The sequence below is a fragment of the Dendropsophus ebraccatus genome, chromosome 9 (genome assembly GCF_027789765.1).
Source record: "Dendropsophus ebraccatus isolate aDenEbr1 chromosome 9, aDenEbr1.pat, whole genome shotgun sequence".
Classification (NCBI taxonomy): Eukaryota; Metazoa; Chordata; class Amphibia; order Anura; family Hylidae; genus Dendropsophus; species Dendropsophus ebraccatus.
In genome coordinates, this window is record NC_091462.1 from 92,113,265 (window position 1) to 92,185,353 (window position 72,089).

General features: G+C 44.2%; 1 protein-coding gene across 1 annotated transcript; it reads left to right on the forward strand.

Moving 5' to 3' along the window:
* Nucleotides 1-253: 253 nt before the first annotated feature.
* On the forward strand, nt 254-35,206 carry TMEM130 (transmembrane protein 130). Its single transcript, XM_069982013.1, has 8 exons — nt 254-332; nt 4,219-4,524; nt 5,575-5,746; nt 7,992-8,152; nt 9,350-9,434; nt 18,266-18,468; nt 20,837-20,958; nt 33,312-35,206. Exons 1-8 carry the CDS (start codon nt 257-259, stop codon nt 33,501-33,503), a joined length of 1,317 nt encoding a protein of 438 aa, XP_069838114.1. The 5' UTR covers nt 254-256; the 3' UTR covers nt 33,504-35,206.
* Nucleotides 35,207-72,089: the final 36,883 nt, after the last annotated feature.

The following is a 72,089-nucleotide window of genomic DNA, read 5'->3' on the forward strand; positions in this document are numbered from 1 at the left end:
AGTTTGTTTCAGACATCTTGGAAAGGTAAAGGATCTTCACCTTTGCAGATATTTAGTTTCAGAAAATAGTCAGAAAAAGGTGACCTTATTACCAGGAACCCTGTCAATTGCAGCTGACTCAATGTCACTGCACTTCCTCCTAGGACCAGTAGAGGGCAGCAGAGCCCTGGTACACAGGAGGAAGATGATGCTGTCATATTGTGTGACTGCACAAAGCTGCTCCAGACCTTCCCTGCTCCCCTTACATAGAGGTGTCATGGCCTCCTCCAGCTTCACCCCTGTGATCCTCTGCTTTCTTTTCCTGACAGCTGCTGTGAGCTCCACATCTGGATGTAAGTAACCTATAGATGTCTTTAGGATGGATGGCTGCATGTCTGCTCTGGTGCAGAGGCTGTCACCTCTATTCTTTATATATCTGCAATGTAACACAACATCTATTATATACAATTGTCATAATTACAGTAGATGCACAGAATCAGTCGCCTCATCTGATCTGCTGATTCCCAATGTTTGGCTTCTCATAGCTGCGGCTGTATGTAGGATTCCACTGCCAGCATACCGGGCCCATGTGCTGTGACCATTGGGAATCTATGGGTTGTCATTGATACATTGCAGTGTAAATGTTCTATTATTTTTAGTATACTATATAGTATACAATGGTCAATATGAACACCAACATGTGACACCAGCAGTGTTCACTATGTACAGGGGCCGGGCAACACTCACGAGTGATGTATAGTGCAGCGATTGGGGGTACAATGGATCCATGGGGAGATGACTGTTTACAGGTTATATAGTTATAGGAATACCCTAATATCTATTATTACTATTATTAGATCATAGCATCTATTAGCCATTACAGATGGGTCCTGCACCCTGAATGGAGCGCCATAGGAAAAGGACATAGTGTGATCATGTATTATTGTCCATTAAAGGGGTTGCCTATTGTAGAAAACCCATTTTGATATATCCTGTTATAAAAATTGTGAGTTAATACAGGAGATCCCACATTCAGGACCATTATCCCTTGGCTAGAATAGGGATCAGTTACAAAGAGTGTCTCTTGCTCTGGACAACCTGTTCTGCACTATATCCATAGACCGTTGAGTAATGTTTAAAGGGGTACTCCGGCAAAAAAAATTCTTTCAAATCAGCTGGTTTCAGAAAGTTATATAGATTTGTAATTTACTTCTGTTTAAAAATCTCAAGTCTCCCAATACTTATCAGCTGCTGTATGTCCTGCAGGAAGTGGTGTATTCTGTCTGACACAGTGCTCTCTGCTGACATCTCCTTCGGAGACAGGAACTGTCCAGAGTAGTAGTAATTCCCTATAAAAAAAAAACCTCTCTTGCCTTGGACAGTTCCTGTCCGGTGTCATCAATATTGAGGTTCAAGGTACCACCAACAATCCAGCAATCGTTCATGCAGCTCAACCATGTGAAGGTTCAGTATGGCCTCAATTACATATTCAGTCATTTTGCTGGACGATATATTATGTCTGCAATAATCGTTCTCAATCCACAGAAAATTGCGATAGCTAAATTAAGGTGATCCGTATTTTTCGCAGATGTTACAGTTGTTAACATCAATGGTCCATAAATGTGTCCGTAACTGCGGATCAGCAATTGAGGACAAATTTATGGAACATGTAAATAAGGCCTAAACTACCGCTGATCTTCAAGATCGTGTAAGTTTTTACGCCCCCATAAGTAAAGATTTTCCAAGGGGATCCCCTTTCATCTGAATAGCTGCCACATAATACACTTCTTTTTCAGTGCTGCAGGGACAATGTGTCAATAGCTTACCCCAATCACAGGACTGGTATAGAATAGGGTCTATGCAGATGACTTATCTACGTGGGTTCACACGTAAGGGAATCGCAGCGAAATCCGCTGCTATTTTCCTCCTGTCAGTTTCAGGTTTCAAGTTCACACAACATAAATTTTCAATAAATAATGAACCTTGCAACACCAGCCACTATTCCACTATTTATTGAAAATTAAAATAACATTGTGTCCTATGGAAACCCGACCGGAGTGTATACACTCTGTATACACTCCGGCTGGAATTCCTTGCAGCTGCATAGAAAACTGACATGTCCGTTTTGTGCGGCCACTATTCATTGAATAGCGGCCGCACAAGACTGGCAGAGCAGACAAGGTAAAGTACGGCTCAGGCCGTACTTTACATTGTTGACTATAATGATTTGGAATGGGGGCACACCAGACAGCGCCCGCATTCCAAACTGGCCGATGTGAACTTCACAGACAGTGGCTGTCCACTGACACGGCTGTGTCACAGAATGGCCCCTGTCTTACTAAGTGTAAACCTGGCCTCAATAGCACCCCTAAACCCCCATGGCATACATTACCCAATCCGGCTTGTTCTATGGCTCCTGGTGTCTGGACGTCCCGCTCAGCCAATCAGTGCGCTGTGGCGGGACAGCGCACTGATTGGCTGAGCAGGACATCCAGACTGGTAATGTTTGCAGACTGGGTAATGTATGCACCGGGACACGGGGGGGGCTTATTCCTTTATGTGTGAACTCACCCTAAGTTGTCCCTAGTTTAAACATGGTAGCACGCCTCACTTCCCTGTTGTCAATCATCTCCATCCAGCGGTTCCATAGACTTCTAATATAGCTGGAGATCACTGCCAGCTGAGGAATTAAATGCGTTACTGCACGTGTCTCCCAGCTTTTTTTCATGTCTCCAACCAATCAAAACTTGTGCCATATCCCTGTGACATTTAAAAGTTTGTTTTAATGACAGTGCCCATTTAATCGGTACTTTTCACATGTCACAGGGATATGTCAAGGTTTTGATCAGTGAAGATCTCATTGCTGGGACCCCACTGATCAGGAGAACTGGAATAAATACAGGGTAGCGCTTTTCATTCCCTGACTCGCAGCATCCCCAGTGCACTGGTTCCTCTGATTGGTGAAGGCCCACACTGATTTCTTACTTGTCCCCTTCATTATGACAGGTACGCTTTTACATCTACATGGATTTTTTTTTCTGCATAGAATACTAAGTGTGTTGATGATAAGTTGGATGCTGCCATATGAAGTCCTGGAAAACATGGAGGCAGCCTATGGCTATGTTCACATTACGTAAGTACCAAAGTAATCATGGCTGTTGTTGCCGATTTGCAACGGCGTGATTACTACAGTACTTACATAGTGCTGCATCTGAGGAAATCCTGGACGGAGTGTATACACATAGGGGAAGATTTATCAAACATGGTGTAAAGCAATTCTTCTCAAACTTTTTCTACTGGAGCCTCACCTAACAGACCAAGGCAATGCCTGGGTCTTACCAGACTGACTAATAGGGTGCCTGGGCCTCACTATCTGTGGTGAAAGTTACCCGCCTCCCAAGCTCTATAAACTAATAAATCAGTACAAAATATATTAATAATGTTGCTAAAATAGAGATTTCTGCAAAAAAACAAAATGAATGTGCAGATCATAGTTAATTTGTGAAAACTGGCTCCCCAGCTGGGCCTCACCAACAACTAGGGGGCGCCTCACTGTTTGAGAAGCACTGGTGTAAAGTAAAACTGTCTCAGTTGCCCCTAGCAACCAATCAGATTCCATTTCATTTCCATTTTCCAAAAAAATCTGTGAGGAATGAAAAGTGGAATCTGATTGGTTGCTAGGGACAACTGAGCCAGTTTTACTTTACACCATGTTTGAAAAATCTCCCCCATAGTCAGTTTTCTACGGCTGCTATTCATTGAATAGCGGCCGCGGAAAGCCTTTCAGTGCACACAATGGAGCGAGCAGCTGTGGCCGCCCACTCTTTTGTGAGCAGCGGGGAATTCGGATGCGGGCGCACACTGATGTGCCCGCATCCAAATTCAGCGGCAGTAAAGATCATCCAGCTGGTACTGTAGTACCGGCCGGGATGATCTTCTCTGACACCGGCCGTTCCGTGCCCCGGCAAGGTCACGGAATGGCCAGTTTCCTACTACATGTGAACATGGCCTATGGCTGTATCCATGTTTTCCCGTTTTCCCTAGGGCTGCATCCAACTTCTTTAGCCACCGGTAATCAAATGCTGCATGCTCATGTTCGTTCATCTCTAATGACCACATCTGTAGCGGTATATACTTGTTGTCTTATAATTACTACCTTATGTGTATGGTCATCTATAATTATTACTATACAACAGATTGTAGCCTTGTGTCCTGACCTGTCTCCTCATTGTTTTCTAGATGAATCATACTTCCTGATGGTTTCCTCCGATGGCCCCATAACTTCGGGTGCACAGGCGACTGTGAATGCCAGCTTACTGATAGCAAATGGCAGCACCAGTCTCATAGCGGACCCCAGACTTTATCAATTTCATTGGAGCTACTCCCCTCTGCTGCTCACCCACCGCTCACAGAAGGAATCCAGCTCTGCTATTACTTTGCAGAGTGAATCTCCGGGGTCCTTCCTCATATCAGCCTGGGTAACAGAAAGACGCTGCCCTACATGTGAGCCCATCGCAAGAAACACTACACAGCTCCAGGTTACAAGTAAGGAATAATTCTGTCCGATACCACAAATCCCCTATGTTTGGGACTTATCGGATAAGTGGTAAATTGTAATCGCTACCCATGGCCCCTTTATATACAATGTAATCCATTGCCACTATGTGAAATTAGGACTAAAAAAAGGAAAAGGGATATATCTATTCACTGAGAGCAAGCACAGATCTTGTTATTGGTGCAACATTAAAGGAGTACTCTGGTGAAAAATGTTTTTCATGGAAATCAACTGGTGGTAAAAAGTTGTACAGATTTGTCATTTACCTCTATTTACAAATCTCCCATCTTCCACTACTTATCAGCTGCTGTATGTCCTGCAGGAAGTGGAGTATTCTTTTCAGTCTGGAGAAGGAGAGGTTTTCTATGGGGATTTGCTCCTGCTCTGGACAGTTCCTGACATGGACAGAAGTGGCAGCAGAGAGCACTGTGTCAGACTGGAAAGAATACACCACTTCCTGATGGACATACAGCAGCTGATAAGTACTGGGAAATGTGAGTTTTTAAATAGAAGTAAATTACAAATCTATATAACATTCTGAGACCAGTTGATTTGAAAAAAAAAAAAATATATATATTTTAGAAATGTAGAATATATTAGAAATTTTCACGATACGTTTATTAAAGGGGAACTATCAGCAGGTTAGACGAATCTAACCTGCTGATAGCCCCTTATAGCTCCCAGGACACTGAGGAGGAAGGTGGTATGTCTGTTACCTTCCTCTTTGGCACTAGTCCCGCACTGTTAGTTCTCTTAGTAATCCTCGCTCTGGAGCACTGCCACGTCATCCAGCCTGCCCCGTCCATTGATTATCACTAGAAGGAGTGGGCCGATGACACGGCAGTGCTCCTAACAGTGCACCGGAGCAAAGATTACTCTGACTAACAGTGGGGGATCGCCATTGAGGAGTAAGGTAACACACATACCTTCCTCCTCAGCATCCTCAGTGCTATAAGGGGCAAATTAGTTTTGTCTAACCTGCTGTTAGTTCCCCTTTAAGTTTCATTTACATAGACTAACATAATGTTCTCAATCTGCAGGAGAGATTGTGGGACGTCTCACAGCGTCACAAGTAGACAGCAATGGCACACACTTGGGAGATGGCTTCTTCTTGGCAACGAATAGCAGTGTGACATTATCTTTCCTTATTCATGATCCAAGTAACTTCTTTGAGTCGGCTACCTTCACCTACAGATGGACTCTTGATGACAGGTTGGTCAATATGGATTAAAGGTAGTAATATAGTCTCCTGCAGACAGATCCAGATTGGCTGCACACTATGGCAGGCTGTCAGTGTGATGCCATATGGTGCCTCTGTATAACAACAGGCTATAGAAATATACCACCCGAATATGGCATGCAATAAAGCATTCTATGTTACTTCCATATGAGATTGAAGGCATAAGGAGGGACATTATGGGCCCATAAACTAGTATAGCCCATAGACTAGTATAGCCCATAGACTAGTATAGCGCAAAGAGGTCATGCAGTGATTTTCCATCAACCAAGACCGGTACAGGTGATATTGGTGGATTGTTGGAATAGCCCCATACACTTTATACTGAAGGATGATCCAGCCACGAGCAACAGGTTCAAACAACAAAAATATAAAGCGACCGGGGACCTTTAGGATCCTTTCATATCACAGAACGGCGCTGTCTTTGAAGTTCATCCCGGCCAATACGGCAGTCCCGATGAACTTCATTTTTTTTAATTGGAACGTGGGTGCATTCCAGTGTGCCTGCATTCCAAGTAACCATAGCACACAATGTAAAGTGCAGCCAGAGCCACACTTTGTCTGCTCTGTCAGTCTTGTCAGTTTTTTGTGCGGCCACTTGGAATCCCGGCCGAAGTGTATACAGAGTGTGTACACTCTGGCCAGGATTCCATAGACTTTAATACGATCAGCCAATTCATTAAAGGACATCTCCCATGAAAAGATTTTTTAGCTTATTTAACACACATGTAACTTTGTAATGTGTGTAAATAAGCGGTCTGGCCCCCTTCCCCAACTTTCCGACCCCCCCCGGAGGTTAAATAAATTATACATGTCCAATTACTGTCGACCCCTGTCCTCTTCTTCCAGGCGCCATCTTCTGACGATGTCGTCAGAGCCGGGGGGGGGGGGCGGGCCAGGTCTTCTTCCTCCTCGGCGTCTTCTGCTGAAGAGAATGGGAGAGGAAAAGGCTGCTGGTGCACTTGCGCACAGCAGCCTTTTTATTGGCTGGAGCGCATCACATGGCTTTCAGCTTGCTTAGCAAGCGCACCGGCAGCCTTTTCTCTCCCATGAATCCGGAAGTTAGGAAGATCACAGGACGGCGGCCGAAGGTGACGGAGACGCGGACGGCGGGCAATTTGAGTGGCGATCGTCACCGGAGGGATGGTAAGTATCGTGTATGTGTGTGTCTGTTTTTTTTTTTTTTTTTGCAGGTCCCGCCGGAGTTGTCCTTTAAATAATGTCCGTGATTGCAAAACTGCAACTACGGCCGTTCACGTTTTCACGTTGTTTGAACTTAGCCTATAAAAAATTTTATCAATAAAAAAAATTAAAAAGTAAACATATTTGCTATCGCTGCATGCGGAATCGGACAGACTGTTAAATTATCACATTTTTGATCTCACACGATAAATGGCGTAAGCATAAAAACCTACCCAAGCGCAAAATTGCTTTTTTTCAGTTTCACAGCACAAATAATTTTTTTCAGTTGGCGCTATATTTTATGGAAAAATAATTTTCGTGAAAAAACAAGCTCAGAATCGCATGGATAAGTTATAGCATCACAGAGCTATAACCACATAAAGGGGTTGTCTGGCCGTCGGCCTTTTTCCAATATACTGCTGCTGGTGCATATAAAACAATAAACATGTTATCCCTACCTGTCCGCGCTCCCTTGGTGTCCTTCTCTGGTGTCACCGGTGACCGCAGAGACTCCCCTTCGGGAGTGACAGATGGGACGTGGCCAGTGATATGCTGAGCAGGCTGTCATTCCAGAGACCAGTTTGTCTCAGAAGTTGAGGCTCTGTGGTCAGCGGGGGACACTGGCAACACCAGTGTAGGACACCGCACGAGAGAGGATAGGTAGGGATAACATGTTTATTGTTTTATATGCACCAGCAGCAGTATATTAAAAAAGACCGACCACCAGACAACCCCTTTAAGGCAGTTCCTGGGCTGGTCCTGAAGGGGTTAAACAGAGGAGAAAAAAAAAAAGGTGCAAAAACAGAAAGTGGCTGAGGAGAGAAGGGGTTATTAGTTACTGTGGTGGAGGGGGTGAGGAGCTCAGGTGAGCACTTCCTTTGTCTTGCTGATCACTGAGGGTCCCCACATTTGGCCTGCTGATGGCCTATCCTAAGCCCTTAATGCCTAATGCCCATATATATATATATATATATATATATATATATATATATATATGTATAATATTATTTTTTTTTTATTTATTTATTTTTTTACCAGAACTACAGTTTCAACATCTGATCCCTTTGTTCTTCACAATTATTCTTCACCTGGAAACTTTAAAGTCTCCCTCCACGTTACCGCCTATCTCCATGATGCCAAATACCAAAGACATTCTGGGAAAAAAACTGGAGAATTTACAGCGGTGCTGACACTACAAGGTACATGAGCACAATGCAGGATTGATCTGTTTCCTTTATATTCCTTAGGCTGGGTTCACACTGCGTATATTTCTGTCAGTATTGTGGTCCTCATATTGCAACCAAAACCAGGAGTGGATTAAAAACACAGAAAGGTTCTGTTCACACAATGTTGAAATTGAGTGGATGGCCGCCATATAATGGCCAATATTTGCTGTTATTTTAAAACAACGGCTGTTTTATTGAAAAAATGGCAGTTATTTACTGTTATATGGCGGCCATCCACTTAGTTTCACCATTGTGTGAACAGATCCTTTCTGTGTTTTTAATCCACTCCTGGTTTTGGTTGCAATATGAGGACCACAATACTGACTAAAATATATGCAGTGTGAACACAGTTTAGGCTGTAATTACAGTGAGGCCTTATTCACACAACCCGTAAAGTTGTCCGTGATTGCGGATCACGGATCAACTTAGAGCACTTTGATTTATATTGGGCTATTCACACAGTCCGTGTTAATTTTGATCTGCAATCGGTTCAGTAAAAATAAGGACATGTCCTAGTGCGGATTGTGATTGCAGTACTGATTAGAATAGAAGTCTATGGGATCCGTATTACTTACGGACATCAAAGATGTCACATCCATGACATCCGTTAAAAACACGGATCAAATCTATGCAAACTAGTACTATTCACATTTTACGGAAACAGATGCAATTACGGATGCAATATGGATGATTTTCCACGGATCAGGGAGGAAAAATAGCGGGAGGTTTTGCGGCCCAGAAAAATCACTGAACGTGTGAATGAGGCCTTAGGCTGTGTTCCCACAATGGGAAAATGACAATAGTCTTTCTAAATGCCCGTTATTTTAGCGCTAGTCCTGCACCTGTCAAAGAAGAAATCTACAACCTGCTCCGGAGTGGTTATAAAGTTCTGCCATGGTTACGCCTGTTTCCAGACATTAACCATGATAAAATAGGCATTGAAGGAGGCCACACCTCCTCGCCACCTTGCCACGCCCCACTGCCCACGGATCAGGCGAGTGCCCCTCTATTTATATAATGCGGATGGAGAAGACTCCATTATAATCTAAAATGTTGTTACAAGTGGTGTTACTACTATGATTATACCAGATTACTCCAGATTTTACCCTTTGAGTTTGTATTGATTCCTTCCTGGAAGGTTTACCTGGTTTCTATTGTTTCTTTTTGCAGATGTCATCAGTAGTATTACCATAGCCGGCCCTAGAGAGACCACCGCTGGGCAGAGAGTCAATATGTCTCTGCATGTCATTGGAAGGTAAATTATCAGGGGGGATAGAATTCTGTGCATAAAACCTCTTGCTGTAATAAGACTCCGTTCTGTGGCTATTGTTACACTGCAGATCGACTACATTAGGGGCAGGGAACCTTGGCTCTCCAGCTGTTGCAAAACTACAACTACCATCATGCTTTAGCTTTGGCTGTCCAGTCATGATGGGAGTTGTAGTCTTGCAACAGCTGGAGAGCAAAGATTCCCTGCCCCGGGACTACATGATGAGTAGCACTAATCTATTCTGATAAGGTAAAGCAGGTAAAGTGTCTTTCTGCTGTGAGAAAAACACATAGAACCGTACAGGATTTGGGCTTATGTATTTAAATACGATTGTTCCAGTTCACTAACAGCAAGCAGAGATCTTGGAAATGGTGAGGAGTTAAACCAGTGTATTAGGAAGGTGCAGAGCTTCATTATACAACAATTAAAGGGGTATTATGGTTTTAAGAATTGTTATACCTACTCAGTGTATAAATAATACATTTTTAAAAAGCTGTGGGGCCAACCCCTGGGATTCTCACCAGTCGCTAGGATTAAAGATGAGCGGAACTTTCGGACTTTCGCTCACTCCAGTGCGATGCCTGCGATCTCGGGTGCATAGTTGCGCTCCCGGGAATCTGCAGCCGGGAAATCCAGGGAATGTATTTTGAATTCCCTGGAAGATCCTGCCCGCAGATTCCCAGGATCTATGCACCCGGGATCGCAGCCATAGTAATGGAGCGAAGATGCCGTTGGACCAAAAGTCTGACGGTTCGCTCATCCCTAGCTAGGATGGATACCCCAGTCCACTTCTCCTAGAAGTTTGAATGAAAGGGGTTATCTAGGCTTATCCAAACCCGATGGATAAGTGACCACCAATCTAAAAGATTGTCGCTCGCTTACCAGGTCTGTTACAAGGATCGATAATAATGTGGGCAGGGCTGCACGGACATGATTAGTGATGTCCGTGCAGCTCTTGCTTTAAAAGTGTTCTCCGGCATCAGCATATAGAGAATAATAAAGGTGTTATGCTTACCTAGCTATTACACCTAGCAATGAGTGGCCAGCAGGTGATGATTTTTAAACATGAAAGATTGCTCACTCCTCGGCTGATCTTTGTCTTTATCAGGGCTACGTCTACCTAATTCAGCAGATAATCTCTCCATGTAATAGGAAAAACATGGCCACTTTCTTCCAGAAACAGCATTACTCCTGTCTCCCAGTTTGGTAGCGGTTTTGCAACTCAGTTCTATTGAAGTGAGTGAAGCATAATTGCAAAACCTAACCTAGAGAGAAAAAGGAGCTGCTGCACCTCACACCAATGTATTAGTGCCTCTCGGCTACATTTAAAGACCAGAATATTGATGTATAATTTGATCAAACCATATTGCCTCATGTACCATGTGCAGGTCATCTGGCCTGCATGAGTTCCTACACTAAAACAACACTGTGCCGGTCAGCGACTGCCAACACCGCAAAGCAAGTGCCAACAGGGGAGGTGGGCCACGGAATGGCGCTGCAACCCCACTGTCACAGGTCCAAACCCCATGGGCCCCCCCACACCCCACAGGCGCAGCCGGCGGGGATGGCGGCTGCCAAGCAACACAGGTGTGAACAAGGTCTTACTACTCACCAATGCACCAGCAGGTAGAATGGGAGAAAGAGGAGGCACTTACCATATGTGCACAGGTGCTTCCTGGTACATGAGGCAATATGGTTTGATCAAATTATATGCCAACATCTGGCATTGGTTTTTAAATATAGCTGAGAGGCATGAATGTGAACCATGGGTGTGAGGTGTTGCCACTCCTTTTTCTCTAGGTCTGTATTTTAAATGTTCTCCCCTTTCTGAGTGGCTAACACTCCTCCCTTGTAAGACCCATGTGACCCAATCAGCTGAAAGCACCTGTGCACATATGGTAAGTACCTCCTCTTTCTCCCATTCTACCTGCTGGTGCATTGGTGAGTAGTAACATTGTGTTCACACTTGTGTTGCTTGGCGGCCGCCTTCTCCACCGCCAATGCCTGCGGGGTGTGGGGGGACCCATGGGATTTGGTCCTGTGACAATGGGGTTGCAGCGCCATTCTGTGGCCCACCTCCCCTGTTGGCACTTGCTTTGCGGTGTTGGCAGTCGCTGACCATCGCATTGTTGTTTTAGTGTAGGGACTCATGTGGGCCAGAAGACCTGCACGCGGTGCATGAGGCAATATGGTTTGATCAAATTATATACCAACATTCTGGCGTTGGTTTTTAAAGATAGCTGAGAGGCTTGAATGTGAACCATGGGTGTGAGGTGCATCAACTCTCGGCCTGTTAATTGCAAAACCCCACCCAAACTGGAAGAAAGCGGCCATGTTTTTCTAATCCTGGATATCAGGTTTAAATAGTAAAAAGTATTTGTTTTACTGCTGCATTCAAATCTATGGTGCAGTGCTGGGCTCTCATGGTGATTAGTAAAGATCTCCGCTAATAGGCATTTATTACCTATTTAGTGGATAGGTAACAATTGTCTTAGACCAGATATTCCTTTATGTTTTGTTACACAAAAATTCTGGCATGTACATAGACACTTGTCTTTTTGGACATGATATATGCATTGATCTGTGTATGTATCACATCCTGATCATTTACAGTGTGGACATACAAAGAAACTTCTTGTGCTTTCCATTGCAGTTCCCTAGATCCCTATCAGAGGACTCAAAAGAATGATGGTTGACCTTAGGGAGATCAACCAAAACACTGCAGAGACACAATCACATGTTTCTCAACGTCAGTAAATCCAGGAACATTGCCCCCTGGGAAATCAAATATGCAAAAATAATGCAGAGACACCATCACGTCTTTCTCAACGTTATTGAGAATACCCCGAAACAGCTGTCTGTGGATGGATACCTTGCTTGGGTGGTTTCCTTGACTAGATACATTGCTTGGCTTGGGTGTTCCTTCCTGATAGAAGGTCTGGCTAGCTCACTGACATTGAGAAACATGTGTCTCTGCAGTATTTTTGCATATTTGTTTTCCCAGGGTGCAATGTTCCTAGATTCACTGACGTTAAAAAACGGTGCCTCCGCGGTTTTGGTTGATCTCCTTGAGATCAACCGTTATCCTTTTGCATGCACTTACTAGGCTTTGCCTTCAATAGCCAGAATCCTACTCAACACTGAAGAGGGGCAAATATCCCCAAAACAGCTGTCTGTGGATGGATACTATGCTTGGATGGTTTCCTTGACTAGGGATCTTTATTGGCTTGGTTGTTCCTTCCTGGTAGAAGGTCTGGCTAGCTCATTGACACTGAGAAACAGGTGTCTCCGCAGTTCATATTCACAAATAGAAGAAAGACACCCACTCACCCTAATACTTAAAGAGACTCTGTCAGTAGGTTTGTGGTGTCCTATCTCAGGGTAGATAAACTAGTGACAGAGAAGCTGAACAGAATGATGTATCACTTACATTGTTCTGTGCAGCTAATTTGAGATATCCTCCTGAGTAACATGGACAATAAGTAGTCCTCTCCATTATGTGCATGTGCTCAGTATACCTGGATATTTATGAGAAGCAGAAAACTCCACCCACCAGCTGCTAATTGGCAGTTATCTATTTATGCTGTATATAGGCAGTCAACTGTCAATCAGCAGCTTGAGGGTGGGGGCAAGAATCCTATTCTCCTGCATATTAGAAGAACAGCTGAACAGAATAATGTAAGTTAACACCGATCTGTTCAGCATTTCTGTCACTAGTTTATGCTGTCTTTATTTAAGGCAGCATAAACCTAGTGACAGTTTCCCTTTAACTTTTATTGTCATTTACAGAGTGTGATGTGTGTATCTACATGAGACAGTGATCCCTTCAATCAGCCAATCAAAATTGATGGGAGTGCCAGTAGGCAGACCTCCAGTCTGGCTTCGGGACCTCTTTAACCCATGTTGCAATATGCCGAATCTGTACACAAAATCTACAATTATAACACCATGTTTATACTATACACATATAGGGAGATGGACAGGAGTAACCGGTTTTCTCTTTGTGATGTAAACATATAAAGAAACATCATGAGCTCGTGGCGTTTACTACAGCATCATAAACTAGATGGAATAATGACATATATATAGTATATCATCAGAGGCTTCCACCAGTGTCTCGAGGCTCCTGATCTGTCATGAGAGCATTGCTATACTGTATGTCACATGCCCATGGCCTGATAGGTGACAGAAGAGGAAGGAAGAAGTGAAGGGCATATATGAAATGTCATACTTCCACATAAGTTTTGCTGACCCAGATTTTGTGGTATACAGTACATACCAATATATGATATTGCTGTGAAAGTGACTTGTACCAGGGTCTGAATAATGGTGGAGGCATCTGGACTCACCTGTTTTTCTCACCTGTTGTTAGGTTTAGTGTCTGTTATGTTATACATACACTGTGCTGTGTAGGTCTACAGTGACATACAGTATGTGGCCCATAGAACCCCTAGAAAACCACACAGTTAGTGTCATCTACAACACCATTCCATATCTCAGAGAAAGGTAGGCCCGGTGTATGCCTGAAGGACACTCTTCAGCTTGTGTGTTGTGAGCGATCTTACATGTGTGAATAGTGCCTTGTATGTCTGTTTTCTCAGAATTAAAAGTGATCGCCTATCTAGAGGAAAGGTGATAATTGTGTAATCGGTGGGGGTCCCACTGCTGGGTCCTTTATTGATCTTCAGAATGGAGGTCTCCTGACTATGTTCGGAAGTCCCATAGAGAATGAATAGAGGGGTGCTGCTCACACAGGGGACAAGGGAGTTCCTCTCTCATGATCAGTTGCTTGTCAGTTAACCCCCTATTGATCTGTTAGTTATCCCCTATCCAAAGGATGAGGAACCTTTTGGCCCTCTAGCTGTTGCAAAACTACAATTCCCATCATGCCTGGATAGTTAAATTTAAAACTTTGGCTGTCCAGGCATAATGGGAATTTTTTGTTTTGCAACAGCTGGAGGGCCAAAGGTTCTCCATCCCTGCCCTATCCTGTGCAGTTTAAAGGGGTACTCTGGAGAAAAAAAAATAGTTTTCGAATCAGTTGTAAGAAAGTTATACAGATTTTTAAATTACTTCTATTTAAAAATCTCAAGTCTTCCAGTGCTTATCAGCTGCTGTATGTCCTGCAGGAAGTGGTGTATTCTTTCCAGTCTGACACAGTGCTCTCTGCTGACATCTCTGTCCGACACAGGAACTGTCCAGAGTAGTAGCAAATCCCCATAGAAAATTCTTCTGATCTGGACAGTTCCTGTCATGGACAGAGACATCACCATGTCAGACTGGAAAGAATACACCACTTCCTTCAGGACATACAGCAGCTGATAAGTAATTTACAAATCTGTATTTAAAGTGACCCTGTACCCACAATCTGACCCCCCCAAACCACTTGTACCTTCGGATAACTGCTTTTAATCCAAGATCTGCCCTGGGGTCCGTTCGGCAGGTGATGCAGTTATTGTCCTAAAAAACAATTTTTAAAATTGCAGCCCTGTGCCAAACGGCCGTGGCCTAGATTGTGTATGCATTGGGCTGGCACAACCTCTCCATCCATCCTCCCCGCCCTCCTTATCATTAGGAATGCTCCAGGCAGATTTTCTCCTATTCATCACCTGTCAGCCCGGCACATGGGCTGGATCATTAAGGCACCTGTGTAGTTTTCCCTGCAGAGGAATAGGAAAAATGGTGAAAAGGGCGGGGAGGAGGGACAGAGGGGTGGTGCAAAGTTAGGGCACAGATAGGCCAAGTCACGGTCGTAGGGCACAGGGCTGCAAGTTTAAAAGTTGTTTTCTAGGACTAAACCTGCATCACCTGCCGAACGGACCCCAGGACAGATTTTGAATTAAAAGCAGCTATCCGAAGGTACAAGCGGTTCGGGGGGCACAGATTGTTGGGTACAGAGTCGCTTTAAGGTAGCGGTGAGTTCTAAAGTCAGCTAAAGTCACACATACACACAAAAACAATCCTGAATTCCTAGTGTAGTTTTACAACAGCCGGAGACCACTGTGTCAGAGCAACAAACGGTGGGGCAGAATTCCTTCATAATATCTCATATTGGAAGAGACTTGTCTTGAATACTCAAAACTTACTTGGGAAGTTTGTAGTTGAACTTCTTCTTAACACATTGAAATGTTTTCTCAGTTCTGATTTGATATACATGAACAGGTATCCAGGAATCAGTCCATAGATGTTTATTTTACCTATTAATCCCATCAGTTTCAATGGGATCTGTCAGCAGCCTTATGTGTGTGAGGATCAGTAGATGATCCCTAGATGTCTGATGTTAAAGGGAAAACATGGAGCCAACCACTGGATTGTACTTGTCTGCTCTTTGTTGTCTGTTCCTCCTACAGACACTATTGGAATATCCTGCATGCTAATGTTGGAATCAGTCGCCGTCTCAGTCATCGATAGTCATCCTGTGTATAGGGCCAGGTTAAATATTTGACCACTTCATTGCTTCAAATGGAAGCTCTGCTTTTGAAACCAGTATAAAGGGAGCGTGGCACATTGAAAATGCAGTCTGTTCTATCATATTATAGAGCAGGGGATGCTGAGCAGATTGATATAGAGTTTTGAAGGAAATGATTCAGTAGATATTTTTTTATATTAATTTTAAGGCCTTGTTCCCACTTCATAAAAAATATTGGAGGAAGACGGTTGTCTTGTTAAAGGGAATCTGTGACTAGGTTTATTCCGCCATCATAAACTAGTGGCAGAAATGCTGAACAGATCATTCTGTTCAGCCGTTCTCCTAATATGCAGGAGAATAGGATTTTTGACACACCCTTCCCCCCGCCCTCCAGCTGCTGATTGACAGATGTCTTCCTATACACAGCATGGATAGATAACTGCCAATCAGCAGCTAGTGGGCGGAGTTTTCTGCTTCTCATGAATATACAGGACTACTGGGCTCACACACATAATGGAGAGGACTACTTATTGTCCATGTTATTCAGGAGGATATCTCTAGATCAGCTGCACAGAACAATGTAAGGGGTACATCATTCTGTTCAGCTTCTCTGACAGTAGGTTATACTACCCTGAGATACTACCGGTTTAGGCCTAGTCTCTTTAAATAGACAGCCGCTAAATATGTTAATGTTCTTTATTAGCGGCCGTCTATTTAACCAGTTGGCTGTCTTCTTTTGATATTTTTACACAGCAGGAACATAGCCTAAAGGGGTATTCCGAGTTACACTACTGATCCCCTATCTTCAACATAACGAAAAACATGGTGGGCGTGTGGGGAATCTGACTGCTGGGACCCACTGTAATTTGAGAATGGGCCTGGGTCTTTGTTTTCAATACAAAGTTCACATGTGCTCCACAGTTCCATTAATATCTATGGCGCTGCTGAGGAAAGCCAAGCATAACGATTGGCTATATCTATAGACAATGAATTGAGTGGCAGCACATATATGCAACTCCTGTGGATAGGGGATAAGCACTGTCATTTAGAATATCCCTATAATTCTTGCTCAATCTCAGCTAGGAGTCCAGTGGGTGGTCCTACATTCTGTATACACATTCATACAGAGATAGCCAATCATTGATTAGGAGTGAAAATGAACAAATTATACTGAAACAGAACCTGTCATGTTCCCGGGGCTACTAGGGACAAGTGAAAATTTTTGATCAGTTGGGGTCGTGCAGCATTGACTGATCGCTAGAGCGAACCTAGTTTCCTAGCTTTCTACCATGTGAATGAGACTGTCTCATAATGTAAGTCTATGAGACCTTCTCGGGGGACATGTACAGGGAGCAGAGGAGAAGCAGCACCCTTCTTCCCGCTGGTTCTACTGATCGGTCAAAGTCTAAACACCCTTACACCCATCAATCAAAACTTTTGACATGTTCCTATTTTGAACACCCAAGTTACCAGTTGGCTATGTTCCCACCTGGGGGAAAGGCAGCAGTCTCGTAATATATATGTCCGCTAGTAAAGATCATGATCATTATTAGCTTCCGTCTATGTTATGAGCAGCCATCTTTCCCCACTATGTTCTTGCAGTGGGGAAATAGCCTAAGGCTGGGTCATGGAACGGCCGGTCTCAGAAAAGATCATCTGGATGATTTTTAGCGCCGCTGAGTTCTGATGCGGGCGCGTCCGTGCGCGCCTGCATCAGAACTCCCCACTACACACTATGGAGTGTGCGGCCGGAGCCGCTCACTCCATAGTGTGCACTGACAAGGTTCTCTGCGGCTGCTATTCAATGAATAGCGGCCACAGAAAACTGACATGTCATTTTCTCGCGGCGCCGCGGGGGATCCCGGCCGGAGTGTATACTAGGGAGAGATTTATCAAACATGGTGTAAAGTGAAACGGGCTCAGTTGCCCCTAGCAACCAATCAGATTACACCTTAAATTTTCCAAAGAGCCTGTGAGGAATGAAAAGAGGAATCTGATTGGTTGCTAGGGGCAACTGAGCCAGTTTCACGTTACACCATGTTTGATAAATCTGCCCCTTTGTGTATACACTCCGGCCGGGATTCAATAGACAGCAATGTAACGTATATATTCGTATTAATCACGGCTGTTGTTGCAATCAGCAACAACGGCCGTAGTTTTACAAAAATATACGTAGTGTGAACATAGCCTAAAAGTGTAACACTGTGTATTATAATAGTGCTACAGTGACTATATGCATTTTTCTATATTCAGAATACTAAAGCAGTCTCCAAGGAGAAGCTAAACTAAATCATATAGAATTATGGACACGTTGACTGACTGTCAGACACTAAAATGTTATAAATGTATGGAGCTTGTGTGAGACATGATGGAGATGGAATATATGATGTGATTCTTCATCTTTCAGTCCCCCGTTGACAGTCTGCTGGCTAATCAAGTCTGACTGCGTTTCTTTGGATGGAGAAGAGTGCCACCCAGTGGTGATCAATGACACTACCAGCATTATAAGACATCGCTTCACATCCCCGGGTCGGTACTGTTTGAGTGTCAAAGCCGAGAACAAAGTCAGCAAATTGTTAGGACATCAGAGCCTCAGCGTTACATCTACAGGTAACACCCCTGCTAAGCAATAGATGGACAATACTTTCACATGTGTAAATATTACACTGTGAATAATTTGTCGGGGATATCTACCTATAATGGGATCAATTCTAGATATTAAAAACGTGGGCACAATCACTGTTCTTTTATAATAAAGGGGTTATCCAGACAATTCAGCGATAAGCTGACTGCTGGGCCTTGGGCTATACATCTATTACAAGAAGGGAAAATGCAGATCTATGACCGCATGCAAGAACAGTAAGAAGGCAGCCATACACATAAGATTAAAGGGCAACTCTAGCTAAATTTGTTTTCTTTCAAATCAACTGGTGTCAGAAAGTGCCAGAGATTTATAATTCACTTCTGTTAAAAAATCTCAAGTCTTCCAGTACTTATCAGCTGGTGTATGTCCTGCAGGAAGTGGTGTATTCTTTCCAGTCTGGCACAGTGCTCTCTGCTGCCACCTCTGTCAGGAGCTAATCCCTATAGAAAACCTCTCTTGCTCTCCTGACTGGAATGAATATCACTTCATGTAGGACATACAGCAGCTGATAAGTACAACAACAAAAGGGTGTTATAATTAATCATTCCCGATCTTGCAGAAATTGTCTGACTATAATGTGTATGAGCAACTAGCTGTAAAAGTGGAAATCGTCTCTGGTGCTCAAAATCCATCCTAACTTAGGCTATATTCACATTACATAAGAGACCAGAACAGAAAATGCTGCAGCAAAGAGCAAGTGCCATATAACATTTTAGTTTTTTTAGAATTTTTTTTTAGAAAAATCTTTTTGAAAAATCTTTTTGAAAAAAAATTAGGTTCTTAGCAGACGGTTTGATCAAACTGAATGTACCAACTCACCACGTTAAGGTGCCCTCAGAGAGTTGGACCTACACTAACAATGGCCTCTCTCGGACTATAAGTCTACATATCTGGGCATGTAAGAGCAACATAACTCTGTGTAGCACACCTGCAGGAGCTGGGTGAAGTGCACGGCTATAAAGAGGGTCACAGAACGGCCGGTCTCTGCAAAGATCATCCCGGGAGGTACTGCAGTACTGCAGCATCAGCGCGCGCCCGCATCAGAACTCTAATAGCACACAATGAAGCAAGCGGCCGGAGCCGCTCCCTTCATTGTGTGAACTGACAGGTCTTTCTGCGGCCACAAAAAATGACATGTCAGTACTTTGCGGCACCGCATGGGATCCCAGCCAGAGCGTATACCATGTGTATACGCTCCGGCCGGGATCCCATAGAAGAATAGGCAGTGTTCCACACCGTACAAAGTATGGCCGTTGTTGCCGATGGCAACAACGGCCGTACTTTTACGCTGTGTGAACATAGCCTTAAAGTTTAAATGTCATTTCAAACAATTTGAAATCAATAGGACAAGCCATTATAAGTATTAGGTTTTATTGGGCAAAAGAGACTCCTGCTGTACTCACAACACTGTTTTCCCCCCTCCCCTATCACTTCTTATCTGTTGCAGAGAGGCAAAGTGAAGATGGGTTTTCTGTGTCTAATATAATCTCTGTAGAGGAAGGGGGGGGGGGGGGGGGTTCAGGGGGGTCAGTGAGCAGGGAGAGCAGAGAACCAGCCCTGCAGTCTGCAGTATTGAAGCCAGCACAGCACAACATCCTGCAGTCTTACCTCACCAAGTTCCCAGACCAGCACAGACCAGTCTGAACTGTAAATCTAGGGTTTTATGTGCCCAGATAGTCTGCAAACTGCACAAGCTAGCTCTGTCCTCTTTCTGCCCATTCACCCCCCCCCCCCCCCCCCCCCCCCAAATAGGTTCTAATGTACACAGAAAACCCATCTTCACTTTGCTTCTCTGTCCGGGCAGCCCATAGAAGATATCGACGGTCTGCTGATGCTCGCTCCGAGTGATGGCAGCAGATCGTTGTTAATCGGATCGCTGGTCTTTTAGTATGTTGAAAGATATTAAAATACAACAATCCTGCCTTTTATTACACAAAGTGATAATCAGTCGTAGTGGCCGATAATCGGCCAGATACGGCCCATAATGGCTTTGTGTAATAGGGCCTTTATAAAACCTGTTACAGAGTTTCTTAAAATCGCTTGTACTATTGATTTCTGCTAAATTGTTTGAAATATAACTAAGTATAACATGAAATGGTGCAACTGCATTGACAACCAAGAACATTGTTGAGCTCAGTGTCACTGCACTGATCCATCCACACAGGAGGTTAATATGGACTATGTCAATGCTAGATTCCCTTTTATATTTAGTGCAGAGGACAGGATATTATCCCATCATGTGACATGGTAGCAAGCTTTGAGGAAGGCATTAATACATTGCCCCTGCACTGGGCTGTAATATTGTGTAACTAACCCCATGCCCTTTCCTTACAGGTATACACCCGGTCTGGTTTGTGCTCCCATGTTGTACGTTCATTGCCATCGCTGTTGGTTTCATCTTCTATACTCTATTCAGAGCCGGCAGTCACAGCCCTCATCAGAAGTCATTGGTGGAGGTATGCTATGTTAGTTGCCATATGGTATTCTGTATAGGGAAATTTGGTTCTTTTTTGTATCTTAGCTTTCACATAATGGAACACACAAAATGGATTGTTAAAGCACCTGTGCAATGTTCAGACAGGAGAAAATGTTCCAGTGGCATTCCTCATGATGTACAGTAGATTTACAGTATGAAGCACCCGAGCCGCCACAGAATTGTGCATTGGCCACTAGTGCTGAGCGGACTTGAGAAAACTGTGTTGGTTCAGCAACTTCTCCAAAACCGAACTTTTGGCTTGTGACTCCCGGTGTCTGCAGAAGTTGGATGCCGCCCTAGGGAGTTATTCTATGGCTGTATCCATGTTTTTCTGGCAACCGTAGGGTGGCATCCAACTTCTCCAGACTCCAGGAGTCAAATGCCGAGTGTAAGGTTCGGAAAAAGTATCTCTATTTTTAATAGAATAGTCTAGAAATTTAAAGTGACTCTGTACCCACAATCTGACCCCTCCAAACCGCTTGTACCTTTGGATAGCTGCTTTTAATCCAAGATCTGTCCTGGGGTCCGTTCGGCAAAAAAACAACTTTTAAACAGGCAGCCCCGTGCCCAACGGCCGGAGCTTAGAATGTGTATGCATTAGGCTGGCACACCCCCTCTGTCCCTCCTCCCCGCCCTCCTCATCATTAGAATGCTCCAGGCAGATTGTCTTCTATTCATCAGCTGTGTGAATATTGAACATGGGCTGGATCGTTAAGGCACCTGTGCAATGTTCAGACAGGAGAAAATGTTCTAAAGGCATTCCTAATGATGAAGAGGGTGGGGAGGAAGGACGGAGGGGTGGGGCAAAGTTAGGGCACAGATACTCTAAGCCCCGGCCTTTGGGCATGGGGCTGCAAGTTTAAAAGTTGTTTTTTTAGGACAATAACTGCATCACCTGCTGAACGGACCCCAGGACAGATCTTGGATTAAAAGCAGCTATCCAAAGGTACAAGCGGTTTGGGGGGGGGGCAGATTGTGGGTACAGAGTCACTTTAATAGACTTCTTCCCTATGGATCTTTAGTGCGGCCCTAAACCTTCTGATATGTCATAGTGGCTTGTGACCTATGAAAGGACTGGGGAATTTGTTCTCTAGACTGTGAGCAACCTATTATACACTGTGATACCAGGGGACCACTGTAAACCAGGTTGACCGCTGTAATGTGAGACATGCTTCTGATAATTGGAGAATTCATTCACCGCATATTAATCTCGATAACCCTTAACCTCGAATAACATTGACGTTTATTCTTTACTGACATTTTTTTTTTACTTTCTGTTGTTCTTCTAGGGAAGAACAAACACATTATTATTATTAGTATTATTATTAGTATTAGTATTATTAGTATTATTATTAGTAGTATTATTAGTATTTTCAGTATTATTAGTATTATTAGTATTATTCCCTTTTCTTCCAGAGTGCTATACAAGTGATAGGGGGTGACTAACAGAACATTACAAAATCAAAACATGTTACATGTTAGTAAGGGGGGCAGCCATTCTAAGTGTGGAGCTTATTGTAGGCTGTAGCCTAGTTTAAAGAGATGTATTGTCAGGTTACTTTTGAAGGTCTTGATGGTGGATGAGTCAGATGTGTCAGGGTAGTGAGTTCCATAGTATCTGTCACGGCCGCGGTGGCGTCCCGCGTTCTGGGCCGCCGCCGCGACCGCCTCCTGCCCCATGCAGCAGCCGTTGTCCATAGTCAGGGACCCGGCGCTGTTGTTACTTTGGCCAGGGGGGGCGCCTCACCTCTCCACGTTCCTGTATGTCGCTGTGCCGGCCGGCGCGCGCGTCCCCGCCTCCTAGGGCGCGCGCGCGCCGGCTGTCTCAGATTTAAAGGGGCAGTGCGTCCCTAATTGGTAGTTGCACCCAATCACTCCCTATAAATCCCAGCATGCCCTGTCCCTTGTGTTGGAGCCTCTACATGCTTCCCATAGCGTTTGGCCCAGCTCCCTGTTGTTCCTGACCTTAGTCCTTGTCCCTGGTTCCTGTCCTTAGTCCTTGTCCCAATCCTTGCCCGCTGCCTTCCCACTGTTCCTGAGTCCTGTCCGCCACCTACGAGCACGCCTTCTGTCCTCTGCCTGCGCGATCTCCTGCCTACTGCTCCTGCCACGCCTCGCCTGCTGTCACCAGCAACCAAGCCAGGGGTAGCGACCTGGGGGTCGCCTGCCGCAGCAAGTCCATCCCGCCTTGCGGCGGGCTCTGGTGAAGACCAGCGGCCCCTTAGACTCCGCTCCCTGGTGAGGTTAGTGCCATCGCTGGTGACGGTCCAGTGGATCCACTACTCCAGGCGTTACAGTAGGCTCCAACCATGGAACCCGGCGAGGTGCCTGATCTCCGTGACGTCGCCAGAGTGGTCGCTCAACAGGCGCAACAAATCCAGAAACAGTCGCAGCAGATCCAGCAACTCACTGCCGCCTTACAGCGCACACCACCTCCTGACGCTGTTTCTACACTCCGACTTGCTCTCCCAAGCAAATACTCTGGTGACTCCAAGTTGTGCAGAGGATTCCTGACTCAGTGCACCATGCATATTGAACTTTTAAGTAGTCAGTTTTCCACCGAGCGCTCTAAAGTGGCTTTCATCATCAGCCTATTGGAGGGTAGAGCCCTGGCCTGGGCCACGCCACTGTGGGACCGTGATGATCCTGTTGCTGCCAATCTCCGGGCCTTCCTATTCGAGTTTCGCTCCGTCTTTGAGGAACCTGCCCGTGCTTCTTCAGCCGAGACTGCTCTCCTCAACCTCTCTCAAGGGAGCTCCTCTGTTGGCGATTACGCCATCCAGTTCCGTACCCTGGCGGCTGAATTGGACTGGAATGAAGCCGCTCTAATAGCCACCTTCAAGAAGGGCCTATCCAGTCAAGTGAAAGACGTGCTTTCCGCCCGAGACCTACCTACCTCCCTCCCTGAACGAACTCATCCTACTGGCCGCCAGAGTTGATACTCGTTTTTCGGAGAGGGAGGAGGAGGTTCGGCATGAACATCTACTAAGCCGTTCCCGTCGCCATCCCCAGCTGGCGCCGGTTTTCCAAAATCCTGACTTTCCGATGTCCCAGCCCTCTCCTGAGATTCCCATGCAGGTGGAACGGGCTCACCTGACGCCTGATGAAAGAATCCGTCGTCTGGAGTTGAATCTCTGTCTCTATTGCGGTGGTTCAGATCACTTTCGGCTGAGATGTCCCCTACGTCCTCAAACGTCCGGAAAATGCTCGCACCTAGGTCCGGTGGGACAGGTGTCCCTAGGTGTGAATGCCACCCTTCCAAGTCTGTCTTTGCCAGTTTCCATCCGGACTCCCTCAGGACAAAATCACCAGACTACTGCCTTTCTCGATTCTGGGTCAGCAGGCAGTTTCATTGCGGCAACATTGGTCCAAAGATGGCAGCTACCCGTGACCCGACTAGCCAGGCCCCTGACTATCTCCTCGGTCATGGGCAAAATTCTTACCGACCGTGTGTACTACCAGACCGCACCTTTAGTCCTCCAGGTGGGTCCTTTACATCAGGAAAAGATATCCTTCTACGTCCTGCCCCATTCTTCCCCCGCCGTCCTCCTGGGACTCCCTTGGCTGCAATTACATGCCCCTAAGCTGGACTGGAGAACCGGGGAGATTCTCAGTTGGGGTCAGGACTGTTCCAGCCAGTGTCTCAAGTCACCTCAGACCAAGTACTCTATGGCGTCATCCGACCCCGCCAAGCCTCTATCCGGCCTACTGGCTGAAGACCAAGACTTGGCGGAAGCCTTCTCTGCCGAGGTGTACCCTCTCTCCGTAACCGAGACTGAGGTCATGTCCTCTTACCACCGGGAGAACTTACAGAAGGATCTCATCCACAATCCCACATCCCCTTGCCACGTTATACCTCCGGATCGCCTAGTACCAATCGTCACTTCTACTCTTCGGAAAGTACCCCCCGGAAAGACCCATGTTCACCCTGCGCTTCGAAGAGGTATTTTGAAGTGGGGACATTCCTCATTGGAGGCCGGGCACTCTGGAGTCCGTAAGACCGGCCAACGGATCTCCCGTCACTACTGGTGGTCCAGTCTGTTCCAAGATGTCAAAGACTTTGTGGCTTCCTGTGCCATCTGCAGGCAAGAAAGAGGGGGAGGCCAAAGGGGGGGGGGGGTTTCTGTCACGGCCGCGGCGGCGTCTCGCGTTCCGGGCCGCCGCCGCGACCGCCTCCTGCCCCATGCAGCAGCCGGTGTCCATAGTCAGGGACCCGGCGCTGCTGTTACTTCGGCCCCGGGGGGCGCCTCACCTCTCCACGTTCCTGTCTGTCGCTGTGCCGGCCGGCGCGCGCGTCCCCGCCTCCTAGGGCGCGCGCGCGCGCCGGCTGTCTCAGATTTAAAGGGGCAGTGCGTCCCTAATTGGTAGTTGCACCCAATCACTCCCTATAAATCCCAGCATGCCCTGTCCCTCGTGTTGGAGCCTCTACATGCTTCCCATAGCGTTTGGCCCAGCTCCCTGTTGTTCCTGACCTTAGTCCTTGTCCCTGGTTCCTGTCCTTAGTCCTTGTCCCTATCCTTGCCCGCTGCCTTCCCACTGTTCCTGAGTCCTGTCCGCCACCTGCGAGCACGCCTTCTGTCCTCTGCCTGCGCGATCTCCTGCCTACTGCTCCTGCCACGCCTCGCCTGCCGTCACCAGCAACCAAGCCAGGGGTAGCGACCTGGGGGTCGCCTGCCGCAGCAAGTCCATCCCGCCTTGCGGCGGGCTCTGGTGAAAACCAGCGGCCCCTTAGACTCCGCTCCCTGGTGAGGTTAGTGCCATCGCTGGTGACGGTCCAGTGGATCCACTACTCCAGGCGTTACAGTATCGGGGTGGTTGTGTGAGGTACAAACAAGGGGGGAGCACAGAAGGAGGTCATTGGAGGATCGGAGGTTGCGTGAGGGACGGTAGCGGGATATCAGGTCAGAAATGTACGGAGGGGACAGGTTGTGGGACAGGACGGCCTTGTATGTCATGGTCATCTATTTAAAATGAATTTGTTGGGCAATAGGATCCAGTGAAGGGATTGGCAGAGGGGAGAGGCAGAGATTGAATGAGGGAAGAGGTGTATTAGCTGGACAGAAGAGTTACAGATAGACTGAAGGGGAGCAAGGGTGTTAGATAGAAGGCCAGAGTGGAGGATCTTACTGTAGTCCATCCAGGAGATAATGGGGGCATGTACCAGCAGTTTTGTTTAGTCAGGTTTGGAAAAAGATCAGAGTCTGGAAATGTTTTTGAGGTAAAGGCGGTAGGAGGTGGTCAGGTCTGCAGCCATTCACTGTGATTGAGAGATTAGATGGAGGGGTGGAGCGAGATGGGGAAAGATGAGAAGTTCTGCTTTGACCATGTTGAGTTTTAGGAAGTGGGAGGAGAAGAAGGAAGATATGGCCTATAGACACTCTGGCAAAGGGAAATATTATTGATCTCAGTCTATATATACTATATAGATATAGATTCCCAGCAATGGCTTCATGTCACAGTTTGCATGTATGGGTGCTCCGTATTCTCACTTAGGTCATAGACTATAAAAGGGAAAACAATGGAGACCTGAGAAAGAAAATCAAGATTCAGCATTGCACCTGCGACGTCATGTAGGATGGAGATGTCTTTGCACTTACTGCATATGTGACTCAGTAAATTGTGAATGGCCTCCGGTTACCGAAACCGCAAGACGTCATTCATTGTTTATTTCCTGTATATTAATTTCATGAATGAAAACATCTCATTATTTACAACCAACACAACTCAATAGCACATTGAATAGCACAGAAGCCATTGATGGCCTCCCGGTACACAGGGATGACTCACTATTACCTGTAAATCCTCTTTGCTTTGTTGCTCTGTATGTCAGCCCCTTCAACAAACAGAACGACCATTAAGTACAGGAAATAACATAAAATGATGTACCGTCCTCACATCCTACAGATAAATCCAGGAGAATTACTGGGGTGGGATACAATCTGATTGTTAGATATTTGTCCCTGTCCTTTGTTGCGCCCCCCAGAGGTGGCTCGGTGGGGTTCAGGATATGTTGTGTTGTATGAGACACGGTAATAGCAGCCGATGTTTCATGAAACACAATCCTGATGTTGCTGGCTGCAGATGAAGGCAGGTACAATCCCCGGCATGAGAAGGATATTTCACAGCACCAGAAGCTAATTTACACTCCTAGTGTGATCTACAGAGACGACGGGGTCTGCGAAAGATGGACTCTTCTATGGACGTATAGAAAGCAGCGGGTAGGAGAATAAACTGGGATGACGCAAGTCTCCTCTGGGTCACAAAGCTTCAAAGAAAACAAAAGAAGATGAAATGTGTATGTAGAAAATCAAAGCCATGTAATGATATTGCTGGCAGCGTGGAGGTGGAGGCATTGCTGCGGGAGGCATGTTATAGAAGCCGACAGGAGACTACGGGGGGAGGGGGGGTTCTATAGGATTACAATGAATGTGTATTGGTTATAGGTGATATGATGCTGTGTATCCATGTACTGTATGTATAAAGCCAAGCTTCAAAGTAACCACTAAATTCTGCCAGGAACACGTCAAACAGGCACTTGGGGGGCAAGTTTGTCAAACAGACCGAGCCACTTATGCTTATTTGGACTTTATGGGGGGATTTATGAAGACCGGTCTTATGTTAGGCCCTGCCCCCTTATCCCCAGCAGGATTTACTAAGAGGTGCCCGAACCTGCGTCCGGCGTACTAAATCTACACCTGCTACCAGCAGGCGTAAATCATGATAAATGAGGCGCGGGAGGAGGCCACGCCTCCTCCCCGCCTTGTCACACCTCCCCAAGCTCTCCCAGCCCGCCCATTGGGCGAGCGGGGCATGCGGCAGACGTACTCCAGGGAGAAGGGGCCAATCTGTACCTTCTCCCTGGTGTACGCCTCGGGTGGATGTTTTATAAATGTCCCCCTATTTTTAAAAGGCATATTCCTATCTCAACTAATAAGTTAGCTGTCAAGTTAAATATTTTTGCAAACAGATTAACCAAACTTGTCTCCTTCTCCTGATATGCTGCTCTTTCCCTGCCATTGTTGACAGCTAGTTGTCCAGGTTACTGACAACCACTCTGCTCTAAAACCAGAAAAGCCGTGGTCTGGCTGGATACATATTTAAGGCCTTATTACACTAAGTGATTATGGGCTGATATGGGCCGTTACGGCTCGTTTCGTGTAATAGAAGACAACGATCAGCCGACATGCACAATGTCGGCTGATCTTTGTCTTTCAACAGGCTGAAATGGCAACGATTATTCTGGCAACGACCTGCTGCCATCGCTCCGTGCAGCAGACCGCCGCTGTCTTCTATGGGCTTCCCGAACAATCTGACGATAACCCGGACAGCCCCCCAGCTGTTCCTAGCGCCCCCTCCCCCCACTCTTCCTCATGTGTGATAGCGCCGGCTAGTGAACGAGGCGCAAGCTCTTGCTCTCCACATCGCCCTGTGTAATAGGGGCTATATACTTATATATATAATGACGATCTTAGAGATAAAGGGGGAGATTTATCAAAGGGTATAAAATATAGACGGGTGTAAACTGCCCCCAGCAACCAATCACAGCTCAGCTTTCATGCTGCCGGAGCGGAAAGCTGAGCTGTGATTGGTTGCTGTGAGCAGTTTACACCAGTCTATATTTTACACCCTTTGATAAATTTCCCCCATAGAGTTTATATACTGTATATACTACAGCTATATATACACCAGCCAGACCACTGCTTTTAGAGCAGAGTGGTGGTCTGTAACCTGGACAAAGAGCTGTTAAGAATGAGAAGGAAAAAATGAAAAAAATGATGAAGGAAAAGGCAGCATATCAGGAGAAGGAGACACGTTTGCTTAATGAATGTATTTGTAAAAATATCTAACTTGACTGATCCTACAAGTATAACTATATTTTTGAGATGGGAATGGGAAAAGGAGGTTGTTTTTCCAACTTTTAAAGTTGTCTCCTATCCTCAGATTAGTGGATAACTATCTGATTGCAGGAGATGTCCGAAAGCTGTGATCAGATAGCTATCCCCTATACTTTGTGAGTTGTGACAACCAGGGGATTTCCAGGCAAGATTTATTGATGACCTATCCTCAACATAGTTTATCAATATCAGATGGGTGGTGTGCCAAAACCTGGATCCCCTGCAACTATCTGTATGTCAAAGCTGCGACCTAGGTATACACAGTAAAGAACAGAAGGAAGCAGACAGCTCTGTACACTGTGTAGTGGCCAAACTAGGTTACTGCATCACAGCTACCATTGAAGTGAATGAGGGCTGAGCTGTAGTAACCCAGCTTGGCCACTACAAGCTGCTGCCCTAGGCACCGAACCACGGGTGCCTAGTGGTAAATATGGCCCTGCATATAGTGTTATATAGAATACTGTATGATTATATAGAGTGGAATCACCTCTCAGCATTGTAGCTGACCTCAAGAAGATGTTGGAAACAGTCATCAAAGATCACATCCAGAGGAGGCTGAGGAAGATTACCCGAGATCTGTACCCACAAGCTGTGACTGTGATGTCTGTGAGGAGCAGTTTATTCCTAAATCCCAGACATCATTTCCTGTTATGTTCTCAGGCTATTCAGGTAAAGCCACTTTATCCACCCCTGCACCGTATAACCTGCAGACTTCTGGGACACAACAGATACGGGGATCTATCTAAAGTAACATGACGAGTAGGGCGCCTGTTCCATTCCTTAGTTATTTAGTGACACCAATGCCAAAACTTTTCAATGGTGCTGTTCCTCTTATTCATCCTCGAAATGCATAAAATATAATATTCCCCTTGTTACATTGTTATTACTGTTTTGGACATGGTTAGAGTCTGTAGAGACACAAGGACTGAGTCCCTTATCATCTATGGCACCACACTGTATATCTCAATGGTACGTATGGTCTTGTATGGCCTTAAAGGGAATGTGCCATCAGAATATGGACCTGTTGTTTAAAGTTTTTATGGTAAGAACATTTTTAAAGAATTTTCTGGTGATTTTTATCTAATGTTATCTAGTGCTCATGGTGGTAAAAACACAGACCCCAACTAATCAAAACTTCTCCCCGTTCCCTGTCTATGGGATTGAGATCATCCAATAGACTTGCATTATGAGACCTACCCAGTCACATGGGGTCCTAGTGGTTGGAGTTAGTGGGGTCCTAGTTGTTGGCCCCCAGCAATCACTTATCCACTGTCTTGGATAGATAATAACGGTTTTATGTGAGACAACTCTGTTTACCGTTTATTTAAAACTTAGGGTCCTATTACACGAAGAATATTTTCAACGAATAACGATAAACGATCTCAAATGACCGCTATTGCGAATGACCTGAAATTGTTCACCCAACTACACGGAACGATGATTGTTACTTATGATCGTTCTTGCTGTCGTCCTGTGGTCGCTATTGCGTTTGTCGCTACTGCAAACGACTGAATGACGTCTTATTCCATGCGAACGATTAACGTTAAAAATAGGTCCAAATTCTATCAAACTACTAACGATTTCTCATTGGTCGTTTAATCGTTGTCTGCTATTACACTAATCGATTATTGTTCAAATCTGAACGATGTAACGATTTTCCGAATGATAATCGTTCCGTGTAATAAGGCCCTTACTGTAGTTATATCTGGAGTTTTTAGGTTATGTTCACACAATGTTGTTTTGCAGCTGTGTGTTTTTAGATGGTTGTCATTTTCACACTAAAAGACGGCCACTAATAATCATGAGCAGTATTTGTGGCCGTAATAACATTGTGTTAATATAGCCTTAAGCCTTAGGACCCTATTCCATGGGACGATTATCATTCAGATTATCGTTAAATCGTTCGAATCTAAACGATAATCGTTCGGTTGAATAGCAGTTAACGACTAACGATCGAACGAGAAATCGTTAATCGCTTAATAAGACCTGGACCTATTTTTCTCGTTGCTCGTTCGCAAATCGCTCGCATTGAATAAGAAGTCGTTCGGTCGTTTGCTGTACTGACGAAAGCAATAGCGACGACAGGACAACCGCAAGAACGATCATAAGTAACGATTATCGTTCCATGTAAATGGGTGAACGATTTCAGGTCTTTCGCAATACCGGTCGTTTGAGATCGTTTATCGTTAACGATTATGCGGACGATAATCGTCCTGTGGAATAGGGCCCTTAGGGTCCTATTACACGGAGCGATTTTTAACAATTAACGACTAACGATAAACGATCGCAAATGAGATTGTTCACCATATTACACAGAACGATGGTGGTTAGTTACGATCGTTACTATGAACGCGTTCTCCACAATGAACAATGTGCAATAACACTGAACGATTAGTGAAAAAAACTTGAGCGAACGAATGCGGAATTACAGCGAGCGATTAGCGAACGATTAACAATAACTTTAGGTTCAGATCTAAATCAACGATCAACGACACATGAACGATTTTTCGATCGTTGCCTGCAATTACACAGAATGATTATTGTTTAAATTTGAACAATATAACGATTTTTTGCACGATAATCGGGCCCTTAGCCTTACAAGTACTAGGACCCCCTATCCCTCCCAAGTGCCGCCCTGATCACTACTGGTGTAAATGAAAAGTTCAACAATGTCCACTATTTGGAGGATTTTCCCTCTATAGGTCTTGCAATTTTTTATTGTCACACAAGCAACACAACACAAGCCTAGCCCCGAGCTGAAGCTCTGCTATACCGATAAGGGAGCTGCTTACAGCGCAGCCTTCCCCCGGCTCTGCACAGTCTTTTCATACTGCATGTTACTGTAAGGGCTCGTTCCCACTGAGCAAAAGCAGCTGAATTTCTGCGCTGAATCAGCGCTGAAATTTCAGCCGTTAAAATAGGTGCAGAGCTAATTTCCATTGTGTTGAATGGAAATTCTGCTCTGCAGTTCACACAGTGGAATTTCCGCACTGAACTAATCCGCTTTCCGCCAGAAGAATGAACATGTTCATTCTTCCGCTAGCGGAAGCCTATACAAATCAATGGGGCTCTGATTTTCTGTTTCAGCGCGGATTCAGCGCGGATTCAGCGCGGAATACAGGCGTAATACAAGCGGAAATTACTCGCTGAATCAGCGCGGAAATGGGGAAAAGGGGGGGGGAGGAGGATTCTAGTATATGTTCTGGTATAGTCTAGTTTACTCACCAAATACTCGCTGAATTTCAGCGCTGAATGCATGCGGATTCAGCGCGGATTCCTCGAGTATTCCGCGCTGAATTTGTCAAGAGCTGATTACGAGCTGAACACTTTCCTAGCAGAATACGCAGGGATTCTGCTTGCATTCTGCTTATATTCTGCTCGGAATTCAGCGTCAGTTGATTTCAGGCGGAAATATTTCCTTGCGTAATCCGCTCCTTTTGCTCTGTGTGAACGTAGCCTAAGTCTGCTGGCAGTACGGAGAGGGATTGTTAGTATCTGTGAAGGCGTGGAATGGAGAAGCAATATGTCAGATTTTGCTAAAATAACAAAACTCCCAGCTGCCGGCTTGGACCTCTTGTTGTATAATGAGCACAGGCAGTTCCATACTTCAGCCCTGCACAGTGATGGAAGTTTGGGGGAGGTGTTTGTTTATTCTCCCCATTTTGTCCTGGATCTGTTGGAGGTGACAATTCACGTGGGTGGTAATAAAGATGGCATTTTATAGAAAGTGGCGCCATTTGCTCCTTTCTTGCTTTCCTTCCAGTAGGCCAGAAATAAAGCTTTGCTGTAAAATGGTGCAATGTCTTCCTGGAAGCAAAACTATAAAACATAACATGTAAAAAAAACATATAAATATAATAAAACTCTCTATGGTATTATAAGTTTGATTCTGGTACACAGCGGATCACTATGTAGGGCTTTAAATGTCTTGCGATTTGGGCCTTAAAGGGGTTGGTCACCAAAAATATTATTCTTTCAAATCAACTGGTGCCAGAAAGTGCCAAAGATTTTGTAAATTACTTTTATCTTATTTTTTTATATCTAGAGTTTTCCAGTACTTATCAGCTGCTATATGTCCTACAGGTAGTGGTGTATTCTTTCTAGTCTGACACGGTGCTCTCTGCTGCCACCTCTGTCCGTGTCAGGAACTGCCAAGAGCAGTAGCAAATCCCCATAGAAAATCTCTCCTGCTCTCCAGACTGGAAAGAATACTGCTTCCTGTAGAACATACAGCAGCTGATAAGTACTGGAAGACTTGAGATTTTTTAATTGAAGTAATTTACAAATCTTTGGCACTTTCTGGCACCAGTTAATTAAAAAAATAAAAAATAAAAGGTTAACAACCCCTTTAAATCTTGGTACACATTGGGGCGATAATTTTGATTTCATAAACTGATTGATTGTTTGGAGTCACAAATGATTTATTTTTTTCTTCTAGGTGGCAGATTTTGATTTCTCTCCAGTGAATGAGAAGTATGAAGCCCTTCCGGAGTACAAGGAAAACCCCTCAGGACACCTATGCTGCTCTTACTGCACAGCTGACAGTTCTTCCGAGGAAGGAGAGCAGCGCGGAGAAACTCAGCCCCTCCTACATTCATCGGCCACGCCCCTGAGGAGCTACTCTCTGTGACCTGGGTTTAATATTGCGCTGCCTATAGTGTTGCCTTAAGAAGCTTGGTGCTTGCTGTACAGCTCAGTATTGTACCCATGGTACCGTATGTTTTGAATGCATTAAATAGGACATTTAACAAAACTATTGCAAAGGAAAATGATGCAATTGGTTGCAATGGACAACTGCTCTATATTCCCTATGCACCTACTTTGATGAATCTCACCCTAATGAGAGCAATGCATTAACCGCATTGACCATGTATGACTGCAACTTAATGTTTACAGAGAAGTCAACCATTACATGCCATACCTAGATAGTCAAGGGAGAATTTAGGAAAAGGCTGACATGGCCAACATATCAGGATTGCTATGTAGTGAGTTTACACCACTATGGCAGCAGTATGGGGAGAGTCTATTAAAACTGACTGCTGCTTTAGTTTACACACATTATTACTGAAGAATCCCACCTGACAAGCTTTTCCTGGATTCCACATTCACACTTGCTTCACACATTGACATCAGTCATGCAGTTTAAATATTGTAACTAAGTAAGACATTCCTTTTGTTCTGTACATAGCCTGCATAAACCGTCTCTGCCGAGTACAACCGGCAGAGAAAACAGGGAATGCAAGAATTATTTATAAAGCAACAACATATTCCATAGCCCTGTACAGAGTCGGCCATTACTCCCAATGGGTGCTCCAACGGCAGGTAAAGAAATACTGCAGAAGCATATAGGATTCTTTACCTGTCTGCCCTGTTCTAAAATGACCAAAAATCTATTTATTTATGGGTACCATGTCCTCTCAATATTTCCTGGCGGAGTAATTGTTCATTTCTACAATTCCCAGATTGCATTGCTTTCCCTCAACTCAACTCCCCATCCAAAGCACTTCCACCAGGTCCCCAATCCAAAGCTTCTGCAGAACATTTCAGGACATAGCAGTCTATTTGCTCTGGAGTTAGTAGATCTGCAGCACCTGCTGCATTCATTGCCCATGTGCTCCTCTGCCTGTGGCAAGGAAACAGTACAACCCTGCTGATTTGGCATCCTATAAAAGTAGTCCCATGTAGTATTATCAGGAATGTACCTGGTAATCCATCTGGCTTCTGATTGTTGGGGGAGGGGGCAAACAAGGATGAATGTATTTAAATAATATGGAAGATTTATCAGTTGTTTCTAAGGATACATTAACCATTAAATGGGGACAGATTACATCAAGTGCCTCAAAGTGGTGCATATGGCATATGAACTTTTCTGGGCATATTAATGGATTCTTTTTATATGGGATATCTATGGGATGATACCACCTCTAGGACCCCCCACTAATCTTGAGAACAAGGACTTTATGGCCCAGTATGGCCTTCCTGTGATTGCCGGAATCGGTCAGACTTTATAGGGAGTTGTGTAAATAGCATAGCCAACACTCCATGTCCAGAAACCACATAAAGAATAGATCGCCCCCCCACGGATCAGCTGTCTTGGGGATGTTAGGATAACCCCTTATAGGGTTAGGGTAAAGAGAACCTAACATGTACTTGCTGCTAACAAGGGAATCCAAGCTGGTCCGACCGTACAGTTCTCACCTTTCACAATACATTTCTACATCTATACAAACACCTGTTTATAATGTGAATCTTTATTATGTATTTCTCATGTCGTGGACGCTGTGTATGGAATATACAGCCTGATGCTGTAATTATGTTTTATTTGTATCAAAAAATGCCATAAACAAATAAAATAACGAACTTCTGCAAGAAGAAATTCCTTACGTTTCCTTTTTCCTTTTGACTAATACAGTCTCACCCGGAGCAAATCATTCAGCATAGTCACTAATGCAGTGTGTGAATGGAAATTCATATATTCAAGCTAGTGTGCACTACCCCTACCCACCAGCAGATGTCTCTCTGAGCACTGGTAAATGGGAGCCTTGAATTCTTTATGTAGTTCACATGAAATGGTATTGCCGCTTTGTACTGAATGTGATCATGTAATTCTTTGTGCACAATGTAATAGAAATTCTGTTTTTCTCACCTGGGAGGGAGGTCATTTGGGCCAGAGTATTGGATGATGAAATTAAAGAGGTACTCCGTCAAAATTTCTTACCAATCAAATGGAGTCAGAACGATATATAGATACTTATCAGCTGCAGTATGTCCTGCAGGAAATGTTGTTTTCTTTTCAGTCTGACACGGTGCTGTTACCTCTGTCCATGGCAGGAACTGTCCAGAGCAGTAGCAAATCTTCATAGAATACCTTTCCTGCTCTGGACAGAGGTGGCAGCAGAGAGCACTGTGCTGGAGAAGTACTGGAAGACTTAAGATTTTGAACTAAAAGTAAATTAGAAATCTGTATAATTTTCTGACACCAGTTGATTTGAAATAATTTTTTTTGCCAGAGTACCCCTTTAAGTTGCTTTCTCATAGAAGGATGCAACAGGGCAGGAAGGACTTGGTGTCTGTATGACAATAGCCTTATGTCATAGACATAGACACTGGAAAAGAATAAAAGAATAGGCCTTTTAGTGGTATCGGGGGAATGGATGATACTGGCGGGTAAAATAAGTAATACCGGGGAAGGGAGGATGCTGGGGGTTATAATGAGTGATACCGGGGTGGGGGGGGGGGGGGGAGAATGCTGGGTGTTATAGTGAGTGATATCTGGGGTTATACATCTCAGATGTAGATGGCTCCGACATGATTGGCGGTGCACTACCCTGTTACCATGATGGGCAATAGACTATATACAGTATATATGATGTTGTGTCTTATCGGACTATACCGCACCCAGGACCGCAAATGCATACATCGGAGGTGCATCTCACAGTAGTCATGTAGCATAGACAACAAATGAAGTATAAGCTGAGGGCACTCACTGGAAAGTTGCAGTGTATCTTTATTTCAACATAGATTTACAGGCTTGACATATGGAGACATATCGCTATTCGGCAGACGCAAGACCACTTCACATAGACAAACTATACATGATGGCCATTTCGCGTGCATGCGCGCTTCTTTATGAAGCGCACATGCGCGTGAAATGGCCTTTGTGTCTAGTTTGTCTATGTGAAGTGGTCTACCGTCTGCCGAATAGCGATACGTGTCGCTGTGACAGTGGTAGATAAACACTAAACCCCAAATTTTAAACCAAAAAACAGTCTTATATTACTTTTGCCATGTTTACTTTTAACACTTTTATTAAAGGGGTTATCCAGCATTAGGAAAATGGCCACTTTCTTCCAGACACAACACGACTCTTGTCTTCAGGTCAGGTGTGGTTTGCAATTAAGCTCCATTTACTTTAATGGAATTGAGTTGCAAAACCTGCACCCAAACTGGAGATAAGAGAAGTGCTGTCTCTGGAAGAAAGTAGCCATGTCTTTTTAACGTTGTATATCACCCTTTTTCTGCCAGGTTGGTAGAGGGGTGTGCCTTCATACCAAAAGGCGGGGCATCAAGTGAAAGGGGTGTGGCTTTAGGTGTGTAATCTTTCACAGTGCTTTCTCCTGAAACTAGTATGCTCTGCAGTGCCCATCTGCTGGGTGCAGGCAACTGTGGGGTAGCCCTCTCTATGATAACTGGGCCTGGCTTGAAGACCACAGGTCCTAGAATAGAGCAAGGCACTCTCGATATGTCACTCTTGATAAGGATTGTGGAACATCCATGGATGCAAATCAGGCAGGGTACATTAGGACTGTGCAAACATGGGGGGGTCATCTTAACCATAATGTAGCATATGTGCATACCGTAAAGTGACTCTGTATCCACAATCTGCCCACTCCAAACTGCTTGTACCTTCGGATAGCCGCTTTTAATCCAAGATCTGTCCAGGGGTCCGTTCAGCAGGTGATGCAGTTATTGTCCTAAACAACAACTTTTAAACTTGCAGCCCTGTGCCAAACTGGCGTGCCCTACAGTGTTTGTGCATTAGGCTGGCACACCCTCTCTGTCCCTCCTCCCCATCCTCTTCATCATTAGGAATGCTCCAGGCAGATTGCCTCCTATTCATCACCTGTGTGAGCACGGCACATGGGCTGGATCGCTAAGGCACCTGTGCAGTTTTCACTGCAGAGGAATAGGAAAAACCCTGCCAGTGGCATTCCTAATGATGAAGAGGGTGGGGAGGAGGGACGGAGGGGTGTAGCAAAGTTAGGGCACAGATACTCTAGGCCATGGCAGTTTGGCACAGGGCTGCAAGTTTAAAAGTTGTTTTTTAGGACAATAACTGCATCACCTGCCGAACGGACCCCAGGACAGATCTTGGATTAAAAGCAGCTATCCAAAGGTACAAGTGGTTTGGGGGGGTCAGATTGCTTGTACAGAGTCGCTTTAAAGGGGCAATGACAGTCGCTTCTGATCACTGATTAGTCCCCTACACGATTACCAACCCTATTGTCAGATCAGCAGAGATTTTGGGTCTTTTGCTTTTGCTACAGCACTGACTCATTTAGAGGGTCAGAGTTTTAAGCTCAATAATTTTTAAAGGGGTTTGTCCTAAGGCACTGACTGTGACTGACAGGTGTACGTGTGTGTGTGTAGGGACCCATAATCTCCTCTGATTCCACTACCCACACGTTTTTCAATATCTTCAAGAGGTCTTGACTGTATCCTTTTCATTCTGACTCTGTTACTTTCTGATCCTCTTTTCGCTATATAGGTTGAGAGGATGACAATGTGCGATCTGTCACATCAATAGCGTCTAGACAGAGTTTAATGGAACTTAATCGCTATCAGCTATTAGCAGATGTCACATCAGTGACTGACAAATAATATGACTATATTTAACAGATATTATCACATTTTGTGGCTGATAGGAATAGAATCAGGGACTCCGATTTGACACGTGATTTGACAAGTAAAACCATTATCCTTTAAAGGGACAGTGTTTGTTTACCGTGCAGGTGAATGTTATCTATGTAAGGTACATTATCTCACCTACATTTGTTCTAGAACCCTAATTCATTTACATACAGATGTGTGAGTGACTGTAACAGCTTTATCTATAAGGGTATGAAGACATAGTGATTTTCAGTGCTTGTTTTCAGTGCTTTTAGACAGTACAACTAATCAAGCAGCTGGGCCGCACAAACAATCAATGTATCATTCGTGCGGCCATTTGGATACATTGCTTCCACACGTCCCGTGTTCACATGACGTGTAGCCGTAAGCGATGTATTTTGGCACGGCACAAAACATGCCTTCAGCTGAGGATTTGGCATTTTCCCGCTCCTCGGCTGATTGCTGTCACTTTTACACAGGCCGTTTATCGCCTGAAAGAGTGTTTCTAGCAACACCCCTGGCCGATTACCGACCCATGTAAGAGGCCCCTAAGCTTTACATATGTTGGGTGCTGACCCTACATTTACTTTTTTTTTTAAATGAAACACAACTGGGTCCATTGATAAAACTTATAACAGAATGTCTGTCACTACACTGCAATTGGTACAATCCAGTCACGGAAGAGAACAATTTCAGGTCAATTATTTGAGCGGAGAGCTGTGGAGAGTGGAGGCATGCGAGCAGATTCCGCAGGGGGTTCCGCTTGATATTTCCACCTGTTTTGTATAGTGTGAACAGGCCCTTACGGTACCCTCAGAGACAGGGCCGGACTGGGACTGAAAATCATCCCTGGCATTTCAGAGCACACAGGCCCACTCGCCGTGCGGTAATAAGTTATGAGACGATGTTGTGAGTGCAGCATGTCTACATGTTGTATCATCACGGCCATGACTGGAATTACAGATAATAACACAGTTAATGGGGTCAGAAGCTTCTGACTCTGTACTGTGTAGCTGAGCTGCAGTTACAGGTCGTCACCACTACACAGTGTACAGAGACAGACTGCTTTCGGCCCTGGTCACCATGCTGAGTTTAACACAACCACCAAATACTGACTAATACCACCACATACTGACTAATACCACCACATACTGACTAATGTCACCACATACTGACTAATACCAACCACATACTGACTAATACCCCCGCATACTGACTAATACCACCGCATACTGACTAATGTCACCACATACTGACTAATACCCCTGCATACTCACTAATACCACCGCATACTGACTAATGTCACCACATACTGATTAATACCACCGCAAACTGACTAATGTCACCACATACTGACTAATATCACTGCATACTGACTAATACCACCACATACTGACTAATACCACCACATACTGACACTAATCAGTATGTGGTGGTATTAATCAGTATGTGGTGACATTAGTCAGTATGCAGTGGTATTAGTTAGTATGTGGTGACATTAGTCATTCAGTGGTAGTATTAGTCAGTATGTGGTGACATTAGTCAGTATGTGGTGGTATTAGTCAGTATGTGGTGACATTAATGTCACTGCATACTGACTAATACTGCCACATACTGACTAATACCACCACATACTGACTAATGTCACCACATAATGACTAATACCACTGCTACTGCTAATACTGCTACTAAATAACATCTACTGTACAAAGATCACTATCACCTCATACAGTCATATAGAGGTGGACGCAGCTCCACACAGGTTCTGTACACCATATACATTACAGTGCAGTTACATCAGTTGACTCACAGGGGCGTCTTCTCTGATCAGAGTTCTTCCCTTTTCATCTTCTTCTTCATCTGCCCTGGGTCATTAGAACTTCTCCGAGCCACAAATCCACAGAATCTGCCAGAGAAATATATTAGGCTCCTCATTCTGACATAATCCTTATCTCTATACTAACTGCACATCTGTATTGGCCCCTTTACACCCTCGTTTAGTAGGTAGGCTGACTCTATGTGACCCCCTTATAGTTGATGCATCCCTCTATGTAGCCCCCTTATAGATGGCCCCCTGCCCCCTATGTTGTCCCCCCACTTATAGATGCCCCCTTCTCTCCCCCCTTATTGATGGCCCCTTCTCCCCCCTGTAGATGGCCCCTTCTCTCCCCCCTCCCTTATAGATGGCCCCCTCTCTCTCCCCCTCCCTTATAGATGGCCCCCTCTCCCCCCCTTATAGATGGCCCCCTCTCCCCCTTTCCCTTATAGATGCCCCCCCTTCCCTTATAGATGGCCCCCTCTCTCTCCCCCTCCTTTATAGATGGCCCCCTCCCCCCCTTATAGATGGCCTCCTCTCTCTTCTCTCCCTTCTTTATAGATGGCCCCCTCTCTCTTCTCCCCCCTCCCTTATAGATGGCCCCTCTCTCTCCCCCCTCTCCCTTATAGATGGCCCCCTCTCTCTCCCCCCCTCCCTTATAGATGGCCCCCTCTCTCTTCTCCCCCTCTTCCCTTATAGATGGCCCCCTCTCTCTTCTCCCCCCTCCCCTATAGATGGCCCCCTCTCTCTTCTCCTCCCCCCTTATAGATGGCCCCCTCTCTTCTTCCCCCTCCATTATAGATGGCCCCCTCTCCCCCCCACGTGCAAAGCAGATAAAGAATATTAAAAAAAACACCTAAAAACCCTCTCCCCCGCCGATCCTCTCTTCTTCTCCAGCCTCCGCCTGTCCCCGGCTGATGCACGGCTGCCGGGGTTGGGACAACGGGACGTCCTATCCCCGGCAGCGCATGCATCGTAGAGCTCCCTGCGCGGCGGGGGCTGGGACTTCCGGTACACAGAGCGTCTCTCTGTACTGGAAGTCACGGCCACAAGAAGCTCTATGATGTGCACGCTGCCGGGGATACGATGGGACACACCAGCAGCCGCGCATCAGCCGGGGGTGACTGGAGCGTTGTGGGCCTGCCGATCCCGTCTTCCTCCTGGCCCAGTGACTCCTTTTCCCTTCAGTAGGGAGAAGGAGTCGCTGGGTCAGGAGGAGCACGGGACCGGCCCCCGGAGGCCACCGGCCCTGCTCAGAGAGATGGTTCCTAACACTGACCTCTCTCAAGCTATAGCCCTACAAAAATGGGCATAAAGGATCCAACTAAATTCTGTTTAAAATACCCAAAGGTGATGGGTGAGATGCAAGCCAACAGGAGGTAGCCCCCCACATATAGCACAAAAAAGCAAACGAATAACCAACACCACTGTTTACACTGTGCTGGGGTTAATATACAGGCAAAAACAGAAAAATGCTGCAGTATCCTGCTGTGCCAGGACTTACTGTATATAGTACTACTGTTGTGCACACAATGAAAACCCATTCTAAAGATTTTTTTTTTAAATAGTTTCTTAGCAAACTATTTGATCAAATAGAGCAGTGCTTCTCAATTCCAGTCCTCAGGCCTCACCAACAGGTCATGTTTTGAGGATTTCCCATACAAAGAACACCCGTGCTAATACCTGATGCACTGACTATAATTATATCACCTGTGAGATACTAAGGACATCCTCAAAACATGACCTGTTGGTGAGGCCTGAGGACTGGAATTGAGAAGCACTGAAATACAGTGTACCATCTCACCATGTTAAGGTGACCTCAGAGAACTTGTTCCTAACATTGGTCTTTTTTGGTCTAATTCTGAGCCTATAAAACTGGGCATAAAGGATCCAACTAAAGGGTATATTCACACGGGCGGGCTCGCAGCGAGATTCTCGCTGCGAGCCCGGCAGGTCCTGTCAGTTCCCATACACTACATACTTGCTGCGGTCTAAACGACCGCAGCGAGTATGTAATTATACCGCGCTTAACCCCTTCTACTCCCGCCGGCTCCCCCGCTGTAAGCAGCATACATTACCTGTCCTTGCTGCACGGGTCCGGCGTCCTGCTCTCCCGCCCGGCCAATCAGTGGCTGCGGCTGGGCAACACACTAATTGGCCGGACGGGAGAGCAGGACCCCGGGACCCCGTGCAGCAAGGACAGGTAATGTATGCTGCTTACAGCGGGGGAGCTGGCGGGAGCAGAAGGGGTTAAGGGCGGTATAATTACATACTCGCTGCGGTCGTTTAGACCGCAGCAAGTATGTAGTTTATGGGAACTGCCAGGACCTGCCGGGCTCGCAGCGAGAATCTCGCTGCGAGCCCGCCCGTGTGAATATACCCAAACTCTGTTTAATGCTGTATGCTGCAGCATTTTCCTGTTTTTGTCTGTATTTTAGCCACAGCAGTGTGCAACCTGCAGTGTGAACAGTGGTATTGGAATGCTGGCCATTTTTTGTCTTTTTACGTCTTTAAAACATATCCAGCGTTTTTTGGAAAAAAAAAGAAAAAAGAAAAAGTAACACTTTAATGTGAGAATCGTGCAGAATGGGTCTAATGGAAAATATCAGACCCATATATCCCAAAAATAATAAACTGGTCCTTCCTGTTTACCAGTGGGGACAATGGTTGGTCCGTTCAGCAGGTGATGCAATTATTGACCTAAAAAACAACTTTTAAACTGGCAGCCCCGTGCCCAACGGCCGGGCTTAGATTGTATATGCATTAGGCTGGCACAACCTCTCTGTCCCTCCTCCCCACCCTCCTCATCATTAGGAATGCTCCAGGCAGATTGTCTCCTATTCATCAGCTGTGTGAATACTGAACATTGGCTGGATTGCTAAGGCAGCTGTGCAATGTTCAGACAGGAGAAAATGTTCCAGTGGCATTCCTAATGATGAAGAGGGTGGGGAGGAAGGACGGAGGGGTTGTGCAAAGTTAGGGCACAGATACTCTAAGCCAGCGTTTCCCAACCGGGGTGCCGCGGCACACTGGTGTGCCGTGAGAACCCGCCAGCTGTGCCGCGGGATCCCGGTCGGAAATTAGAAACTGTCCCTTTAATATCCCTAGAAGCTGCGGCCGCGCAGCTTCTAGGGATATACCGATGGATTGATGTTCCGCCCGCTCACACAGTGAGCGGGCGAAACATTCAATCGCGCACAATGTCAGAGCAGGACCTGTCAGCGTCCTGCTCTGACATTGACTCCCATAGGCCGCGGCACTTCATGCCAGCAGCCTATGGGAGGCCGGGACGTGACCTCTCCGGCAGGCGTGATGATGTGACGTCATCACGCCTGCCGGAGGTTCAGTCGCCGCGGCTCACAGGACGGAGCCTGAAGAGGAGGGAGAACACACAGCGCCGATTAGGTGAGTATGATGGTTTGTTGTTTTGTTTTTTTTAAAACTATTGGTGCATATTCTCATACTGCAGGGGGCATTATATGGGGGCATACTGCAGGGGGCATTATATGGGGGCATACTGCAAGGGGCATTATATGGGGGCATACTGCAGGGGGCATTAATATATGGGGGCATACTGCAGGGGGCATTAATATATGGGGGCATACTGCAGGGGGCATTAATATATGGGGGCATACTGCAGGGGGCATTAATATATGGGGGCATACTGCAGGGGGCATTAATATATGGGGGCATACTGCAGGGGGCATTATATGGGGCATACTGCAGGGGGCATTAATATATGGGGGCATACTGCAGGGGGCATTAATATATGGGGGCATACTGCAGGGGGCATTATATGGGGGCATACTGCAGGGGGCATTATATGGGGGCATACTGCAGGGGGCATTAATATATGGGGGCATACTGCAGGGGGCATTAATATATGGGGGCATACTGCAGGGGGCATTATATGGGGGCATACTGCAGGGGGCATTAATATATGGGGGCATACTGCAGGGGGCATTAATATATGGGGGCATACTGCAGGGGGCATTATATGGGGGCATACTGCAGGGGGCATTATATGGGGCATACTGCAGGGGGCATTAATATATGGGGGCATACTGCAGAGGGCATTATTAATATATGGGGGCATACTGCAGAGGGCATTATTAATATATGGGGGCATACTGCAGAGGGCATTATTAATATATGGGGGCATACTGCAGGTGGCATTATTAATATATGGGGGCATACTGCAGAGGGCATTATTATTATATGGGGCATACTGCAGGGGGCATTATTATTATATGGGGGCATACTGCAGGGGGCATTATTATTATATGGGGCATACTGCAGGGGGCATTATTATTATATGGGGCATACTGCAGGGGGCATTATTATTATTATATGAGGGCATACTGCAGGGGGCATTATTATTATATGGGGCATACTGCAGGGGGCATTATTATTATTATATGGGGGCATACTGCAGGGGGCATTATTATTATATGGGGCATACTGCAGGGGGCATTATTACTGTATGAGGGCAAAGCAGGGGGCACTTGTACTCTGGCCTCATGGCCATAGTACTTCTCATTGTACCCCTTTATACTGCAGTTATATGAGCCACATAATTATCAGCACCATATACTGTGGCTATACAGTGCACATCACCACAGTATATGGTGCTGATAATTATGTGCTCATATACGTGGGACTGTATGTATGAGTTTTCATGGGACTGTTATATATATATATATATATATATATATATATATATATATATATATATATATGGGAATACATGGCACTGTATGTATGAGGTTACATGGGATTGTATATATGAGGGGGTTATCCTTTTTTATTTCACTTTTTTTAAAATGAATAATTTATTGAAAGGATCTCTGCCCGGCATATGTCACTCTTGAGGGCTTAAAAAGCAGCTCTTGTGGTGATAAGAAGCTGATTTAAAACCCCCAAGAGTGAACTCCGTGAACTATATGTATAATATGTACTGTTTTAGTGTCATTTTGTGCCATTTTGGTTGGTGGTGTGCCCCGGGATTTTTTAAGTATAAAAAGTGTGCCGCGGCTCAAAAAAGGTTGAAAATCACTGCTCTAAGCCACGGCCTTTGGGCACGGCGCTGCAAGTTTAAAAGTTGTTTTTTAAGACCATAACTCCATCAGCTGCCGAACGGACCCCAGGACAGATCTTGGATTAAAAGCAGCTCTTCGAAGGTACAAGAGGATTAAGGGGGTCAGATTGTGGGTACAGAGTCGCTTTAAATCTCAAAACTTTTACACTTTACAAAAGTTGACCCAAAAGTAAAGCCTCCTTTTCAGTCCCCTGATAGGTTGACCCCATAAAGTTGCTCGCTGTCTGTATGTGTAATGAGTGCATCAGCCTCACAATGTGTCACGATTTGTTTCTTACAAAAAATATGAATTCCATAAACACAAATAACAGTTTTCCCCCCCCCCTCTCAAGGTTTAGCGCAAGAGCTGCCATAGTAACAGAGCGCATCTCTGTAGAAGCTTTGAGCGGAGCTTCAAAGGTTGTGCCAGAGTGTTTCCAGCTACAGCTTCTATTGAATACTGCTGCAGAAATATTGTCATAGACCTTCCCATGTGCCGCTCTCATGTCTCATGAAAGTGCTTTGTGTGCAGAAAACAAAAGCAAAGCCGAGTTTAAAAAAAAAAAAAAGTCAGATATGAGGTTACCATTGGAAACCATGCCTATGAAGGGTTGTATGGAAATGACAACAAAAGCAAAGTTTTACTTAAATATGGTCATGTAAACGGCCATTCGTGTTTGCACAGTCAGGCGGTATAGGAGGCTTCCTAGATATGTGGTGAAGACAGATTTGTATTCAGGGGACTATAGGCTATATATAGATGTCCTATATACGAAAGCTATAATATAATCCTCCAGTGAATAAGGCCAGGGCTACACCGTGACTTTTTGTAGTGCTTTAACTTTAACTATTAAGCGACAGCTGTAGTCCAGAGCAATACCTTGCGTTATATACAAGCTTGTGTTTTACAGCTGTCAATCAATAGTTAAAATTGATCTTCCAGCGATACAAAAAGTTGACATTTAGACATGACCTAAGTCTTTAAAAGAACTAGAATATGTTGATGCTACAGTTTTATACAGTCTATATTTAGGGTAACCTAAAGTGTCACTGTCGTTATAACTTTCAAAATCAACAGTAGATGTGATATAAAACAAGTTTACAATTTACATTCATTATTTTTTGTTATAGTTATCATAGAAAACACCTCACTTCCTGTTTTCTGACCTTTTTTCTCAAAAAACAGGAAACAGTCAGAAAACAGGAAGTCCTGTGTATCCCAGGCCATCTGAGCGCTTACAGGAGAGAAGGCAGTCATGTGACTGGTGGACACACGCTGGAATTCCTGTGTTTAGTCTGTTTTTTTTTCAACCACCACAATTCAGAAAATCTGCCTTCTGGAGACTGGACCTGGATTTCTGGTAAGTACAGATTTGTTTTACAGTATGATAACAACAAATAATGAATGTAAATGGCAAACTTGCTTTATATCACATCTGCTGTTGATTTAGATTTAGTTATGATGACAGGGACACTTTAACATGTACTGGATGTCACGCTGCGAGTTCTGCAGCAAAATCCACTGCAATACCTGGTACTGTCATTGTGTATGACTTTACATACTTACAACAGATTCTTCATTCTGCTGCTTATCCTACCGCTGCCAGGCTAAGGCTTCGTTCCCACTTAGCAAAACTAGTGGAATTCCACGGCGGAATTGTCCGCGCGGAATGCTGTTAGCCTCCCTCTCATAATGGGAGTCTATGGGAGGCGCGCGCTCCTGCTCTGTCCGCGCTGAAGAATGAACATGTTCATTCTCCAGCGCGGACAAAGCAGGAGCGCACACCTCCCATAGACTCCCATTATGAGAGGGAGGCTAACAGAATTCCGCTGCGAACAATTCAGCCGTGGAATTCCGCTAGTCTTGCTCAGTGGGAACAAACCCTAATACGTTACCTGCCCAAGCTCCCTCTTGCTCAGGCTCCCCGCTCCCTGATGTCTCATTCAGCCAATCAGTGGCAGCGTAGGGCCAGTGCATTGATTGGCTGAGCCGGCTGCCAGGGAGCCGTGAGCCTGAGAAGCAAGAGGGAGCTTGGGCAGGTAATGTATAATGCGCCCACATCAGAGCTCTGCGGCCGGAAAGATCATCCGGGCAGAGACCGGCAGGTCTCATACGTTGTGTGAACATAGCCTTACAGCGGAATGAAAAATCCGTAAAACCATAGAAAATGACAGTGCTGGGTATCCCAGCATGAAATCCGCTGCGATCCGGTATGTGTGAAGCTACCCTTAAAGGGGTTTTCAAAAACAGTATTTGTGAATTCAGCATATAATACATGGCTCCCCTCAAAACAATGACTACAAAGACTATCTATTCCTTTATTCTAGAGGACGCACAGTATCTGCACATTACCTGGACCATTGATGTCAGGTAAGGGAATTGTGTAATACTTCTGTCAGGATTGTGCAGTAACCTGGTGTGAACTGGGCCTGTTTTTACTTTTATGTGCCACTCCCGCTTGCTTCTCAGCTTCCTGGCAATGCGGGAGTTAAACTAATCACTGGGAGGATTGATTTATACAGCTGAGTAAGTCTTTAGACTGACTTGCTTCTCTGCCTATCTGGAACCTGGAAGATCAGAGCGCCGGTTCTATGGGGATCCGGACCGGGCTCTTGGTCAGCATAAGAGAAAGCTGAAGCTAGTCTCCCAGCGCTGGCTATTAGGTTTCATACCCTGGTCCCAGCTCCCCCTGTCTTTTCCTGCAATCCCCGTCTTAACTCCCTCTGCTTGCTCGACTTTGTTACCTTACCTCTGGCTTGACTTTTTGTCTTTTTTTACTTTTTGCCCGTTTGGTTCTGACCTTGCTTGTTTGACTATCTGCTATTGTGTTTGTTTGTCTGTCTTGTTCTGTGTGCACGTATATAGTACAGGGAACGCCTTCGTTGTTGTCCACGGCCGCCTAGGGCCGCTTGAGGCAAGTAGGTAGGGACAGTTGGTGGGTTCAGCATCAGAGCTCACTGTCCTGTCTTGTCCCTACCTCTCCTGTCCTGTCAACCTCATTGTCCCTCTGGGAGTGCTGTAGGGGAATTAAACACTTGATACCAGGTCTTCTGCCACAAATTACAATAGATTATTTGAGAGTTCTGACACCTTATATTATCATGAGACCTTTCTATGGAAAAAAAAATGGCAAAAAGGAAGAAAAAAATTGCCAAAAAGATGGCGACAATGAAACAATGCGTTGTCATGAATGATTAAAAACATGAAAGTATGCCACATGGCTTATTTACAGCAACAAATGAATTAGAGATCAGAGTAAATAAGCCATTGTAAACAGCTGCTCTACAGTGCTGACCTGTGGGGAGGTGACGAGGAACTGGAAATCCCTTGGATTGTACTGCTGTGTTATTAGCTGGAGATTTAGGACTTGTAAAAACTAATGTATTAGAGGAAGGGGTTCTCTGCGTTTGGTCTGACTATTCTGCTCTACCATAAGTCTTGGGGGTATCTGAGTACTGGAAGCCATTGTTAGGACCCATAAAAAGCAACTCTACAATGAAGCCTGGTTATGCAGCCTACTGACCTTCCAGCGTTATAACATTTAGAAAGACTTTGTCAGCCTATAGCTAATATGTCAAATGCATGGGAAACTTAAGGCTGGATTAACAAAGACAATAAATTCTCAATTAAAATGGACTATGAAGCTAAAGCATGCACTGTAGATGTATAGTACATAACATCCCAGCTTGTACCAGTCGCCATCTGCTATTCTAATTGGGTGTTCTAACTACTTCTGCTCCTTCACTTAATGAGTGTTTATCTTGTCTCTCATGCATGTTTAATGCTGTGATTTTTGTGGCTTCATAAATATAAGGAAGAATTGATTCAGCAAAGAAAGTTAAGAAGTAAATAGTAAGACTTGATTAATTTTTAAGTAGATGAGAAGTAGTAATGTGCTATATCAGCCGTGGCTTTTATGTATAATCTACCACTAACTTCACGGTGACCTTTATAGCTGGTGGCCATTCCTGGTCTGAATACACAGATCCTCAGTATGACATAAACCAATGAATATATTTCAATTTAAATTTTTATAATGTACTTTTTTTTATCTATCTATCTATCTCATATCTATCTATCTATCTATCTCCTATCTATCTTCTATCTATCTATCTATCTATCTATCTATCTATCTATCTATCTATCTATCTATCTATTATCTATCTCCTATCTATCTATCTATCTATCTATCTCCTATCTATCTCCTATCTATCTATCTATCTATCTATCTATCTATTATCTATCTATTTCCTATCTATCTATCTATCTATCTATCTATCTATCTATCTATCTATCTATTTATTATCTATCTATCTATCTATTATCTATCTATCTATCTATCTATCTATCTCCTATCTATCTATCTATCTATCTATCTATCTATCTATCTATCTATCTATCTATCTATCTCCTATCTATCTATCTATCTATCTATCTATCTATTATCTATCTATCTATCTATCTCATATCTATCTATTCATCTATCTATCTATCTATCTATCTATCTATCTATCTATCTATCTCATATCTATCTATCTATCTATCTATCTATCTATCTATCTCCTATCTATCTATCTATCTATCTATCTATCTATCTATCTATCTATTATCTATCTATCTCCTATCTATCTATCTATCTATCTATCTATCTATCTATCTATCTATCTATCTCCTATCTATTATCTATCTATCTATCTATCTATCTATCTCCTATCTATCTATCTATCTATCTATCTATCTATCTATCTATCTACCTGGGGATCCTAAATTCAAAATAGCTGCTGCTATAGATGTGAAATTACAAGATGCTCTGTCACAGAATATCATTGATGAAAAAACGTATGATTACCTTACCGTTACATATCCAAAACTTCCTGTGCTATACTTTTTACCTAAGATACACAAAAGTGTGGAGAACCCCCCGGGGAGACCTATTGTCTCCGGGAGGGACTCCATACTTAGTCATGTATCTATATATCTTGACCAAATTCTGAGACCCCTAGTAATTAGGGCCAAATCGTACATTAAAGACTCTACTCAATTTTTAAATAATATCAGGGATATGTGTATACCAGAAGGGGCGCTGTTGGTAACATATGACGTAGTAAGTCTCTATACCTCTATCAGACTGGACATGGGTCTGGAGGTGATAGAGAAATTACTCCCCGAATTACAATTGACACCAAGAGAACAGGATTTTGTGATGAGACTATTAAAATTGAATTTAACTAACAACCATTTTTGTTTTGATGACAGAATTTACCTTCAAAAACGGGGCGTAGCGATGGGGGCTAATGTAGCCCCCACATTCGCTAATCTGGTGATGACATCACTTGAAGAAGAGAAAATCTATGTAGCCCACCAGTTCCAGCATGTGCTGGTCTGGTGGCGCTACATAGATGACATATTTGTCATCTGGACTGGTGACCAAGGTGACTTAAATGAGTTTACATCTATGCTCAATGATATTGACGAGACCATCAAGTTTACTTGCACACAAGACACAACTACAATGAATTTTCTTGACATACAGGTGACACTGGACAACAATAAACTGACATCCAATCTATTTGTTAAACCAACAGATTGCAATAATATCTTACTGTACAACAGCTGTCATCCGGGTAAAATGGTCCGATCCCTCCCGAAAAGTCAGATGATACGGGCCAAAAGGATTATAGAAAAAACAGTGGACTTGGATAATACCCTAGAACAGATGAGACATCAATTTAGTGATAGGGGCTATCCTAAAAAATTACTAGACAACTGTAAAAGGACGGTGAGAGAAATGGATCGTGAGTCGTTACTAACGAGTAAAATGAAAGATGACAAAACACGACGCATACCATTCGTATCGACCTACACACATTTTTCCCAAAAAATTGGACAGATAATTAATAAACATTGGCCCATCATTAAACACAGTTTCCCTGACATCGTGGAATTTCAAACCCCTCCCTTACTATCTTATAGACGGGGACAAAACTTGAGGGATAAACTAGTAAAGACTGATGTTTCTAAAAAGAAAGTAGATACACAAACTTACCTTGGGACACGTAGCGTGGGATGTTTCCCCTGCTTGGGATGTGTAAGCTGTAGATATTTGGTGAAGGGCTCTAGCTTCATCCATCCTAAAACTAAACAAGAATTTAAAATTAAACAATACCTTACCTGCAAATCTGATTATGTGATTTACATTCTATGGTGCCCATGCAATAAAATCTACGTGGGTGAAACTACGTGGGATTTTAGAACTAGACTCACGCAGCACCGGTATAGTATAAGAAAAGCCTAAATGGACCTTCCGGTTTCTAAACATTTCTCTGAAGCCGGACATCAAGAGAGTGACCTTAAATGCATGATAGTAGACAAGATAAATATATCCGCAAGGGGAGGTGATAGACAACTAGCCCTGCGAAAAAGAGGACTCCAATGGATATTTAAAACCAATGCACTGGGTCCGGATGGACTCAATGTTGAATATAAAACTTCCAAACATATGATGAGGTAGATTATGTGTTCGATATATATTTTTTCTTTCTTAATTATCTGACACTAGGTGTTCCAGTGAAAGTTGGATATACTGGATCTTTCAATTACTAACTTTTTCTAATTTGTATTACAGAAAAAAACTGGATATGAATTTGTTTGGCAGATTGCAGCGGACAGACTCACCTCCCACCGATGTGCAGTTGAACTAAGGTAGCATCTAATTATCTTTACACACTCGGGAATCCAAATTGGAGAAGTTGCAGTCATTATTCACATACAGCAGTATGCGGTACAGCTTTGAAGTAGTCTCCGGGAAAGGGCCGGGAGAGGCCACAGGACGGCATGAGGACGTGGTACTAGTGATCTTGAGCAGTGCCAAACCTCCCAAACTGTCCCAATGACCAGTATCACTACTTTGTGTAAACCTTTAATGACTGCTTATACTTTGGTAGTGCCGTAGCGTTTATGGGAAAGACAGTTCCAGATAATGAGACAGCGGTACTGGTCTGCTTAGCAGTCTGGGGTGAGGCTGACTCTTACTGGTCTGTTCCGAGTACCTAGCTACTAACACTACTACTCCTATTTTACACTCTATATCCGTGTCTAATGGGTGTGAACAACAGATCTTTCTTGGCGTTGCTATACGCCTAGCTGCCGTGGTTTAAACTCTGCCTCTATGGGGGTGAGCTGAAACCGCTACAATTAATTTATCATCTATGTTTATGTTATTATTATGGATTTACTATGTGACTCGCCGTCTGGCTTGAGCTGTTTTAATTCACTACACCTGACATTTGTACAATTTTTTTGTACCTTATGTTCACATGTATTTATTTTTTTATGTATGATGTTTGCTTTTCAAACCTGAATCACGTGCACTAATGCACTAATCACAGTTCACTACTAATTTGTTCACCTGTATAAAAAGATCCTTTGTTTGATGTGTATCACGCTTGAAAAAGACGACGGAGGTCGTTGAAACGTCGCTTTACACTTTGCTGTGCTGCTTCACTATGAGTAAATGAACACGTTTTGCTTTTGAAGACCGGTGTGCTGTGGGCCATTTCTGCAATATCCAAGTAGAAGTCGCGGTCTCGACTTACCTGCTGGCACCCACCTTATACTTTGTGTAAGTCGTGCTGCTTCAAGATATAAAGTATCTATCTATCTATCTATCTATCTATCTATCTATCTATCTATCTATCTCCTATTATCTATCTATCTATCTATCTATCTTCTATCTATCATCTATCTATCTATCTATCTATCTATCTATCTATCATGGATATTTACGGCAAACCACAATCACTATTCATTAGGGTGGTCCCTGTTGGTTTCTCACCACCCCTATAGCCTTGATTGACAGATCTCTCCTTGTAGAGAAGGATCTATCAGTCAGGGCCGGTGGTGTGGGCAGAAGCAACTGGGGAGCATCCTGATGACTCCCTGTTAAGGCAGCTTGAAAGTCATGATAGGTTCTCTTTAACCCTTACCTGCACCAGGACGTACAGTTACGTTACGTGAGCCCTCTTTATACCCGATGGCTCAGCAGCCAGGGAGTGTAGCTAATGACCAACATGGAGCAATCTCCTTGCTGGCTATTTTAAATGTTTAAATATCGCTGTCAGGGAAGGTAATAACTAGTCCTAATCTACCTCTCCCTGTGCCCACAATGAGCGGCAGGATCGGTTTCGGGACCCTTGCAGGGAGGGGTCGTATCTCGGGGGAAAATGCCTGTCCTTGATGATGGACAGCCCGCTCAGCAGGACACCGCTCTAGTCACTGACTGACATAATGGCCAGTACATCTGTACTGACCACTGGGATGATGTTATCAGTGGAATGATAGAGCTCAGCCAAAAATGTAAGTGTTGTGACGCAAGTCCTAGTCCAGCACACAGTTGTGATTTGAAAAGTGGCTGACTGTATCCCCCTGTAATGGTTGGTGACCTGCTGGGCTGTGATAGGTACCTTGGGCTCTTGTCACGGTAGTCCTGAGTGGCAATTGACCCACCTGTACTATCAGTACTGCCACCCACAGAAAGGGGAAAAATAACCCAAGGTGTAGTGAATGTGTATAGGTGCTGGTGCTGAGGAAAGGATGACTGAGTCCCAGTGATAAAAATAGAACAGCTTTACTGTGCAGTCTCTGAATAATATAAGACACTTTGGCAGCAAATTGATACAGAAAATAGATAATCTTTATACAGACTTAAGTGCTCAATTTAGTTTGTGCTGCGGAGAAACTTGCAGAGATAAGATATAGTAGAGGTAGTTGTAGTGGTGCTTGGAGAGTTTAGAGTAGGGTGGAGCAGCGTAGAAGAGAGGAGTTTGTCAAGGGAGTCCCAACCCAATGTAGTACTTGTGCTCTGCCGGAACTTTAGAGAAATACTTGAGAGTGAGAGAGATACTTTTACCCATGTTTAGACTAATGTCTGACCACCTTCTGCCCTACAGTGTCAAAGCTAAGTTGCCAAGACTTCATGGGGTTATTTGCACTGTAGGATAGAATACAGTGTACGTAAACCTTCTGGTATCTTTGTTCTATCCAGGTTCCAGGTTAGTTCCTCTGTGTTGTAGGATACTGCCCTGCATTTTGTAGAGTGGTTCTCGCATGGGCTGGGTTTATCTTCAAGTTTTCTCCCTCTTGTAGTGTCTAGCACTGAATCGCAGATATCATAGAAAGGCTATGTTAACACAACCTTTTTTCAATTGAAAAGTCCAATGAATTTAATAGTAAAAACAGAGAAACGGTGACAAAAGAAAAACTGTGTGTGAACAACTAATAAAAAACGTCTGCTGTTTGCAAAAGACAACCTAAAATAATGATCATGTTCATAATTTGTTTGCATTAGACTTCCGTCTTTTCATTGACTTCAATGCATTGCCATTATAGTCAATTAAATTTGCGACAAAAACAGACATTTTTTAAAATATCAAAATCGGACACCTTTTCTCTATTTTTGACGTTGTGTGAACCTAGCCATAGACTGTAAGAACTGAGTGTCTCTGGTTGCTTCATACACATGTGTATCACCACCTCACTAACTAGACCACACTGTCTAGACTGAACTTGCCTCGGACAAGAATCCTGGCAGAGCCAGGCCCTGGCTTGACTACAGCAGGAACGTCTGCTCTGTGCGTCCTTTCCCTACCAGAATCTAACTAGAAATAATAAGACTGAAGCTACACTTTCTCCCACCAAGTGACTACTTCCTACAGGGAAATGTAAGAGACCCTGTGAGTGGTGAAAAGGAATGTGTGCAAAGAAAAGAAGGAGAGTGATAGGTCAGAAATAAAGAGTATCTCCATTGGACAATAAAAGTGCATAATACATAAGGATACAGTAACCCTTTGTTAGCTTCAGCTGTGCAATCAATAAGAGCATACATAATAAAGACTGACATCTAGTGGTGAAACTACAGGATGCTATCTTCATCAGCTGGGTCGTGACCTGTGCAGCACTGGAGATCCTCATGCCCCTGCCTTAAAAAAAATAACTGGGAGGCCTGACTTCTCCTTTAAATGTTCTAAATGCCTATCATTGGTGGTCCAGTGGCAGATCAGTTCCCTGTGACGTGACCTTGGGGAGACGATCCATTAAAATGACAGCCCGAGTATTCTGATCTGAAGGACAAGGCCAATTTTCATTTTTGCATTTTTGTTTGGTCGCCTTCTAAGAGCCATAACGCTTTTACTATTTATACAGGGCTGCTTGGAGGATCTTAATTTTTGTGCCACGATCTCTAGTTTATATTGGTACCATATTCGTCTAGATCAACAATCTTTTTTTAATTGTTTTTTTTTTTTTTTTTTGTTTACTTTGATCACTGTACGGGAATACTAATGTTATTTTTTTTTTTTTTTTTTAAATTCTAAATTTTATTCATTTTCAAAAGTTTTACAAAAAGATACATGTATGCCATTAGCTGTACAAATTCAAGGAAGAACAAAGCACCTTTGGGTGCACAAACTACAAATATAACATGGACAAAGAGCCAACATGGCCCAACATTACCAACTGAGGATTTAGCAAGTATCTCCCACACCGGGGAGGCCATCTGTGAAAATGAGGGGTGTCACATCTTGTTGAAAGGGAAAAGAGCTGGCGCTCAGAAGTAGAGAGGAATGAGAAACAGTAACAACTGGAGAGAGGGGGGGGGGGGTATGGGCAAGGGAGGGGAGCTACAACACCGAGGGGCACACGAAGGGAGAGGGGAGTGACGACCAGCATACACACCAACAGAAGAAGCACCCAGGCAGGGGGGTAGGGGGGAGGCGAGGCACCTCACTGAGAGATGAGGGTCTTATATTCGTCGGAGTCCGTGAACTGTTCCCAGTAGTACCAGGTCTGAAAGAACCTGAAGTTCCGCTCATGCAATTGGGCAGTAAGGTCCTCCATATATTTTAAGTCTTCCACCCTCCGTAGCCACATAGCGATGGTGGGTGGAGCTTGTTGCCTCCAGGAGGCCGGGATACAAGCCCTGGCAGCATTGACCAAATGGCGGACAAGGGAGCGGCGATAGCCTCTCAACGGGATGTCCGATAGGTGCAGGAGAAACAGTGACGGGGAGAAAGGCAAAGGAGAGTCTGTGAAGGTCGAGGCAATACGCCACACTTCTCTCCAAAAGGGGACCAATTTGGGACAGCTCCAAAACGTATGGAGGAGGGTCCCTTCCTCGCCGCAATTTCTCCAGCACAGGGGGGACACTTCGGGAAAGATTCTGTGAAGGCGGACCGGAACCCGGTACCATCTAGAGAGAATCTTATAACCCGCCTCCTGTACCCGGGAGGAGATGGAGGAGGTGTGAGTACAAGTATAAATTCGGTCCAATTGTGGGCCCGTAAATGATACGTTCAAGTCCTGCTCCCAGGCAGAGAGGAATGGAGGAGGCGGCTGTTCCGGGGGGGAGCCCAGCATGGCGTATAGAAGAGAGAGAGAATGTCTGAGAGGGCCCGTGCCAAGGCATAACGTCTCTAACTGAGTAAGCGTGCGAGAGAAAGAGGATGGAGCAGGTAGAGAAAGGAGGAAATGGTGCAACTGAAGGGCCCTCCAAAACCCTAAGGGAGAAGGGTCAGAGAGGTCGCGGAGCTCAGAGAGGGACACCCAAGTGGGACCCCGAAGAAAGCTGCGTGCACAGAAGGAGCCAGCTTGGAACCATTCCCGAAAAAACGGGTCAGAGGCTCCCGCCGAAAATGAGGGAGAGCCTATGACCGGGAACAAAGGGGATGGGTGAGGAGCTAGAGAGGCCGAGGAGAAATATTTCTGGCAAAGTTTAAGAGTTGGGGCGACCGTTGGGTGAGACCCGACCAGTCTACTACTAATGTTATTTTTTAATAGTTTAGACAATTATGCATGCTACAATATATAATTGTTTTTTTTTCTTTATATATAAAATAGCAAAGGAGAGCACAGGTCCTGTGACTGATACTTAAATGCTGCAATCTGCTGCATTTAAGCGTTTAATGACGGGAGGCAACATGATCGCTGCAGCCCATTATTAGTGGTGAGGACTCGGCTGCTGATAGCAGCCAGTTCTCACCCTCTATGAAGCAAGCTCAGCTCCTGAGTTCGCTTCATAGAGCCCCTGGACCTTCTGATGTATCGGTACATCATGACAGGCTCCCATGATGTACCAGCACATCATGGGTTCTTAATAGGAGAAAAAAAATCAAGAGTACAAAAATTTAAATTGGCTTCATCATAAAGGGGTTAAAACTCTAAGTAAACAAACATAAGCAATAACTATTCATACTATTCAGTCCTACTATTCACTGGATAAACAGAAAAGCATCATCATATGTCATGTTATGTTGACATTTCCAATCCTTCCTTCCTCTGACCTGATCCAGCCATCATGGGTAGTTGGGAGTATCTTTTACCTTTAGCATTTGGCAGACATAGAGCTAGTCTGGCCTAGTGAGGTTTGCCAAGCCTGCAGGATACCCAGGGAACCCAGGGATCAGCTCATGGTTGGCAGATGATCTTATAATGGGCTCATGTTCTTACCCAATAATAGACTTTACTCCTTTAGCAGAAGATTTTGATACCACACACTTGTTCCTCGGGTTAATAATGGTCTGATACACATGTGGTGAGGTAGAGGTATAGGTGTTTTTGTGACATTGGTTTTTGTGATGGTATTGTCATGACACCAGTGCTTGTCCAGCACACAGGTGTGATGTTGGTACCTCATGCTTTGTGGTGTGACTGGCTGTGATCCCTAAATGGATGGTGACCTGCCGGGATTGTTCAGGTCCCTTGGGTTCTTGTCAGGGTAGTCCGGAATGGCAATTGACCCACCCGGACTATCGGTACCGCCACCCACAGGAAGGGTGTGTGTGGGTGCTGGTGCGTAGGAAAGATGACAGAGTCCCGATGTTATCAAAAATAGAACAACTTTACTGTAAAGTCTTTCAGCAGTACAATTCACTTTAGCAGGATAGACAACTCTTCATGTAAACTTTAGTGCATGAACTCGTTTGTGCTGGAGGAGGTGCTTGAAGAAGTAGAGCAGAAGAGGTAGTTGTAGCGGTGCTTGGAAAGTTGAGAGTAGAAGAGAGAAGAGGAGAAGAGGAGTTTTTAGAGGGAATCCTAACCCAATATAGAAATTTACTCTGCTAGAATGTTGAAAAAATACCTGTGGATTGAGAAGTTACTTGAACCCGTGTATAGATTTCAGTCTGACCACCTTCTGCCCTACAGTGTTGAGTGTCCCATCCTAATAGGGTGTTACAAGCCCCAGTCGTGGTTATCTGGGTGAAGCTAAGTTTCCGGGGATGTCCCAGTTACCTGCACTGCGAGATAGGATACGTAGACCTTCCTTGGTAGCTTTGTCCTATCCAGGCTAGTTCCTCTTGTGTCTCAGGATACAGCCTTGCACTTTTTAAACTGGTTCTTGGCATGGGTTAGGATGTTCCTATACTCTTCTCCCTTAAGGTTCTTAGCACTGCATAGTAGATCTAGTAAAAGTAATAGTGAAACTGGTTGTCTCTAGCTGCATTTGTACATTCTTGTGTCTTAGACTAGACTCCACTAGTCCCGGACAAGGGTCCTAGCGCAAGCCAGGTCCTGGCTTTACTACAGCAGGGACGTTTTCTCTGTGTGTCTTTCGCACACGAGAATCTGACAAGAACTGGCTAAACTTCCTCCACCAAGTAACTAACTTCCTACAGGGGCTAAGTAATCTACCCTGTGAGTGGTGGGGATTAGTGTGTGCAAAAGAAAGAAGGAAAGAGATTGGAAGAAGAAAACACCTCCTATATGCCAATAAAAGCACATGGTAGTTATAAAGCAAAGTGATTTCTGTAGAAGGACCCAAGGGACCCCAATCCAGAGTTATATCAGCTCCCAGCTGACCCAATATATTGAACTGGTTGTCCTTAAGAATATTCCAGGAGTTCATCTAATAGGGAGAAATAGTAAAAAAGGGTTCTGGTGCACTGGTTTCATTGATGGTCACAAGGTTCTCCAAGAAATTGAACAGGGGATGAACATATATGAGTGAACCAGTCAACAAGTTTGTAACCTTTTAATCGCTTATCCAAACCCATTTACAAATAGACAGGTCAGAAAACAAATTCTTGGAGTGCTTCCATAAGGAAGGTGTGAGAAGAGTCTACCGTGTCTCGGGAGCTAGTGTCGGATTGGCCAACCGGAAATCCCCAGCTTTAGAACCTGCACAAACACTGACTGACATGTCGTTTCTCACTGGTTCTTCATTGGTGGGCCCCAGATACCCCGGTCCAACACTGTCGGGGGCTATAACTTTTATGAAGAACACCAAGATTGTTTCTAGTCAGCAAACCCACTTGAATTCTCTACTGACTGAAGATAGTCAAACTTTGTATCTGTATAGATGTATACTTATTAAAAGCCATAAACTTCCAATACACAAAAGAGCCACAGGTAATAAATAAACTCTAGATATTTGCTCATTTGTTTTATAAAGTTACAGCATGCTTAAAGCCAAAGCCAGCTCTCTGTGAGGTTTGCAGAAGTATTTTTCGAAGCCAGAAGGTAGCGGCATCATTTTAACTAAGCGGGTTGGGCACGTCTCCAGATAAAAAAACTATTAATAATTTGTGCGTGTTTTTAGTTACCTCCTCTGTATGGAGACAAGTTTATTAGTGTGGAAAAAAATTGCTGGGCACATGGTCAACTACGTGTAATTACTTGTTCTGCCAGCAGAATGCATTTAACTAGAGAAGCTGGAGCCTTTATTTAGAAACATAGAAGATTGTTGGCAGAAAAAGACCACCTGCTCCATCTAGTCTGCCCGTATATTAGTTCTTATTATCTTAGATAGATATATGTTTATCCCAGGCAGGTTTACATCCACTTACTGTAGATTTACCAACTACATCTGCTGGGAGTTTGCTCCAGGCATCCACTACTCTTTCAGTAATATTTTCTCACATTGCTTCTGATCTTTCCCCAAACTTATCTCAGGTTGTATGGCCTTGGGTTTGGATTCTTATTACAAACACTTCCCTCCTGACCGTTATTTAGGCTCCCTGGCTGTATTTCAGGATAACATGTCAAAAGTTATTACAAGTTACAGTAATTCTTCATTCCTTTCTGATTTACTTTATGTCTAGCACTCTTCACTATTTTAGGACCCGTTCTATTTTATCGATATCTTTTTAGGTGAGGTCTCCAGGACTGGACACATTATTCCAGATGTGGTCTCACTAGATCTCTATACAGCAGGATCACAATCTCCCTCTTCCTACTGTTTATACCTCTAGCTATACACCCCAGCATACGATTTTCTTTCCCCGACCGCCTGATTGCACTGGTGACTCATTTTAGGGCTGTTGGAAATTACTGCCCCTAAATCCTTCTCTTCTGAAGTCTTTGCTAACACAGAACTGCTGATATGATACTCGAATAGAGGATTTCTCCTCCTCAAAGTGCTTTATTTTACATTTGGAAGCAGTCAACTGCAGTTTCCATTGTTTGGACCCCTTATCTAGTAAACCTATATTATTTTCCATATTACAGACACCTCCAGGAATATCAATCCTATTGCTTAGTTTTGTATCATCAGCAAACAGACAAACCTTACCTACTAAACCTTCTCCTATGTCACAAACATATGTCACCTGCCCTATTCCCCACTGCTGCCGATCCCTCGCCTAAGGGCCCTATTATACGGGACAATTATTGTGCAAATTATCTTTATATCATTCAAATTTAAGGGTACAAACACACACGGCGTATACGCTGCGTATTTACTACTGCGATACGCAGCAGATACGCAGCAAAGATCTAAATAACTGAACACAGTATAAAATCTGCTGCGTATCTGCTGCGTATACGCTGTGTGTGTTTGTACCCTAAATGATAATCGTTTTGTGTAAATGCAGGCAGCAATCAAAAGGCCAAGGGGAAATCGTTCATCGTTGTAAATCGTTCGCTGTAATTCCACATTTGTTCACTAATCACTCAGTGTAAGGGTTCTATTAGACAAAGTGATTAATGATCACAAACGACATTGTTTATCGTTAACCTGAAATCGTTCACCATATTACACAGAACGATGGTCGTTAGTTACGATTGTTTCCTCCATCTGATCCCAGCAAAAGAAGGAACGATTTGGAATTACACTGAATGATTAGTGAACAAATGTGGAATTATAGCGAACAATGAGCGAACAATTAACAATGATTTTAGGATCTAACTGAACGATCACCAACACACAAACAATTTTTCGATCGTTGCTTGCAATAACATGGAATGATTATTGTTTAAATTAAACCATCTCTCTTGCTATCTTTTATCGTTGAACATTACAAATCACTTTGTCTAACAGGACCCAGAGGGGTAAGCGAGAATTTCCTTATGTTGAGACATGGAACCAGACATGAGCAAACTTTGGTTCGCAGGTTCGCTAAACTTTGAAAAAAAGTTTGGGTTCGTCTGAACTGAACCTTAAATGAACCACACTAAAACCACTAAACTACTATTAGCGAAATTCAGCAAGCAAGTTTGCGCATCAATACTTACCTCTCTGACAGACACGGGATAGCACCATGGCCAGTGATTGGCTGAGTGGGGAGTGACAGCTTGCTCAGCCAATCACTGGCTGTGGCACTGTTCCGTATTAATCAGTCAATGATAGGCTGAGCGGGATGTCACTCTTGTCGCAGAAATGACAGCCCGCTAAGCCAATCCCTGACTGAGTGTGCTTTCACTCTCATCTCAGGAGTGACGGCTCACTCAGCCAATCACTAACTGAGACAGTGCCACAGCCAGTGATTGGGCTGCCACTCTACTATCCCATCTCAGTCAGTGATTGACTGAGTAGGCTAGAGGCGGCTGTGATCAGTGGGGGACATCGGAGACCCATAGGAGGACACCAGGGGAGTGTGGACAGGTCCACATAGGCTCTTTTTCTCTGTCTTCTATGAGTATAAAAATGTGCAGCCACCATCTTTACGAACTCTTTACAAACTTTGCAAAGTTCGTAACGTAACGTTTGTAAAGTTTGGTTTGCTCATATCTAGCAACGTTAAAACATCAGTGACAGGGGATTGGGTGGATGTAACCATCGAGACGCATGGGCTTGCATAAGAGTTGTATACAGAAATGGCAGGAGATTTTGTATCAAAGGATTTTCGCTCCTATAATATATTTTTAACAAGATCCAGTTGCTTCTAATGGAGGAGTTGGTTATTAGGGAATTAGAACTCACAATTTTGTTTCTGTCATCCACAATAAATGTTTTTGCCAACATCAAACGCCAACATTTTTTTTAGTCCCAATTATTTATTGTGCAGCTTTCTCATTGATATAGAGCCACAGAAAATACAACTTCCCCTGCCAGACACTTCTGATCTTTGTACTTCAAGACATGCCTTTCTAGTTTAAGAATAGTTCTTGGTCTTTCATCATTATTCTACCAAGTGCCAGCCTGGGTCTTGTTTCTCAAGTGCCAGAGCCTTTCATAGTTGCTGTTAATAACTGAGTAAAGTAGGTAAAACCATCCATGGACTTTAAAGTAGGCTGTCCACCCTGCCGTCACTATCTTCGTCCTCTTCATTTAAGGGGGAAATCCACTCTTTACTTTCTGTCATTTAATTTAAAGGAGAAGTCCAGGGTCCTTTATTTATTTAGTGTTAAGCAGTCGGGGAGAAGGTGGCGGGGGTGGGGGTGGGGTCCTGCCTTGGCTGCTAACTGGCTTAGTGGGCCTAACACGTCACATCCTGGGTCCCCACTCAGACCAGGAGGCAGCCAGGGAACCAGGAACCGTAGCGGAGGAAAGCGGACCCCAGCACTGGAGCTGGGGAGGTAAATACCTGTTGTTATGTTCAGCCACCTCCTCCCCGACTGTTTTCAAAAAAATGTCAGATCCCGGACTTCTCCTTTAACTGTATCTGAAATGAACAGAAAAAAATAATAATCAGGAGCGGAACTGTTCTCCCAGTAGAAATCTCAGAAGTCATCAATCACAACTTACACTTGGTGAGTGGTGAAAATGTTCACCACTCACTAGATGTATACGCCCAAAAAGGTTTCTACATGCAGATCCGCTGCAATCTTCCCGGAGAGGCTTAGGGTCTCCCGGGATGGGAGATATTTGCACAAATATCCTTTCTGCTTTAAAGGGATTTACCAGCAAAAATCTTTTTTTTTTTTTTCAAATCAACTAATGTCAGAAAGTTATATAGATTTGTAATTTACTTCTATTAAAAAATCTCAAGTCTTCCCATACTTATCAGCTGCTGTGTGTCATGCAGGAAATGTTGTTTTATTTTCAGTCTGACATTGCTCTCTGCTGACATCTCTGGCCGAGACAGGAACTCTGTCTCAGTTTTCTATGAATCCCCATAGAAAACCTCTCCTTCTCTGGACAGTTCCTGTCTCGGCCAGAGATGTCAGCAGAGAGCACTGTGTCAGACTGAAAACAAAACAACATTTCCTGCATGACATACAACAGCTGATAAGTATGGGAAGACTTGAGATTTTTTAATAGAAGTAAATGACAAATCTTTCTGACACCAGTTGATTTGAAAGAAAAAGATTTTCGCTGGACAACCCCTTTAACTGCAAAGACCCTTTTTCTTTTCTGTAGCTAATATTACAACTCCCATGTGTTGGCTCTAATATGCAATGTCATCTTGTTTAGGTTTTTGCATGTTTAGTGTACTGGGCTTACGAGACAACATAATTTTTATTCAACTTGGTGCCAAAGGCTTACAAATAATATTTTTTTTTACTACATCATCCTGTAGTTACCTATTTTCTTATGTGTCATTCTTAGGTGCATTTGTTACTGGTTTGTGGAATCCTGTGGTTAAAAGGGTTATCCATTGAAGAATATTGTTTTTATTTAGAGGAGTTGTTCAGGCAAAAAGAAATGAAAAATGTTCTCCATAATAACAATGAATCTATTATTACGTGTCCTGCTCTCCGCTGTGACCTCAGCAATTCCAGTTGCCTGGTCCTCTTTGCTTCTTACTGGTAATTTTGATGTTGTGATCATGCAAGGACCGCTCTGCTCAGCCAATCAGCTGCTGCGGAGGTGGAGTCACAGAAACCAGGAAGAATCGGATATGAGCGGGGAATTGGAAGAGTCAGCATGGCAGCTGTGGGGGAGCGGGGCAGGAGATTTTTTTTTTACTACTTCCTCATACTATAAACATTTTTTATGAACATTTACTTATAACCAGATATTTAAGGAATAATGTTGGTGTAGCACCACCTGCTGCTTCTTTCCAATAGCCTTACTGGGTCCATCTCAATACATATGGTGAAGTGGACACCCATACTTTCCTCACAATGGATCCCAACACATTCCTGAAGAAGGGGGAAATCAAGATTAAAGATGTGCCTCCACCTCAGCACATTTACTATGAGCGACATAGTAAGAGTATGTTCACACTGAGTAAATCAGGTGGAATTCCGCCTGCCTCAGTGTGCCATAGCCTGTCTATGGGAGGACTTGCGCGCCTCCACTCTCCGCTTAAAGAATTGACATGGAGCAGTGATTGCCTATGGCCATGGGACTGGGAGTCGGTATGTATGCTTGGCCCTGTCCGGGGGAAGTTGACCCGGCTGACAGGTCTCCTTTAAAACTAATATGTCCCCTATCCACAGGACAGGGGATAAGTAAGAGATTGTGTAGGGATCTCTAAATTGGCCCCAGATCCTTTGATTTGAATACAGCCGGAGGTCAATACGTGACCTGCGCCTCTATTCTTTCTCTATTGAGCCGCCAAAAAGAGCCAAGTGCTATACTCGATTCTCTCCGGCGTCTCCATAGAGAATAAAGGGAGCTGTGGGTCATGTGCTTACCTGCCGCTGTATTCAGAACAAAGGAGCCAGGTTAGTTTCCAGCAGGAAGTGGTATATTATTTCCAGTCTGACACACTGCTCTCTGCTGCCACCTCTGTCCATGTCAGGAACTGGACATACAGCAGCTGATAAGTACTGGAAGACTTGTGATTTTTAATGGAAGTAAATTACAAATCTTTGGCACTTTCTGGCACCAATTGATTTGGAAAAAAAAATAGCACCTGTTGATTTGAACTACCACTTTAATAATCCACCTGGGTGCTATTGGTAACTTCTCCACTTTTCCCTTACTCTAGCTTTGATACTTCTCCCCCATTGACCTGGTCCCCTCCAGAAAACCATCCGTCCTGCTTGCATTTCATTGAGTGATAGTCACCGTCCACTTTAAGATCAAGATGCTCACCAGTTAGTTTCTAATGCGTTGTCTCTGGAGCTTCCCCTTGCTGCATCACCTGTCACCACGAGCTTCTCCCTGGCCAGGCATCCAGCTGAATTCTGCATGGGTACCCAGAGGCTGGCACTATGACTTGCTCAGGCGGCAGCGCCATGTTGTTAATGAGTCCCGCAGAGACTGCAGTGTGTCTGTGGTTTTTTAGCTCTTGCAGACTGAAAGAATTAAAATGCTTCTGGCAACCGCTGTTGGCTCCATAAAATAATCAGTTTTCTTATTGCTTATTTTAAGGTGACATTCCCTATTATATTGTGCCGTGGCGCTTTAATTTTCTTCTTACACTGCTAAAATGCAACATATATTATACATAGAAAAGTAATGATTTCAAGCTCCCGCAAGCTGGATGAGACGCGGCGTCTTCCTTATGAGAGCTATTTGAAATGGCTTAAATTATTATGTTCTTAGAGCGGCTTTCTGCCACAGGGGCAGGCGCGCACGTTACTCGGCTAAACAAAGTTTTATCCTCTTGTGGTGGAATCATATTCCCATTAATGGCGTGTATATTTCTTTTTAAGGGAAAGTGCCTCTTAATGAAATATTTTAAAGGGGTACTCCAGTGAGGGGGCACTTTTTTGCTGGGACCCCCCTGGTTCCAGGTGTCTGACGCAGCCCGAGACCAGCCAGTCAATGACAGAGGCAGGATCTGAGCGAACTTGAAACGGATCATGCCTCCATCACTTACTGGCTGAGCAGACCTGAGACGTCACGTCTCGGGCCCGCGTCAGACACCAGGAAGTGGCCGGGAAACGGGCACCGGAGCTCCGCGATGCGGGACCCGCCGCAGAAACCGGGGAGGTGAGTGGACATCTTTTCCCTCAGCCAACTCCTCCCCGGTCCCAGCAAAAAAGTGCCCCCCTGCTGGAGTACCACTTTAAGATATCCGGCCACATTATAGTCAATAGGATTAAATTTGTTATATGAAAGCCAGAAAATATTAGGAGTAAGACCAGGTTCACACTGCGTTTTTGCAATCCGTTTTATTTTTCATCCGTTTTTTGCAAAAAAACGGATGAAAAATGGATGAAAAGTTTTTCCATTGACTTGCATTGTAAAAAAAAAACGGATCAAAACAGATCCGTTTTTTTTAAAAGAAGGAAAAGAGGTGTCAGCTACGTTTTTTTGTCTGTTAAAAAAAAACGGATCCATTTTGATCCGTTTTTTTTTTTACAATGGAAGTAAATGGAAAAAACGGATGCACACAAATGCATCCGTTTTTTTCATCCATTTTTTGCAAAAAACAAATGAAAAAAAAGGATTGCAAAAACGCAGTGTGAACCTAGCCTAACAATGAATGGGATGTTACATCATTTTGATCCCTACAGAAAAAGGGTATAAAAAAGTGGTTATAAAAGAAAAAACGCAAGGGCACTCACCAATCTTGTGCGTGTTTCTTTTATTTTCGTTGTAATATAGCTTGCGGGTGTTACAGATGGCCAGGCCGCCAACTCCCCCACAGTAACAGCCGCATGATGCAAGCTATATTACATTGAAAATAAAAGAAACTCTCACAAGCTTGGCGAGTGCCCTTGCATTTATTTCTTCTATATGCATTGTCATTGTGCATTACTCTCTTGAGAACCACCAATACGTGACTTTAATGAGCAATAGTACTCCTAATATCCTCCTGACCTGACATCCTGGTGAGCGTGGTGGTGCTGACTTCTCTGTCTAAATTTGCATGTTCACCTAAAAAAGTGGGGTACCCATTGGAAAGGCTCAGTGGACACGGCTAGTTTAATAAACCTTTGCATTCCCTATGAATGGTAGGGACAGGACATTGATGCCTGATGGAGAAGCATTTTGACGTTATGGAAGTGTGGGGAACCCTACACACTTTAAAAAAATATATATATATTGGGAAAAAAATGAAAATGCATATAGAGTTCCCCCCACTTTTATAACCAGCCAGGTTAAAAAACCAAATAGCAGCAGCCTAGTACTACCAGGATGGGAAGGGCCATTTATTTTGGCCCTCCTCAGCCTAATAATATCAGCCAACCACTGCCCTGGCTCTTTTCAGTATCCCTGGTGTGGTGGGTACTGGGGTAATAATTGGGAGGTTGATGTTAGCCATTTTACCGGCTAACACTAAGCCCCGGCTTTGTAATGAATGCCGTCTATTAGACAGCTTCCACTACTAATCATGTAAAGTAAAGAAAAAAACACAAGACATAATTGATAAAAATTTTAATTATTAAAAAAACACCCCACACCTCTTGTTGACTGCACTGGACAGTTCCTGTCGCGGCCAGAGATGTCAGCAGAGAGCACTGTGTCAGACTGAAAATAAAACAACATTTCCTGCATGACATACAGCAGTTGATAAGTACGGGAAGACTCGAGACTTTTTAATAGAAGTAAACTACAAATCTATATAACTTTCTGACACCAGTTGACTTGAAAGAAAAAGTTTTTCACTGGACAACCCCTTTAAGGGTAATAATAATTAATAGTTCTTGATGTATGACAAAGTCCAAATAAACTGAAATTAAACCTATTATGCAAAACAAGAATAATGCTTTAAATATGCAACAAAGTACGACTATAAATACGAAACTAAACATTCCCAGGAGTTTTAATGAGTAGGTTTCTTTTACTTTCAGTGGCATAATACATCAAATCTAAGCCCTGTGACAGCAGCCTTCAACTAGGATTCCACATTCAGTCGATCTTGAGTGATTCTGTTTATTTCTGCCAAGATAGAAAAGCTTTGTTGACACATGTAGATGGCTGACAATATCAGCAGAATTACAGACGGCGCAGTAAACAGGTCCGGCTAGATTTGCCTTTCACAGTCTATTTAATGAACAGGTCACTATGTAAAAGTCTACCAATAAAATGCATTACAACTTTGATACAATGTAGCATATAAAAGGATTCCTTCACTTTGACAAGCCCCTTCTATGTGACACACAAGGGCATATAGAGGGGACACAAAAATAGTTCTACAATCGGCAGTTTTAGGGGTAAGTGATTCATGACGTCTCTTTTAAAGTTGTGAAAAGAGGTAAATGAGGAAACTTTCTTTTCTTGGCTTAGGGCCCTATTCCACCAGACAATTATCGTTCGCATAATCGTTAACGATTAACGATCTCAAACGACCGCTATTGCGAAAGACCTGAAAACGTTCACTCATTTCCATGGAACTTATGATCGTATCTGCGATCGTTTTTTCGTCGCTATTTCGTCGCTATTCCGTTCGTATCTACTGCGAACGACGTCTTATTCAATGCGAACGATTTGCAAACGTTTTGCGTACGAGCAACGATAAAAATAGGTCCAGGTCTTATAAAGCGATCAGCGATTTCTTGTTCGGTCGTTAATCGTTAACTGCATTTCAACCGAACAATTATTGTTTAGATTTGAACGATTTAACGATAATCTGAACGATAATCGTCCGGTGGAATAGGGCCCTTAGAATACACATTAGATAACAGTCCTTGAGGACTGATAAACAGCTGCTAAATAGGGAGGCCCACCTCCTGCTCAGGGGCCCAGTAAGGGGCAGGGCCCACCAGAGGATTCCCCTGCTCTCCTGTGGGCCACTCCGAGCCTACCTGTAGCCAGAGATCTAAATCTTGGAGGTCCAATCAAGTCAGGTTGTGGTAAAGCGACTTTTGCTCTCAGCCCAACCTGCTGTGCTGCTATGGGTCTCTGCTAGGCTACTCTCTACCACAGCCTGACCCTCATTAACGCAGCTTACAGGGCCTCAACAGTCACTAGATATAGTCACTGAAATGCACCTATGCCGTTTCTTTCGGCTTCCACAATAACACCACAAAATTCCCAACTTTCCTTGGCTGCAAGCCTTATTTAAAGGGTGCTGTCTCTCTAAAGGACAACAGAAAAACAGCAATGTTATGTAGAATAGTTACTTCTTGTAGCACACAATGCTCAATTATTTAACATATGTCCCTTTTTTGAGCAAGAATATTACCTCTACAATTGTCATTTATTTGCCCCAAATATCCACTTTGTTTAGGCAGGAGGACTGGCCCTTAAGAATTCCTCTGGGCAATGTATTACTCTGGACTCTATCCAGTCCTTACATTTAAAGAGAAAAAAAAAATTGTTTTAATTATCTGGTGTCAGAAAGTTATACAGATTTGTAATTTACTTAAAAATCTCCATTCTTCCCATACTTATCAGCTGCTGTATGTCCTGCAGGAAGTGATGTATTCTTTCCTGCCTGACACAGTGTTCTCTGCTGCCCCCTCTGCCCGTGAAGGAACTGTATAGAACAGGAGAAGTTTTTTTTTTTTTTTTTTTTTTTATGGGGATTTGTTACTGCTCTGGACAGAGGTGGCAGCAGAGAACACCATGTCAGACTGGAAAGAATACACCACTTCCTGCAGGACATACAGCGGCTGATAAGTACTAGAAGACTGGAGATTTCTTTACAGAAGTGAAAGAAAGTTCTGCTTTTATTTTTTAAACACCACCACTCTTGTCTTGTTTTTTACCCTTTAATTAAATGGGGTTAAAGCCCATAGACTAGACGAGCAATGTTTCACAGAAAATATACAGAGACGGGACAAGCCTATGATCATCACATGGAGCTGAACAAGTGGTACGTGACATATTATCAAGTGTGCCCATTACTAAACGAATGAATTGGCCAATGGCTGATGTGATGGTGTTTTAGAGTCCCTTTGCCCGAGACCTTGATGTGTCAGTGTCATAAAGAGAAAAGTGTTCACATAGTAACTATCTAGACGTAAGAGCAGAAATATGGTGATGAAAAGTCCTTGACAAGCTCCGCATTTACAGTTCAATGTAGCCATCACGTCCATTGTTACGTATGCATAGTGCAAAACATTAGCAGATGTCTTGATGACAGCCTTGGGAAACAAAGAGCAGGCATTTGTATATACAGAATACCAGAGATGGGTAAAAGTATGGAGAGAAACACAAGGTGACATGAAATATGAAAGGCTGTAATAGTAGAGATTCTCTAAAGACAAACCTGAACAGACCATTAGCCCATAGACCTTGATAATGGGAGGAACATTCCAGAAAGATTAGTAATAAAATGAGTAATAATCAGAGTCCCCGATGTAAAATCTGTAACAAGGCCCCATGTCTACCATGTGCCAATTCTAATACTGGCGCAGCCACAATGTACGCCTGTGCGCAAATTGTGAGAAATGCGTCATGTGCAAAGCCCAGGCCACCATGCACACGCCCACTGCCCCCTTGGAGTGTAAAAAGTTACAACTTTTTGGGCAGTCTCTCTATGGTGTCTATCCGCGTCTAACATCAGCAGGTGCTTTTTGCCGTATTCCAGGGTAATTATGCAGTGTTGTGGCTGCTAGGTGGGTGTTGGGTCACTTGGACACTTGTCATGGTGGCCAGGAGTGGTGTTGGAAGCCACCCCCGGACAAACAGGCACTGCGTTTGAAAGAGAGGATAGCCCAGGTGTAGGTGCAGGTGTGACAAAAAAAAACAGATAAACAGTTTACTTGATATCGTCAGTGCAATACAATACAGTGGTAGTATAACTTTAAGAGCAGGTGCAGATGATAAGTAGTGAAAAGTAGTTGTACAAAGAGGAGAGTAGGGATGCGTCTTGGGGGCTTTGTCCAGGTAGTTGTGTTCTCTGCTGGGATAGTCTGTAGTAGAAGAAGTGTAGAGAAGAATACTCATACTCACTTTTAGAAAGGGTGCTATCTGAACTCCTTCTGCCCTAACCAGTTCACTGACTGCCAGGCTGGGTAGTACAAGCCCCAGGCTTTTGGCTTACTGGGCATAGCAGACTTTTCAAGATTTCCCAGAAGAGCCATGCAGACAGTAAGATATGTCAGCTTTCCACTATTTGTCCTACTGGGGTCAGTACCTAGCTGTTGTGGTTATTACCCTTTACTTGTGAAGAGATCCCAGGTGTGGATAAGGTTTTCCTCAGAGGACGGACGGCTTCCCCTTCCAAGTGCTTAGCACTGCATAATGGAGCAGGTTACTTGCATAGAAGAACCTGCTTAAGTCTCTAGTCCCTGACAAAGGTCCTGGCCTGGGCCAGGCCCAGCTTCACTGCGGCAGGCACTCTGTCAGTCCATGTCCCTAACCACCTCTACTGACAAAAGACCTCTCACCAGGAACTAACCTACCTTTTCTAGGGGTAAACTAAGCTCTGTGGTGATTGGTGGGTTGTGGAAAGAGGACACTTATTCAGGAGATAAAGGTTGAGTGGCTGAGCAAGCTGGAAGCCATGTGATGCCATCCAGCCAATGAAAAGGCTGCCGATGCGCCTTTTCGCTCCTATTCATGCCATGGGAACCTGGAAGTAAAGAAGATCTGAAGACGCGGATGGGGTTGACGGGGACCATGGACGAATTTCGATTGAATGAGGAGGGATGGTGAGTATAGGATCTGTGTTTGTTAGTGGTTTTATTTTTCCCCCTGGAGCCGGAGTTCTTGGGTTGGCCACTTTATAGTAAAATTGTTCAGTTTACAGTATTAGTAAGTGTACTCACTGTATATACTGACAGCAGCTCCCTGTATACTTCATATAGCTAAAATCAGACTCCCCTCCTCCAGGCTGTACTGCCCTGCTATGTGGTGTTTCTGTGCATAAAATGGCTGACATGAAGGAGCATGTGAGCACGCCTCCCCCAGTGTCCACCTCTGAGCCTGTATGTGTCTATGGAGGACACTGGGAGCGGGGCACAGTCACATGCTCCTCCTCCATGT

Coding starts and splice junctions, on each gene's coding strand:
- TMEM130 (XM_069982013.1), top strand. CDS start 257: ATGGCCTCCTCCAGCTTCACCCCTGTGATCCTCTGCTTTCTTTTCCTG. Junction 5,747..7,991: donor AGATGGACTCTTGATGACAG/GTTGGTCAATAT, acceptor TTTTTTTACCAG/AACTACAGTTTCAACATCTG. Junction 18,469..20,836: donor CCTCAGCGTTACATCTACAG/GTAACACCCCTG, acceptor CTTTCCTTACAG/GTATACACCCGGTCTGGTTT.